The following is a 72,089-nucleotide window of genomic DNA, read 5'->3' as shown; positions in this document are numbered from 1 at the left end:
GTGTATATGACTCCATGTGTGAGTGGGGCAGATATTTTCATAGCGAACACAACATGTACACACGAAGCGAGGACCTTGTGTGTGACCAGAACATGGTCACAAGCATGACATTGCTATCAACATGAAAAAGATGTCTATTGAAAAATCAAGAAAGGTGGGTGCGAAGACTCACACGATCTGATGGGGTGAACCCGAGTGTGTGCAAACATCAAGTTACACTCTCAAAGGAGGCTCCGAAATTAGATGTGAGCCAAAATTTTGGAGGGTGTTGCAACCGTTACAACATACTGATAACAAAACTCAAGGAGATTACTCACACGCACAATAGGGTAGTTGTGTAGTACGACTAAGGGTATAGTCAATCCTCCTTAGTTAGCACGCTGAAATATTGGGCCGAGTACTATTATTGGATGCCTGCATATATTGCGATCTATAGAGCCTGACACTCCTTTAAGACTAGAGGTCCCTCAACTATCTAAAGATCACCCCCTACCTTTTCTTCCATATCAGATTGAGTTATTGGGGTTCGATTACCACTGTCCAGATTAGATCGAAAAGGTGGTGGTTTTCCACCACAGGATAGATCAGATTCAATAGTTGGGGTTTCATAGTGCATATCAGACATTTTATGCAGTGAGGGTTTTGGCCACCATAGTCTAGATCAGATTGTTGTAGAAAATTCTGCAGTACCAAGGCCTTGGGGTTTCTATTACTACAGTCTAAGCCCGATTTTCATAGGATATTTGGTAGTATCAAACTTTATAGAATTCGACCACTGCAATATTGATTAGAGGGAAGTAAAAATCCTTTTAGAGTAAAAAAAATGTCTAGGATCATCTCAAGACGCTTGCAAGAGACCCAACGCATAATATTGAGGATGACGAGCTAGTCGCAGTGGTACCATTCACTTGTAAGCCCCCAATTTTCAGGCTGTCCCAAATTTTTCCCAATGTGGCTTCAAGTGACCCATGTCACTAGACTCCTAAGCTTTCCCTCTTTCCAAGATACTACTCTTAAGTAAGCTCAAAATTTGACCAGGGCTAGTGTATGCTTGATACTAGGTCTCAATTTATGGTTGCGGAAAGGGTTGTCGAGAAGATCGACAACCTTAAGAAAAAATTCAATGACTTGAAGGTGTCCATTACCTCCCAGTTTGCAAAAGTATTGGAAGCTATACAGATGGCTCGCAAACCCATGATGAAAGGACATAGTATTGATGCACAAATATATGGAAAATCCATCCATCAAATTCATTTCCATGGATATCAACAATGTTAGAGCCACCAAAACCCAAGCTAGACATGTACAAATTTGATGGCTCTAACCTTGTAGTAGCACAAATGGAACAATATTTCCTCCTTAATAATATCTAGGAGGATGGAACTAAACTACATGTGGGCTCACTTTACATGGACCAAGAGAGATGGCAATGGTGGTACTGGCATCATAAATTTTATCTAGGGAGGAAAACTTGGCACATATTCTCAAAATCCATTTGTGCTCGCTTTGATCCAAAATCTCACTTTTTGGGTTGTCTCACTAAGCTTAATCAAATAGGTATAGCAAGGGACTACATTGTGACTTTTGAACAATTGACCATTATAACTGAAGGACTAGGAGATGGATTTTACTTGGAATGTTTCATCAGTGGCCTAAAGGAAGTCATCCAAGCCCATGTTTGAATGCATCACCTAGCTGCTTGGTTGGACGCATGCCACAATGCCTTAGATGTAGAAGTCACGTTAAATTCCCAGTTCAATAATCCAAATTTCATCTGAAAGGAATGTCTTACCCAGGCTATAGGATCCACCCAAACAATTAAGGTTCAAAAGGTGTCATAGAAAGAAATGGCCGAAAGAAGGAAATAAGGACTCTACTAGTACTATGATGACAAATTCTCCACAAGAGATAAATGCAAGGAACCAAAATTATTTGAAATTGATGCTATTGAAAATAGCTCAACTGATGAAGCTCCATCCACTAAAGTTCCCGAGGAAGAAGCGGGTGAACCCCAAACTAACCTAGACAATTATCTCATAGCTACGCCAGATGAGTCGGTTATATCACTACATGCCTTGGCTAGAATTTCTTCACCCCAAATTCTCAAAATCTGAGGTTTTATTAAACACCGACTAGTAGTGGTGTTGATTGATAGTGGTAGAACACATAAATTTGTCCATAGGAGAGTATCATAAGTTTTTCTTTGTTTTGTACGGGTAAAATCTAATTTACAATTCCTTATCACTAGTGGAGGGATCATGAAATGTGAAGGATGTTGTGAAAATATTAAGCTTCAAATGGGGGATTATCAAATCCAAACCCACATGTTTTCCATTGAAATGGGTGGTTGCGATATTGTTCTTGGTGTTGAATGGCTCTGCACACTGGGCCCTATCACAATGGATTTCCAGGAGTTATATATGAGCTTTAAGTAGAACGACCACACTCATACATTGAGGGGACTCTAGGCAGGTGCTCCTACTATCATCATCTCACATCAAATGGAGAAGCTTTTAAAAAAAGGCCATCATGGGGTAGTGGCCCAATTTAATGCCATCTAGGCCATTGAATCCACTCTCCTCATATTCATCCTTATATGAAAAATGTATTAGATTTCCATCAGCACGTCTTTGACAAACCTAAGGAGCTCCCACCCTCTAGGGGTGAACATGATCATAGCATCCCTTTGCTCCCAGGTGCCCAGCCATCAAATTTCCACCCATATCGATATCCTTTTACACAAAATAATGAAATTGAAAAAATCATCAAGGAACTCCTCAAAGCCAGTGTTATTGTCCCAACACTAGCCCTAATTCATCTCCAATGGTCATGGTTCTAAAGAAATATGGAAAATGACGCAAGTATAACAACTTTAGGGCCCTTAATAAGCTCACTATCAAGGACAAATTTCCTATTCCAGTAGTTGATGATCTTCTTGATGAACTACATAGTGCTATTTGTTTTATCAAGCTAGACCTCTGGTCGGGCTATCACCAAATACGCATGAAGGAAGTTGATATTCTCAAGACAACCTTCCACACTCATGAAGGCCATTATGAATTCCTCGTCATTCCATTTAGTCTTTGTAATTATCCATCCACATTTCAGAGCCTCATGAACCACCTTCTAGAACCATATCTCAAAACATTTGTCTTGGTCTTCTTCGATGACATTCTCATATACAACATAACATGGGAAAAACACCTTCAACATGTTGACCATATATTGCAATTTCTCCAAGATCACAAATTATTTGTCAAATTATCCAATTGCTCCTTTGGCGTGGAAGAAGTAGATTATTTGGGACACATTGTGGGTCATGACGGAGTGAGGGTTGATCTGAAAAAGATTCAGGCAATGCAATATTGGCCCCAACCAAAAAAGTTGAAGAGTTTACGAGGATTTTTGGGTCTCACGAGCTACTATCACAAATTTGTCTGCAATTATGAATGCATTTCCAGACCCCTCACTAATAGTCTCTAGAGAAATTCATTTTTTTGGACTAACGCAGCTCAGCAGGCCTTCTTGGCACTCAAATAGGCAATGGGCTCCACTATTGTATTGGACTTACTAGACTTCAGCAAATATTTTGTGATTGAATATGATGCTTCAAGTATGGGAATTGGTGTAATATTAATGCAAGAAGTTAGACCATTGGATTTCACCAGTCAAAAACTTAGTGGCAAACATTTGGGTTAATCGACATATGAGAAAGAAATGATGGCCATCTTATATGCACTAGACACTTGGTGACTATACTTATTGGGGCATCGTTTCTAAATCTAGAGAAGCGTGTATCGTCGCCACAAAAAAATAAATGGTTTGTAATAATGTTGGGATATGATTATGAGATAATTTACAAGAAGGGGCATGACAATGTAGTGGATAATTCCTTATCATGTCAGTTTGAGGATGAGGGCACCCTATTATCCCTCCCTCTACCTATACTAGATTTGATTGAAGAAGTGTGTCATTAATGGTTCTCCCACCCTTATTTGTCCCATCTCATTAAAAAATTACAAGCAAATCCTAATTTCTCAGAGGATTACTCTTGGAAGGATCAGATTCTTTGATATAAGGATAGGGTGGTGTTGGCCCCGACCTCCACCCTCAAACCCCACATCTTGGAAGAGTTGCACTCATCTCCCATTGTTGGATATTCATGCTTTTAGAGGACTTATGCACGCACATGTCCCTCTTTATTTTGGACCAACATGAAGCATGCCATTCTTACTTTTGCAGCTGAATGTGAAGTATGCCAGTGCAACAAAGAGGAAATGATCAAGCTATCGGGAACCTTACAACCCTTTCCACTCCCTGCTTCTGTCTCGACAAATGTTTCCATGGATTTCATTACCAGTCTCCCAAATTCCTGAAACAAATATTTCATCATGGTGGTTGTTGACAGACTTTCCAAATATGCTCATTTTTGCACTCTCTCACACCCATTTACCCTAACATTGGTGGCTCAAGTTTTCATGGACCAAATATTCAAACTCCATGGCATGTTGACTTCCATTGTTACTGATCGAGACCCACTTTCACCATCAATTTTTGGTAATAAATTGTCAAGATATATGTCACACAACTCCAAATGAGTACAACCTATCATCCCCAAACCGATGGTCAAATAGAAGATTTCAGAAAATGTTTGGAGACCTATTTGCGGTGCTTCACCTCAAACTAGCAACATCAATGAGTATAGTGGTTGCCTTGAGCTAAATGGTGGTATAGTACTAACTATCATGAAGCCACCAAGATGGCTCCCTATGAGGCAGTGTATGGCCAATTCCCACCTTCAACATCTTCTTATATCCTTGGATCTTCCAAGTATAGTTCATTGATCAACTACTTCAGAATTGTGCCCCCATGATCACTCATCTCAAAGATAATCTACCTCAAGCTCAAAATCGAATAAAGCAACAGGAAGACCAACACTATTTAGAGAGGTCATTTCAAGTAGGTGACCAAGTGTTCCTACGACTCAAACCTTATAAGAATACCTCTCTCAAGGAAAAGGGCTTCCATAAACTAGCCCCAAAATTCTATGGGCCTTATTAGGTACTTCAGCATATAGGAGCAGTCACTTACAAATTCGTCCTTCCGACTATTTCAAAAATCCACCAAGTCTTCCTTGTATCCTACCTCAAGAAAGTTGTGGGGAATAATTGCAGGGTTCAAACTAGTATTGCCATAATTGGATGAGAAAGATTCACTGTGGCTCCGACCTGAACATGTCCTCGATACTCATGAAAGACATATCCATGGGCGCACGATCAAGAAAATCCTTGTCGAGTGGAAATACACCTCTCTAGAAGATGCGACATGGGAACCAACCAATATTCTTCAATAGTTTCTGTAACTTCAACCTTGAGGACAAGGTTTATTTTGATGGGGGAGGGCATGTTAGCGTCCAATCCTAACTCCCTTATTCATGTAATAATCCTCGTCAAAGTCATTTTTAGTCAGTTGAGTCAATAGAGCCTATAAGCAAATATCCACATTAATAATAATTGTAAGTGGTTGGCCCACATTATAGAAAATGGAGCAAAATTAATTCAAATATTGCATCTTGAAAGAGTGAGGATTCAAACATTTACCCTTATTGGCACCACTAAAAGGCGGATGTGGTCCATTTATTTTTATAACCTCCACAAAGATAAGGCGGCATATGTAAGGTTTACTCTTGAACTTACATGTTTTATTCAAGTAGAGCATAATAATTTATAACTTCCTATAAAAAAAATCATTTCTTAGGGTGTTCTTAGCTGAGAGGAATTACTTCTTTGTCTTAGGTTTTATGTTTTAGATCATTAACAGTGTCCAATCTATCCATATCCAAAGTGATATTATCCCTAGAAAAGATTTTGAAAATCTTTAAATGCCCCCTCTTGTGTAAGAGCTATTTCATTCTTACAAACATTTCATAAATAAATTACCAAAAATTGTTCTCTCCATTATAATAGACATTCATCAAATAGTCAATACATGTTCTTTAACCTTGAAAACATCTCTTTCAAAATGACATTATTCAACTTAGTATAAAGTTACTATTTCAAAAAAGCTTGCCATACCTCTGGACTTACAAACACATAATTTGATAAATATTCCATCAATTAATACATCACTATTTCTATGTAAATAATACCAAATAGTATTTCTAAAATATAATCGTAATCACCCAAAAAAGAAATACTAGATAACTATGTTCATAAAACAATACTATACAAACTCATCTTAATAATGAACTATGACTAAATCAAAAGTAAATCCTATATAATATTATACAAACACATCTTAATAGTGAACTATGATTAAATGAAAAGTAGTTCAACTATGATTAAATGAACAGTAAATCATAATGATTTAAAGTTTGATTATATTGTACTTCTTTCTATATTTATCCCATCCAAAAAAAACACATATAAGTTCATATCTTAAAGAAATCAAGCTCATCTCTTCACCACCATTGGTCATACTCACTCACCCACCCAAAATAAAATACCAATTGTGGACTCACTCACCCACCCAAAATAAAATCCCAATTGTGGTCCTACAATGCCACATCCATCTCCAAAACTTGGTATCTTTCATTCACTATACTTCAAACTCAAGTGCAATGTATGCTCATAATGAAAGTGCACTTCAAACGCTGGGAGGTAGAATGCATATAAGAGAAAAGAGGAAAGATGGTCTTGAAAGGTATGAAATTCTCCCCTAGTCTATGTCATAGAGAATATTCCTTTAAGTTAATGGGTAACATAAAACTTATCCAAATTGGATATACTTAGAAATCTATATTTAATATTTTTTATTTAAATATTATAAAATCCAAATATAAAACTTATCCCAGTTGCACATACTCACAATATATATTTAATAAATTTTCGATTTAAATATCATAAAATTCAGCCATTCAAAACAATCATAATACAATGTGGTAAAATAAATGCTCCCTTGTCCACATCCCATAGAGAATTCTTTTAGCTAGTGGCCAACCATAAAACTTGGCCAGATTGCATATACTCAAAATATATGTATAAATTTAATATTTATAAATTATGGAATCCAACCATTCAAAAGAATCATAAAAAGATTTATAAATGGGCTAGAATCGTTTCTTTTAGTTATGCACTTTTTTTTGGAAACTTTAAAATTTTATTAATATACAATTGATTCGCTTCTAACGAATTGCATAAAGTGTGAAGCAAGGGGGAAATTTTATGAGATGTTTTGGGAATAAAAATTATTATAATTTAATTTAGTTATAATGTTTCGTTTATATACCTAAATAGTTTGGAAGGAATGACTATATATATCAATACTCACTTGTGAATGGATGTAATGGTTTTTGGATGTATTAATTTATTTATGGTAAATTATTAATTAATTATTTTATTTATTTTAAATATATTTTAATTATTTAATATTATATATAAGTTTAAAAAAATAATTTATTATTAAAATATTTAAATTAATTTTATAAAACATAATATTAGTTAATAAGTTTAAAGTGTTACTATTAATGTAATAATGTAATATAATTTTTAACATTTTGAAGAAGATAAAATTTTAATTTTAATATAAGTTTTATTAATATATTTTATGGGTGTTACTATTTGCTCAATGCATATTAGTATGTTAAGGAGTTGTTTTAAATTTCTTTACAAAGTGTTGTTTTAAAAATATTTGGTTTTAGAATATGTAAGTTGGATGAATTCTAATAAATAGATTAAAATATATTGACAATTTCACATAGATTTAATTAATAACAATAAAAATTTAATGAAATTTTGTGAATAATAAATATAAAAAAATCATCGAATCAAACAACTTGTCACTGATCAAGTAAAACAACTCCATCTTCAATACTTATATTTTTTTTTGTGGCATATTTAATATTTCTCCCAATATTCTTCGCAGACATCAACATTAATATTGCTTTTAAACATCCATCTCAATATCTAGCCAAGATAAATATCTATATTGTATTTATTTGTATTTTGTAAATAACTTTTTGCAATTCAACTAAAAACCTTATCTACAAAGAAAATCCCGCAAACTATATTGATATATTTTTAATAATTTATATAAAAAATAATTTATTTTATACTTTGATTAGGAAAATAAATAATTATTTTCTCCGCTCTCGCACATATAAATATAGATATATTCAAATGCTAATTTATATTAAAATATTTCATTATGATTTGCTTTCTTTCAATATATGAATTCGTATAACAAGACTGACAAGAATATGATTGTGGGTCGACTTAGGCGCTGAAATTGTATGGGGTTTATATATGGTCAAAGGAAAAATTCTTTGATTGTTTGTTATCCTTAAAATTGGGCCAATTCCTTCAATTGATAAAAGCATATTTCATTGATGGGTGCATTTACTAATTAGTGTTATGTTGTATATGGTTTAACAGTCCTCTCCATGGTGTTATGGGACTAAGCCGATATTATATTTATTAAGGAAATTATGTGCAGAGTGATATAGTAAAATCATGTGAATTGTTATGATATTTCAAAGTTTTATAAGTGTGCTCTGGAATAAACATAAATCAAGTAAAATTTGAAGTATTAGTACTTGTTATCATATAAGTTTAACTCATCTATAAATTTAATTTAACCTATTTTAAAATATATAAATTGTAATTAAATTGTTTTTAATAAAAATATGAAATTGAATAAATGTATATATATATATATATATATATATAATCAAATCTCAATCACATTAAAAATCATGGTCTATAAAGTAATCACATATTTTGTATTATTAAAAAACTATATCTACATTGCATCTAAAAGTTATTATGAATTAATTAAGTACAATTTTTCATTATGTTGTAAATAAGGATTATCTTTGTACTTTACATGTTATTGTTGGTACTAAAATTAGCATTTTGGTTTAGTAGAAAAATCAACAATAGTGAAATTTATAATACTCTAAAAAGGATAAGGTATCATTGCATTGTTCTTTGAGTAGGCGCAGTGTGTAGGTATTTTAAGGGGAAAACTAACCTCCCCACTTTAGATGACGCTGAAAAAATTCAGTAGCTAAAAGAGTTGACCCTCAAATAAAATTATCCAAACAATTTTTTTTTCAACAATTTGAAGAAATAAAGTATTTCTCACTAAACTAAAAATTGATTTAGAAAAAGATTTATATAATGATAAGATACACAATAGAAAAAATATCAAGAAATTTAATAGCTTTCCTTTCACATTGAAAGCACCATATTTACATTCAATCAACTATATTTAAATCATTGAAAGAAAGACACAAAACAATCGAAGAATATAAATTTGATTCAAAATAACATTACAAATACCAAATGCCAAATCAAAGAAAATGTACATTCAAGTACATCCATAATACATAGAAATGTCCGGAGAAAGAAAACATATTGGGTATATATATTCAAATGAATCCAATAATTTTAAGTGTTATAAACATTTAATAAAACTTCACCAGAAAATCTATTTCATCTTTATGTTCAACATAATATAACAATAATAATGTTGATTATATCATCACCAACATGCAATATAAGAAACAACATGTGGCAAATGAATGTAACTATTGATATATTAAATTATTAACAAATATAAGGAAAAAGCTTGAGAATACATCTCTAAATATTTTCTTGATTAAAAAATATGAACTTCTTGTGAAAATGTCTAACAATCACAACAAGTAATAGGAGAAATTTACGTCAAGTAAAACACAAATTACGATATTGCTGATTGAGTGAGAAATTAATCCTTAGAATAATCAAAGGAACTATTATATGTCTTAGAACTCTCAAACACATTCTTCTCCATAATGATCAATTTGACTAGAAAGGAAAGTTCATTTTGAGTCTCAATGCCTCAATCTTTTCTTTCTTTTATCTATCCTCATGAACCTTAACCATTCTTCCAAAATAACTTTTTTTTTCCTAAAAATATCAAAGTGGATGATCAAAATTTTAGGAAACTAATCATTTTTTTTGTCGAACAACAAACTGTTATTATATTAATCAAGGAAAAGCATAATACATACGGATTTTCAATAGCTCTTCCTACCTCACTTCGACCACATTTTTTGGTGAGGATAGTTGGAATTTAATACATAAGATTTTGCAATTGGCCCTTTATTTCTAGAGGGCTGTGAAACCATACATGCCAAAAAAGGAGAAAAATGAGAAAAAAACTGATCGATTGCATATTAGGGTGGCAGATGGGAAGGGTGCATAGTATGAATTGCTAGACGACCCTGCCTGTTGGGCATGGAATCCCCCTACAACATGCTTTGGGGCTTAAAGCCCAAGTTTTGAGTGATATTATTGTAAAGCTTCGCGAATTGCGGACGCGAAATGTATGTTAGAGTCATAGGGCTGTCCGCCCTAAGTTTGAATGTAATGTCGGCCTACCCATGGTCCGCAGACCACAGGATTGCATAAATAGAGTGAGGCTCTAAGTTGTAAACACATCATTAGGAGGATCAAATCTAATGGATAGAATGAGATAGCGAAGCATAGACAAAGAATCTAAGTGTATCTTGGGTCGTGGTAGTAGGAAAAGGCTCTGCAGCTGAGTGTGCAGAGACCTTGTAGAGTCCGCAGCTGAGTGCGCAGGGTAGAGTTGAGTCTGTAACCGAAGAAAAGATTAATAAAGAAAGGTTTTGTTACTAATTTTGTGCATCTGTTTTGAGTTATTACATGTTTGATATCATTTGCAATTATACTGTTTATTTACTGCGCGCACTTATATGAATTGTGAATATTGTTAAGTATAATTGAAAGCATACAAATAAGCTAAGTTAATCAACTAACATTGGATGATTAGTATGGACTTGGGTAATAATATTGTTTGGCCCCCGAGTAGGGCTACACGAAGTCAGTATCTCAGGCTACGAGGTACAGGAAGGTGCACATAGCAACGTCCGCAACTGCGGACCACTTAAAACCATCAAACATCTCTAGGGTGTGGAAACTTGGTTCTACACCCTCCCATACTACTTTAGGTGAGATCTCAATGCGTGCTCTGCGGATTATTGCGGAAAGGGCCAGTAGTACCAGGATTTTTTTGGCTAAATCACCTCCGAACCTGGGTCAAGCCCCAACAAGCAGACCTCATCCACCATATTTCTCGGCTCCACTGTAAAGGAAAGCACCCTGCGACTATAGCCAGAAAAGGTAGCGATTTGGCTCTCACAGAAGCTATGAAGGAAAAATATAAGTTGGAGAGGAAGAAGAGGGGCTACGCCATCTCCAGCATCAAGGACAAAGGGGTGTGTGTAGCAACCCAACTCTTGGCCGGCAAAATTATGAGAAAGTGTCGCGCCGATGAGGTACTAGTGCCGGTGGTCACATCGGCCGAGCAGTGCACAAAGGGGGTCCAGTTCAACTGGTCTAAATTCCTCTATGAGGAACTTTTGACAAACTGTCGCGAAGCCCATAAGTAGGGTAAAACTTTCCACTACGTGTGGTTGCTATTATCCATATTGCTAGTAGCAGGTGAACTACCGGAGGACAACCAGTTCCCCAACATTGACAGAAAGTTACTAGAGGCTGCGAAGTACCCTTCGCTCTGGGTTACAAAGGACACGAAATGGATTCGCGACACCAAAATCTTTTGGGTGCTCATGGAGCTAAGCATCCAGATGTGGATCAATCGATGACCGTGCTTGTCTCCTATAGTGCACAATAGTCTTCAGAGTTTTGCAAACTTCAAAGCCAATATGCACAACATTTATATTAGGGCGCGAAAGGATATGGCGAAGCAGTGGATGAGGCTACCATTTGTAGCCACTGACGACACAATTTTTACTGTCTTGGAGACATGGCCTCCTGAATGGTGCACCCCGGATCTGGCAGAACTAGAAAAGGTGGCAGCATAGAAGAAAAAAGATGATGCCAAGCTATGCGTCACCCAGTTGACAGAGAAAAGACGAAAGGAAAAAGTAGCAACTAAGGTAGGGGCAACATGAGAAGCGGCACATAAAGCCACATAGCAGAAGAAGGCTGCAGAAGTAGCAGCAACAGTGTAGGCAACAGAGGTAGCAATGGCACAGAAAGACGAGGGCCAAGAAACGTCCTCAGGGCAAGAGGCATAGGAAATAGACACAACATAAGGGAGCGTGGACCCAGGGGCTGCGTCCACAGAGTTAAAGTGCCCATGCATCATAGAGAGATCGGGCCTAAGGAAGAAGGTCAAGACCTCAAAGTTGGCCATTGACTCGATCACCTTAACCGAAGGTGATCCCCATGACATCGACGAGACGGTCCGTGATGTCACAAGTGAAGCACTTTAGGAGTTCATGCAGGAGCATCAGACTATGTTGGGGGCCCTCAGGACGTAGCTACAAGAGTTACAAGTGTGGCCCCCTCAGGAGGGCACCCTGTCAACACACATTGCAGCAGGAACTTCAGCAGCAGAGCAAATGTTGCGTGTAAGGATGGAAAACATAATAGTGTTGCCAAAGGGAGCTCTAGTGTCATCCAATGCGATGGATCGGTTGTCGATTAGCATGATGAAAGGCCTTTGCCTTAATCTGGCTTACCTTCCATAGGAAATGTTGTATCAGTTACAGGATGGGATAATGGCAGAGTTGTGGGCTAGGGAGAGCAGTGCAATCTAGGTTCTTAGCAAGCAGAAAATGAACATAGAACAAACAGCTTACAGCATGACGAGTTGGTGTCACAAAATCAAAATTTGGTGCACACGGTAGATGACGCTTGCTGACGCATCCCGGAGCTGGCCATTAGACCGAATCTATCGGTAGAAGTGCGGATCCACAGTTTGGCAACTAGAGTTTGCGAGGCCAAAGAAGAGATGACAAAGGTTTAGCTGGAGCTAAATCTTTAGATCGTCGAGTTGCGATTGCAGGCGTAGCCTTCCACTCCCCCAAAAGTCTGAGAACAATGTGCTAGCACTATCACATCAGGGTTGGAAGAAATTGGAGGTGCAGTGCACGGCTATACCAACATGTTGGAACAAGCACTTGAGGTCCTCATGACTTTGTAGGAGGACCCCAACATCTAGCAGCTGGAGACAGAGGCACGTGAACTCTAGCAATAGTAGGAAAATATTAGAGGAACTACATAAACAGTAGTCCTCACTAAACGAATTGAAAGGATGCAAGAAGCAAAGGCATTAAAGGAGCAGGTGGACACGGAGCACCATAAGGAAGCAGTTATCAAAGCACACGTTTAGCCATGAATTGACGAGGCCTTCACAATCACAGAGAATATTAAAGGAAAGCTCGTTCACATTCAGGGGATGCATGCGCAGATGCAGGGAAGCATGATCGACATAGAGGTCTTAGAAGAATGGATGTAGCAGGTTCAACAAGCAGCAGTTCAGTGCGCTATGACATCAGGACTATTCGAGACCAGTTGGAGGGACTAAGCACTAAGATCGCCACGCCGATAGTGTGACTTGAGGGCGAGTCATGATGTTTGTGTTGGGGGTCTGTTGGGCATGGAATCCCCCCACAACATGTTTTGGGGCTCAAAGCCCAAGTTTTGAGTGATATTATTGTAAAGCTCCGCGAATTACAGGTGTGAAATGTATGTTAGAGTCATAAGGTTGTCCGCCCTAAGTTTGAATGTAATGTCAGCCTACCCATGGTCCGTGGACCATGGGATTGTATAAATAGAGCGAGGCTCTGACTTATAAAGACATCATTAGGAGGATAGAATCTAATGGATAGAATGAGATAGTTGTTGGGTAGTGGGTCTCCCCATAATGGACTTTTGGGGCTTAAAGCCAAGTTTTGGGTCAATGTAATGTAAAGACCCCACAGAAGGTGGGCACGGAGCACAAGAGTCTAGGGTAGTTCACCCTAAAATATTGTAATTTAATATAGAATGTGTCAGCCTACCCATGGTTTGTGGACCATGGGAATATATAAATAGAGCGAGGCTCTAATGGTAGAAGGTAATTTTAGTTCTGATATGAAGTGATATGGCTTTTTGAATGCGAAATTCGCTCTGAGTCTGTAAGTCTGAGTTGTGGTTGGTAGTAGTAAGAATAGGCTCTGCAGCTGTGTGCGTAGAAGCCTGGTAGAATCCGCAAGTTTGTGTGCGGACCCTTGCAGCTGAGTGCGTAGGGTAGGAAGCAGATTGTTACTGGAAAAAGCATTAATAACGATAAGTTGGTTTTGGAACATTGCATATATATTTCTATATTTCTGTTTATGCATTTGTTTATAGTTTATGATTACGCACATGTCTGTAAATGAAAGTATTGGGCCCACTTAATTAAATACAAGAACTATAATAATAATAACACAGTAAGGATAAAGGATCTAGGTGGTGCCTCTTTGTGCTCTTTACAGAGCTACGCGAAGGTCAGAATAGTTGTGTGGAGCAGCGCAAGCATGTAGGATCGGTTCGCAACCCTCCCAAACTTATCAAGACATCCTTAGGGTGCAGAAACCTGGCTCTAGCACCCTCCCATACTACCTTGGGTGAGACCTCAGTCTACGCACTGTTGCCGAAAGGGCCGATAGTTTCGGGATTTGTTTGCCTAAATCACTTCTGAACCTGGGTTAGGCCCCAACAAGCCAACAAATGGTTCCATTTCCAGGACCAGGATCTGCCTAAGGGATGTCTGATTTTGGAACACTGGAACCCTATGAAGAAGGAAACTGAATATTGGTTGGATTAGAAGCTTCCCGAGTTCGTAACACAGGAAATCAGGACTCCACAGATATCCGAGAAGAGGTGGCTGGATCGCTACATATATATGGAAATCCATGAGATATTCTTCGCGACCTTCTCTTCAGAGCTATATGATTGGATCACGAGGTTATCCAATAGCTAGGGAAGATACAAGCTCGATCAACTGATATTGTGGACTCTGGAGTTAGTACGCAGAATAGAGGCATTAGAAGATAAGATTGTGTGGGTCGTGGACCATTGGTTTGACTGGATAACAGGGGGGTTTATCACTAAGTTCGCAATAGACACAACCGTGAGCTATTGTGAAGCAGAACGATGTTCTCTCAACGGACCGTGAGGTAGGTACATAAAATCCCTGAATACCTGGATTAAGATGTTGTTATGCGAGAAGCGGGTTATGTGAATACATTAAGGATTGGAACAATGCGAAGCAGAAAGATCTACAAAGGGATCGAAGGGTTAGGAAACAATCCTTTAATTTCACCTCCATAAGCGAGCGAGGAAGAGCACACTCGGGTTTCCCCAAGAAGTGTGGTTAGTTTGATAAGGCAGCACATTCCGTAGTTATCACCTCCACTTACGCCATCACCCTCTTCACCTACTTCACCTCCATCTTCAACCAGCTCGCCTCCACCAAACCTGCAGCTCAGCATGGCGAGCGCGATCAAGCTACTTATATTCAAAGGAGTAGGGAATGAGGATCCAAACCAGTTCGGGTTCATGGTAAGAGCAGTGTGGGAAGCCCAAGGAGTCACGGATGACAACATTAAAAAGGCCACATTGGTGAGCGCATTGCAGGATCACGCACTGACCTGGTATATCAAGCACTTGAATGATCACCCAAATGCAGGAATAGCGGAGATCCAGAATCTGCTGAATAGAGAATTTAGCTGGCCAAAATCAGAGACATAGTCAATCATCGGATTTAAAGAGATCACGATGCTTCTAGGTGAGACCCCCTGGGATCTGGATCAGAGACTGAAGAGTACGATCCATGAGGCTAATATGACACTAACGAATGTGTAACACCATGCGTGGTTTGTGGTGTCTTTGACACCACACCTGAGGACGACGTTGTCACAGCAGAAGCTTTCAACCCAGGCTGAAGCACTGGAAATGGCAATGAGGTTTTACGAAACACCAATACAGGATGCGAGATTGGGAGTCCAATAGATCCACACGAAACTACAGAACCTATGCTTGGAAATGAAAAGTTTGAAGCAGGATAGGGTACCCCGGCCAGTGGCACGCGAAGAAGTGTGGTGCATAAAATGTAAAGGCCAGGGCCATGACAAGGATCACTATCCAGTATTCACGAACTACTTGGTAGGAGGGGGACCAATGCCGTTGAGACCAGAGGCACAGGCAAGGCTGTTACACAAAATATTGTCACCATGACTTTCTAAGTGTGAGTCTATCATCACTCATACTGTCCTCCTTTACAAGTCTCAAACTTCAGCTCTTCATGTCAAGCCTTAAAAATGAGAGAAACTCCTTGAAAATCTCTAAAACTCTGGTTCCGCACTTTCTCTTAGCATTACCTGTAGTCCCGCACCCCTTGGTCATGTTACCTACGGACCTGCCTGCTCTGTCTCTAAAGGAGTGGGTGCGGACCCCTGTAAAAGTCAAAAAGGCGCAAGTAGCTGTATCTTGCAGTATGAGATAAATTCCAATTGTTACATCTATGCCCTTGGAAGCTCCTCTTAAATGAGTCACGCACGAGGTCATATCCGAACCAGTGGGGTAATCAATCCTTCCTCACTGGGAACGATAGCAGATATACACATATTAAAAATGGTAAACCTCGGATTAACCATTGTCGAGGAGCCTGGGGTCACTTGTTGGTAAACCTTGGATTATGTCAAGGAGCCTTCAAGGGGGTTGAGCTTTGCTACTCTGCCCTTGCGTGTGCATCAGATCACAGACTATTCCTACAGGTATATTTGTTTCCGTTGGTAACCATAGTGACCATAATCTATAGGATTCTTTCCTAAGGTGACGGTGGAGGGAAGATCCCACTGTACCTAGAGCAGACGTCGACTAGACTCACTTGGACTCTCTGGGGGATTCTCTTCACTCGAGACGGTTTAGTGGAGAAACTTGTGTCAATCTGTTTCATTAAGCAGGTTGTTGGGGTAACTGTTCTAACCGCCATTTCTGTATTGAATCGCGTTGGATTTCATCACCAACTAGTGTTTTCAGTACGAAAAGTTACTATTTGTGTGTGGTTTGACCTCCTAGATTCTTTAGGCGTGTGCTTCAAATTATTTGGTTCTTTAGAGACTTTAGGTGGTTTTCATTGAGATTTTTCTTTGTTTGCGTGTGAAGTAATTAAAATATTTAATCGTGGCTGAATTACCGAGGCAGTCCCGTAGACTTCGGGGCCAACCTCCTGAGTTTTCACCAAGCCAGCTTGAAGGGTTACGAGCTCTTGTAACTCCTAGTGACAGTAGAGTTGGGTCACTAGAAGAAGGAAAATCTTCTTTAGTTGTGCATCTTGATGATCAAGTTCAAGCACCAGAGTATATTATTGAACCTATTTCATTTTCCGAAGTTACTGGTAGTTTTTCTTCTACTATTGAATTAGCCGAGGAACCTGAAATTTCTAAACCTAAAACTGAACCTCCTGCTACTCCATCATCAGGATTTGCCTCTCCAACTTCCAGTGGTCCTGGTTCACCCAGGGTAGGAAGAGTCATTACCCAAAATCTTCCTTCTGGACTTATTGCTATTGAAGAACTTGTTACTCCGGAAGAAGGTATACCTATCCCTGAAAATCAACCAGCTATAGAACTTAGGGAGCGTGAATCGATCTTTTACAGTCCACCTAGGAGGGACGCTTGGTATCTTTCATTGACCAATTTTCTAGAAAACCCGGGACTAAGTTTTTCACCACCTCGCATTCCTTTTCATCCAACACCTAGAGGTTATTATCCTCCTTTGAATATGTCGAGACAGTCATCCATGTTTTCTCAATCTCCAGAAACATTTTTATATGGTGGTCCTTCTGTTCCCTCTGGGTATCAGTCACTTACTGGTACCTTTTCGGGAGCATCTCCTCAACCTATTGAACAAGGGTTATTAACTGGTAATAACGAAACTAAACCATTGAGTGTAGAAGACATTCTTATGATGTTAGGTACCATTCCAAATCCGCAACGTCAAGGTAGTCAGTTACCGCCCTGGGGGGCAACCTCAAGGTCCTCAATTATCGCCTGGGGGGCAACCTTAAGGTACTCAGTTACCGCCTGGGGGGCAACCTCAAGGACAGTACATACCTTCGGGACAGTACATTCCTCAAGGTCAACCCTAGACTTAGTATGTACCTCAAGGTCAACCCCAGTTTCAGTACGTGCCTTGAGGTTATCAACCTCAAGGTCAGTACCCAACCCAAGGTTTCCAACCACCTTCAGGTCAAACATTTGTCCAAGGAACCGGGAATGTACCTTTGAATTATCAACCCTACCCTCAACCCGGTTATGGTCCTCAATATGCACAATCTTCTATGGGTCCATACCCCGGAATGAACATAGTGTGGGATCCGTCTCAATCTCAACAGATCTTGCAACCGAATGTGCAGTTGTCATCTCAATTTGGACATCCCTTGGTTTCTGGTTCAACCCAACAACCTGTCCAGCCTACTATTCAAACTTTTGCACCTTCTGTAGTTTCTCAGCTTGGGCCTAGTTTGCCTCGAACTCCGCCTCAAATGACTGCTGCAACTACTGCAACATCTGTTCCATCTACCCCACCTACTTCTGGAGTATCGACAGCTCTGGTTTCTACTGTTCCTGCATCAATTCCTCAAGCATCTTTACCTTAGTCTGGACCCACAATTTAGACTTCGGTTCAAATGCCTGTAGGACAACCTGGTCCAAGTACGATTGTCACAAGTCAACCTCAATTTACTTATCGACCGTACCAGGGACAGTACCAATTCAGTCCTGCTGTGCAGAACCTAGTCTATCAGTATCAACCGTACCCTGGATATACTTATCAGCAACCTCAACAACCCCAGTACGGTCTGGTTAATCCTGGTTTTCCAGGAGGATATAATATCCCAAATGCAATTCCAATTCCAGGTTATCCTGGATATCCTCCTCCTGGGGTTGGTCTCATGACCCAAGGTTTTCGAGACCCTAATCGTCAGTTACCATTCATTGCAACTTTGGACTTTCCTGATTTGTCGCGCCTTATGAACGATCCGATTAATTATCTTTTGTTTTGGCCGCCAATGCCGAATAAGTTTCCCAGTGACATCCCAAAGTTTGAAGGTAAATTACGAGAGGATCCGTCGAACCATGTGATGACTTATCACCTCTGGTGTGCATCTAACTCCATTTCAGATGATTCGATTCGTTTACGTCTTTTGCAACGCACTCTAATTGGTCTTGCGGCCAAGTGGTACATTGAGTTACCGCGAGCCACTTTTTATAACTTTAGTCAACTAGCCACTTCGTTCTTAACTCATTTTCAGTTTCCTGTCAGATATGACAATGGCACGGAATTATTAACTTCAATAAAACAGTCAACGTCCACTTACATTTCAGATCACATTCATGAATGGAGACGTCGACGGTGTTTAGTGAAAGTTTTTATTCCGGATCAGATCTTAGCAGAATGGTTTGTTAAATCATTACTACCGAAAATCACTGAGGATGTAGCTAAGGTAGGAGTTGTTACTGAAGAGCAAGTAATTTCTCAAGCTCAGTACCTTGACCTCGTTTATACGCAGTCGGGTACGTTACACGAGAAAATCCCCGACCTTCCTAAACAAAAGCAAATAACTGCAGCTCCTTCAGGGTCTCATGCCACTGATGGTATGATTGGTTCAGTTAACACCAAAAGTAAGAATAAATCTTCCAAGAATTCTTCTCCTATCATAACTTTACCAGATTCCTCGACAGGAGACTCTTCCATGGAAATTTCTGCCGATATTCATGTCGTAGAGTCATCTACGGCCAAATCAAAATCCAGCGGTAAAAAGAAGGGGAAGAAGAAAAATAAATCAGATAAAAATTCGAAAGAGAAACCAGATAAAATGGAATCTACTGATGAGAAATGTAAACCTCGTTATCCTTGTCTCATTTGTGATGAAGAGCATTTTACAAGAGATTTCCCTCATCACGCTGAGGTTGTGAAAATCGTCAAAGGTTCTCAAACGCCTGTTGTCTTGAAGGATCCTTTTCCTAGTCAAGACAGTAAGATGATAGGTTCTTCCTCAAATGCCTCAGAAGAACCCATAATGATGATGTCCCATGTTAGGATTGTGACACGATCGCAAGATTATGGAAGTAAAAGTCCTGTTGGTGGTAAGGAAGCAAAATCTTCTAATTCGAACCCATCAACTTCAACTCCTGGTTCCGATCTGCTACAGATCGAGAAACCTAACCTAGACCTAGTAATCAAACCGCTCGCCAAGGGTATACTTCGAAAGTCAGCTTTCAATCCACATGCGAGAGCTGCTCAGAACTATAACATTGTTGAAGATTTAGCTATTTCACCTTCAGCAATGTCGGCTTTGGAGGTGCTGCAATCATGTCCAGCACAACATAAATTGCTATTGTCGGGTATAGGAGCTGTTGATATTCAGGACTTGAACCTTATAATCTTCTATTTAGAAAATAGTACACCTCGCTTACCTCATCAAATGGCTTTCCATATTCCAGTGTTAGTCAAAAACAGACCTTGCTATAGGACTGTAATTGATGAGGGAGCTTCAATGTGTATTATGTCGATCTAGTGTTAGAGATCGCTTGGTTCTCCTACACTTAATCAATCCCCAACGATTCTAAAGGCTTTTGATGGCCATGGGTTCCATCCTTTTGGCATTCTACAGGATTTACCTATAGGGGTTGAAGGCAAAACTGTTAATCTAGATGTGGAAGTGGTTGATGCCCCTCTAGATTACAACCTTCTCTTGGGTCATAGTTGGTCTTATGCTATGACTGTTGTTGTTTCATCGGTCTTTCGGCTTATAAAGTTTCCTCATAATGGAAAGACCGTAACTATAGACCAGCTAACTTATTTTTCATCCGACCCAGCCGCTTCTGAAAGTATCCAGCATGTTGGCAAAACAACTATCCCTTATAAGGATGTTGGAGTAGGATTAGTTAAAGATTCTGGTTTACTAGGAACTTTTTCCTTTCCTCCTCCTAACGTATCACCTTCTACTGCAACCACTCATATGATTTCATCAGACACTATTGTTTATGATGATCCTTGGATCGTACCTTCCGAATTTGAGATGGATTCATTTGGTGATGGTATGCCTTTGAGTCCCTATGAAGTTGCGTATCAGGTCATACAGTCGTTTTCTGACCCTTCTTCAACCGAAATTGACTTTTTGAATGTAGTCCATGAAGAATCACTTTCAACATCAAACTCATATTCAACGACATTTTCCGAACTTGTTCATACTAATGAGAAAATTCGTGAAATCTTGTCTATTGATGATTTACCATCGGAAGATCTTCATCATAGATCTTCGTTTTTACCTGAGATTGATCATTTTGAAAATGATTTTTCATCTATTTTTACGACTGATTATGTCAAGGAACCTCAGAATCCATTGCAAAATCCTGATTCTGAGTTAAATTTGGGAAATATTTCTCGAATAGTTCCTATTGACATTTCGGTTAAACCTAGAAGTGTTAAAAACATTCATATAGGTGCCTCTTGCACGGAAAATGAACTTCAAACATATAAGGCCCTATTTCAAGAATTCCACGACATGTTTGCCTAGTCATATGAGGAAATTCCAGGAATTGATCCAGCAATTGTTGTTCATGAAATCAAAACTTACCTGGATGTTAAACCCGTCCGGCAACGTTTGCGTTAGATTCACTCGCAAAAAGCTGCTGCTATTAAAGAAGAAGTTGAAAAATTACTTAAAGCAGGTTTCATTTATCCAATTCCCTTAACGGATTGGGTATCCAATATTGTTCCTGTTAACAAAAAGCAACGGACGATAAGAATATGTATCGATTATAGGGATATTAATCGACATTCTACCTGCTGATCAACCAAAAATGGCTTTCATTTGTCCATGGGGGATGTTTGCTTATTGAAAATTACCTTTTGTGCTGAAGAACGCCAGAGCAACTTTTCAAAGAGCTATGTATTATGCGTTTCATGACATCAAGCACATTGTGCAACCTTATCTCGATGATTTACCTACTCATTCATTATGTAGAGCCGATCATCTCATGCATTTACGAGCAATCTTTATGAGGTGTAGGCATTATCGAATTAGGTTGAATCCACACAAATGTGTTTTCTGTATAGAAATGGGTCAGTTACTGGGATTTGTTGTTTCGAAAGCCAGCATTCATGTCGATCCCTCGAAGGTTGAAGCTATTATCAAATTACCTCCTCCTTCAACTCTTCGCCAACTCCAAAGTTTGCAAGGGAAAGAAAACTTTTTACGTTGATTCATTCCTAACTACGCGGAGATCACAAAGGGTTTTACTAGGTTGTTGAAACAAAATACTCCATTCTTTTGGGATGAGATAGCTGACAAATCTTTTGATGCAATAAAACACGCGTTGACCCATGCACTGTTATTGCATCCTCCCAACTACAACCAGGACTACTTATATCTCGCCACCTCTCATTCCACCATTGGAATGGTGTTAGTTCAGGAAGATGAATTCGGTAGTGAACATGTGATTTATTACCTTAGTCGCACTTTGAATCCAACTGAGCTAAAATATTCACATGTGGAGAAATTGACCTTCGCAGCTGTTCAATCTATCCAACGATTTCGTCATTACATTTTACTACGCAAAACTACTGTAATTTCCGAATGTAACCCTATGATCTATATTTTGACAAAACAATTGCTAGGGGGCAAGTATTCCAAATGGATTGTAATCCTGCAAGAATTTGACTTGGAGTTTGAAAAATCTAAGTCAAAGAAATCTTTAGTTTTTGTGGAGTTGATGTGTGACTTCCTGTGTGCTGATACTGAAACTATGGCAGAGGAGCCCATTGCGGACGAATCCTTATTTCTTATCAGCACTCTTGATCCATGGTATGGAGATATCATAGTTTATCCCCAAACCCAATCCTTTCGGCCTGAAATTTCAAGATCTCAGCATCGGAAAATACGATTCCAATCCCAACAATACAAAATTATTGGAGATACACTTTATTGTCGTGGGGTGGACTCTGTTTTCCGATGTTGTTTAACTCATGAGGAAGCTGAAAGGGTTCTAAATGACTGTCACTCTGGAGCATGTGGTGGTCATATGTCTGGGTTTGCCACAACCCAAAAGATATTGCACACTTGCTATTTTTGGCCTTCTTTGTTTAAAGATTGTATTAACATGGTCCGAAAATGCCACAACTGCCAAATTTTTGATCGAAAGATGCACGCTCCACCTGCTCCTCTCCACCCTATAATTGTCGTCGGTCCTTTTGCGAAATGGGGTATCGATTTTATTACATGTAACCCTCACTCGGCCGGGGGGCATGCATATATTATCCTTGCAGTATATTATTTTACCAAGTGGGCTGAGGCGATGCCTACATTTTTGGCAGACCGCAAAACTGCTGCGATTTTCATTTTCAATCATATAATTGCTAGGTTCGGTGTTCCACAAGTGATTATCACTGATCATGGGTGTCATTTTCGAAATATTATGATGACTGAACTAACAGATCAGCTTGGCCTACATCACGATAGTTCTAATCCATATTACCCATAGGCTAATGGTCTGGTTGAAGCCATCAACAAAGTTCTAGTCATTATGATCCGACGAATCATTGGGATTGATAGGTCGAATTGACATAACATGTTATTTTCAGCGCTTTGGGCATATTGAACCTCAGTAAAAACATCAACTGGTTTCACTCCTTTCCAACTAGTTTACGGTTTGGAAGCTGTGTTACCTATTGAATGTGAAATCTTGTCATTGCAAATGGCCATAGAATTACTTCCAGCCACTTCCGAAGAGGAGAAATGTTTTTTGTACTTCGCTCAGCTAGATGAGAATCGACATGATGCTGCACTAGCAATCGAAACTCATGCCAAACGTATTAAAGCTCAGTATGATCGAAATGTTACACCTCGTAATTTTTTGGAAGGAGACCTAGTCTTACTGTATGATCAAGCAAATGATAAGTTAGGCGCTGGAAAATTTGTACCCATGTGGCATGGTCCTTATGTTGTTAAGCGAAAGCTGGCAAAAGGGGCCTATGAATTGGTAGACTTTGATGGTGTCTCTTTAGGAAAGCCCAGAAATGGTCTTTACTTGAAAAGATATTATGCTTAAATCTGGGTGTGGAGATTTTAGTTAGGTTAGTTTTCTTTCTAGCTGGTGTGTTTTAGATTAGAAAAGTGTGCTTAGTTTAGAGAGTGTTTTTGTCATTTTTCCTGCTTATCTTGATTTTACTCTTGATATTGCAGATGTCGACGTCTCTCCAAACATACATTGGTTTTGTTGATAGTGCTTGTCATAATACACGGAACATTTCTTCCGCAGCTTGGGTTATCTATTCACCCTCTGATGAGTTGGTATCTATGCATGGGGTAAGCCTCAGTCAAACAACGAAAAACATTGCAGAGTATAGTGCAGTGATTGAGTTATTATCTGAATCCATTTCATTTGGAATTCGGAGTTTGATTGTGTGGTTAGATTCTGAACTCATTGTATTGCAGCTTAATAGAGTTTATGCCATTAGAAATCCAGTGTTATTAAGATTATTTTTGAGAGTTCATCTCTTGGAATGTGAATTTGACTATATTGAATATCAGCATATTCCAAGATATTTAAATACATTAGCAGATGCAATTGCTTCTCGAATGTTAAGTAGACATTTGCAATAATCAAACAGTAAATTTAAAAACATTGCATAACACGTTTTACAAGATAACTAGTAATAGTGATATAGCATAGCATAGAAGTGTGTCATATATACATCGTCTTCGATCATAGGTTGAAAAACACCTTATGATCGGCAAAAATGATAGTACAAAAAGCAAAAATGTCATATGAGTCTACAACAAGTGATCATCCTATCACTGGTGATGATCACGATAAGAAACCACTGTACGGGCCACCCTACAAAGGAACCTCCTGAAAGGTCCTGGGACCCCAATCACATAGCACTGTAGCCTAAGAGGAATGTCATCTATGCTAGTCTCTAGAATGTCTGTTGTCAAATGCTCTAGATGGTTTTCCAATTCGGCCAAGGTCTCTGTAGATTCGTCCCGTGGGGCTAGTGCTGCTGCAGCTGGCTGTTTCCTCTCATAGGGCCGGAGAGTGGCTGATCGTCATGGACCTACATCTACATTTGAAACTTTTTACTATTAGTTTTGAGACGATTTAAAAACAAAAAAAAAATTAATTAGAAAATGTTGAAAATGATTTTACCTGAGTCATCCCATTGCTCTCCTGGTGGAAGAGCCATGTCTGGGTCACCACGATAATCCATCCCAGCATAAGGAAAATCTTGAATCGCAAAAATTTGGTTCTCCAACCAATGAAAATACTCAGGAGGAAATCGAACAACCTCTGAACCCTCCTCAGGATGACGGGCCATAACTGCAACCCAACGCATCAGCTTGGGCTCTGAGGGAAGTCCAGCTTCAATGGAAAGATGCTGTGGGACCAATGTTGGGACCCTCTCTAGACCAAAGCTCACAACTAAGAAACCATATCCAAAGTTTTTCAGTTGTCCGTTCTTTTCTCTAGTCAGTTGGCCTTTTACATTAGCCAACACAGCTTCACACCAGTTGAAGACGGTGCCTCGAAAACAGTCTACTGCCATCAGCATTTGGGATCCAGTGGCCATATGTAGTGTTGCACTTTCGCAGAGCCTGGTGATAGTAAATGCAATCACTTTGAGTTCAGGACGGGAGATGGTTTTGATATCAATCCCTTTGTCCTCGGTTTGGTCGTTACAAAACTCTAGCCGGAGGCTATCGACGGACTGGCCACCTAGCCTAGTCCTGAATAGAGTCAATTGTTCACCTCTCTTAGGCAAACCAGTCAAAAAGTAAATGTCCTCTAGCTCCATTTCGAGCTGGTGGCCACCAATAATGAAACGCTGCTCCTGCACATTCCACCTGTCCACCAGCCATTGTAGAAAGTCTACTTGGGCCCCATGCTAGGTATGGCCCAGAATTTAAATAAACAGCATGCCTTTAATGCATCAATTGAAGGTTGATGGTTGATTGCGGCGAGGTCCACATCCTCGTGCTCCCGTTCCCGCCAGCTAAGCATGATGTATACCCTACATTGAAAGAAAAGGGGGATTAGGACATTTTAAATAAAAGTTTTTGGGCAAAATTTGAAGAATTTGGAATTTTAGAACATATGTCGTGGGGACCACACTCTCTAGTTAGAGATAGTGTGTAGGTCCACACTCTGCCTAAACAGCGGGTGCAGGCCGCTGGCTTTTTCCTCTGTGGTAAAAAGTTGGGGTCCGCAGGTTTCACGTGTTGCGCTTGCGGACCCCTGCGAGCGGACTTTTAAACAAATTTCTTCCTAAAAATCGAAATATAAACCTAAAAAAAAAATTCAAACGGTTGAAATGCAAGAGTAAAGTGATGTGGATTACTTGGAGGTGACGGTGTTCGATTCCAACGGACAGATTTTCCGTAATCTTCATGGGAAGTTTCTTACCCAAAAGGTCTCTTTCTCACTCTGAAGTCAAACGGTAAAAATGAATTTACAAAAGCCCTTTTTATAAGCTTTTTTGAATAAATAAATTTTTAATTTGTTTATTTTTCACTTTAAAGAGGTAGCTTTTGAAGAATTTTTATTTATTTTAAACATGTATGAGTAATGTTTGAGTTTTTTTGCAGGATATCGAATTGTTCAGGCAAAATTAATCATTTTCGACAAAAAACATTAGAGTCATCTTTAAGCTCTTTTCTGACTCCTAAAATATGAAAAGATTGCTGAGTTTTTCTTTTTAAGCTCTTTAAAACGGAACTAAAAGGGCGGTCCACTTACAGCTCTTTTCTGACCGTATAAACATGAAAAGATTGCCAGATTTTTGTCGTTTCAAATTCGATATTGGTTATAAAACGACGTGTCTTTGGTCACTTTTTTACTTTTTCAAATCAGAGACACTAATGATGAAAAGTACTCCTTGATCGTAATGGTCAAGCGGTTCTCTCAAGTATTATTTCATACTTTTTCGGGCTTGGGAGACACAAATTTACGAGAAAGGACAACCATGGAGTTTTCTTAAGTTTTTCTTCTGACTCCCTAAAATTGAAAAACGCCGAGTTTCTCCTATACTGGACTCGTTAAAATTTAACAATAAAGGACCTGTTCAATTACAAACAGGAATGGACCACTCCTTCTTAGGGTTCGGATTTAAACTAAGTTGGACTCATCCGAAGGATGAGCTTATAATCAAGCAAATGTTATCCTCCTCAAGATTGTTAAAAATAAAGAGGTACTTTCCAGAAATGGTGGGGGAAAAGAGAGAAAAACGAACCTGTTTGTCATACTTTGTATCTCAGAAAAGAATTTAACCACTCTTGAACATGACACTTTTTGTTCACCTGAGTTGGGAAATCCTTTGCCTAACAATTAATCAAACCATATTGAAAGTCTTCAGCCGGTTTCTAGGTATTAGCTTTGGGTCAATTGTCACCAAACCATCTGTAGTGTCGTTATGTGTTCAAGAGGTCAGTGCAAATAAACCATTCATCTGCAAAATATCTGTCATCCATCTTCAACATCCCTGAGTCAATCCTTGAAACTATATTTCTTCAAAATTGATCTATGATTTCGTGTTGTGGGCTTGCCTACGACGAATTGCTTTCTATCGACTTTAGCTCATTATCTAGAAAGATGATCTAGAAATCATCAGTACCTTGGGATCTGCATGCCTCAATGGCAGGTTTCTTACCTTCGATGATAGGTTGCATCATTGACCTTCGATGAAAGGATTCTGTTGCATGTTCGACATCAACTCATCTATTCACATTTCATGGATTGTACTGAGTACTTTGAGAGCCATTGACATTAATGGTGGTTTCTCTCACACTTGTTAACAGTTTACATCATTGAGTGGTAATCAAGTGGTTTCTACCATGTTCGACTTCGACACATTCATTCACATGGATAGAATCGTACTATTTCAGGAAGTAGAAATCAAGACCCTGGATCTAGTTTCCACCATCCAGGCTGCGAGGAATTTTGTATTCATTATACAGTGGACTATTCATAAACAGATGGCTGTGTCCATACTGTGTCTGCATGTGTCTATACTTGTGATGTATTGCAAGATCATTCCTATCTCAGAGCAGTTTAGTTAGTTTTCTAATCTGTTTTGATCTAAGTATGGAAATGCCTACCTCAGCGATGATATGATCTCATATATATATTTTGTATTGAATGTTTTTACAGGTTCCAACCAGGCTCTCCACAAGATGATCCTCTAAATGATAAAGTACTTCACTCTTCTTAGATGATAAATGAAATCCTCATCTACTACAGACTTCGTACTTTAGGGGGCAATCTGTTACACAAAATATTGTCACCATGACTTTCTGCAGTCAGTGTGAGTCTATCATCACTCATACTATCCTCCTTTGCAAGTCTCAAACCTTAGCTCTTCATGTCAAGCCTAAAAAATGAGAGCAAGTCCTTGAAAATCTCTAAAAGTCTGGTTCCGCACTTTCTCTTAGCATTACCTGCGGTCTCGCACTCCTTGGTCATGTTACCTGTGGACCTGCCCACTCTGTCTCTAAAGGAGTGGGTGCGAACCCCTGTAAAAGTAAAAAAGGCACAAGTTTATTATTAAAAACTCACTTTGGATTAATTCTGGACACTTCTAGAAGGAATCTTGAGGTGGCAATTTCGCTCCTAGGTGGTTCATGCATCCCATAACTAAAGGAGCTAACCCCTTGATGTGAGAAGCTTAGCCCTTTGAAGGAGGACTCTATCCCTTTGAAGGTGGACCTGGTAACTTCCTTCCTCTGCACTATAAATTGACGCATTGGGCTGGTTGCTAGAGAGGTTGAAAGCTGAACATTTTTTAGGGTAAATGCTGTTGGAATTTAGACTTCCTAATTGAGCTTGAGAGGAGAGATTACATACCTTTTGGCTTCTTTGGGAAGAGAGTGAAACTTGTCAAAGTAGAGGAAATTCTTGCTGAACCCTAGGAGGAGCTTGTACAACATCAAGGCACCAAGGTTGTAAAGTTCTTCTTTGTTTAAAGTTAATACAATCAGATTCATTTTTCTCAATAAATTGTCTTCTATGGTTTATTTCATGAATTCCTTGATCATCATGATAAATATGGTTTATTATATTGGCTATGCAGGTGTTATTTGATGTGTGCCTGTTTGTGTTTGCAGGTTCTTCAAAAGGGAGCTCATTTGGACAAATGGAGCGTGGCTTCCACAAACTAGCACTGGACTTGAGGTAGGGTCTGAAACATCTCTTGCCTTTTATTTATAAATCGCAATATTTAGAGAAAGATAGAATTTGTTTGGTTTGCTTGTCGCTAGATATCCATAGATACTAGGGAGATCGATCTTGTCCGGAAGAACGATTTATCCGCCTGACAAGGGCCAAGTGTTGCACCCACGCTCTGGTACATGATCTGTCAGGTGGGAGGAAATCACACGACGGACAACTATCATTTGTTGCAGAAGTATACACAGAATCCCTAGCAGCTGGTTTGTAATTTCTATAGATCAGTGGGCCATGATGAGTGTACATGTCGGAGCTATGAGTTAATGATGGAGCAGACCCTAACATATAGAATGCAGATAGAAATGCGTGGCCTCGACCCAGCTGTGGGGATGGTGCACATTGGATTTTAGGGTCGAGTTCGAGGACGAGGAGGAATGGGGCTAGGAAGGGGTCGCGGGTAGTTAATCTGTTACAATTGCAGAGGATTGGGACACTACTCTCGAAATTGCACCAACCCAATGAGAATCGTTCATACTGTGCTCAGTTTGATCATGAAGTAGTAGATTGTCCCACATTGATCATGCAGATGTGAGAGAAAGGGGTACTTTAGCTTACTCTGACGTAGAATATTCAAATGATGAGGTCTAAACCCTACGAAGATGACCCAAATGTGAATATGGTGCTCAGGAGTGGTACGACCATAGGGGAAGATAAGGGAAAGCAGCCCAAGGAAGATACATGGGTTCACAAGGCTCCTAGAAAGGAACCTGGGTTTGACTAGGAACGCACAAAGGAGACATTTATGGAAGCTAAGAAGAGCTTCATGGAGGCCTCTACTTCAGGTAGTAAGGATCAACCAGAGCCGAGAATGGATCCTTCTATGCTTACTACCATTTTAGAGACATGCATGAAGCTACTGCGCAACAATAAGGCAGTTAAAGGAATACAAGAGCTGATCATTAGGTGTGTAGGGTCGGGTGAACCGCGCATAGTTTGGAAACTTGGAAGGCATGCGTTATGCACTGGGAGGGAACTGAGATTGATGACGTAGATTGGCGAGTATGAAATGGATTAGGTAATCTTGGACTTGGGTTCGGACGCGAATGTATTACCCAAATAGATATGGGAACGCATGGGCAGGCTTGCATTGCAATGGTCCCCGATTCAATTACGGATGGAAAACCAACAAAGGATCTTTCCCATGTGGAGGTTGCAAGGGGTAACAGTTGTTGGCATTATGATACAGGTGTTTTCCTTGATGGAAAATCACTCAGATGACAGATCATAGTGCAGCAGGTCAAGAGAAAAGAATTAATGATCAGAGAGAGCTATACGCAGGTTCACCTTAACAAAGGAGCGTATACATGTGGGTTAACAGACCAAAAGGAGCGTATAATGTACACACACACTTTCATAGAAGGAACGACACGTATATCTTGGAAAAATAAGTTTTTGTCCAACATATTTGGTCCATGGTATTTTGATCAATGGTATTGGTCCAAGGTATCTGGTTCGAGGTGTTGACCCCAGGTATTTGGTCCAAGGTATTGGTCCTAAGTGGTTTTGGTCCATGGTATTAAGAAAGGCTTAGAACTTTAAAAGGAAGAGAAGATCATTAGGCCCATGCGTGCAAGTATTAAATATCTGATGAAGTGTGAGATCCAGTATGCAGGTTATGGGTTTGTGATGCTTTTATTGATCTGAACCAAGGATGCAGCTATGTGGATGATAATGGATGATGGATTGGGATCTTAAGGCTCGGAATGTTTTATCATTATGTGGTTTGATCATGGATAGACTAGATCTGAATTATTGACGCATGTTTATTCCGCAAATGTTATGATATGGGTATGACTGAATACTGAAATAGTTGTGAAGTTCATAAATTAGAATTTGCAGATCTGTACGTGGGTTCGCTTTGGTAAAAGCGCATATACACGTTGGTTCAGTTCATTATAGTAGCATATATATCATGAAATAGGATATCTGAATTTACAAATGGTTCTAGTGGTTGTTGCAGAGTTCTGGGTTCTGCTCTGTGTTTTGGTGACAGGTCTTTAGTGATTCAGTGTTGGTTGATTCAGAATTTAATTATTGGTTGATGCAATGGTTGTATTGCAGTGGTGATTGATTTTGAGCTTCAATGTTGTTGATGGGTCCAGTATGAAAATTGGATGAAACGTGGCCTTCAAATTATGATGTTGTGATCCAGGAGTATCCAGTTTGAAAATTTATGAAACGTGATCCCTGGAGGAAGAGTGAAGGTTGGAGCCTTCAATAGGCCAGCGCCTACGTACTGGTAAACATATTGGCTAGTATAAGAGCCAGGGAGTTGGAGCTCCCTTCCAGTAGTAGCTGGAAGATGAGAGAGGGTTGTAGCCTTCTGTAGGCCGGTGCCTACGTACTAGTAAATATATCGGCTAGTACAAGAGCCAAAGGGTTGTAGCTCCCTTCCAGTAGAAGCTAGAGAACGAGAGAAGGTTGTAGCCTTCTGTAGGTGGGTGCCTGTGTATTGGTATGAGTCTGCACCAGTACAAGATTGTAAATAGGTTTTTCTTATATTAAAGGAAGACGGCAGTAGGTGGTTTTTATCCCACATTGGGTTTCCACCTTATATCATGGTGTTCATGTGTGTTTCTTATGTGTGATGATCTGTTCTATTTTTACTACATCTGTTACAGTTTATATGGTTAATGAAGTTCTGATGCACTGATTAAAGATCAACATATGATGAATTAACTGAATCATAAGTTTTTTGGATATACGCTAGTTTCATTAAACACAGTTGCGTGTACACGCGAGTTCCCTTAACTGAAGTAGCGTATATGAATCTGATTATGGAAATGAAAAATTATTGATTTGCTAACACTGATTCAACCCCCCCCCCCCCCACTCTCAGTATTATTTCCAAAAATTGGTATTAGAGCAGGTCCTTTGGTAGAAGCTTGATCACTTGAAGGAGATCCGTAGAACAATGGGAAAGAAAACACGTCAGAAGAAGAAGACAACTCAAAGGAACATTGATAGCTTACTGTTAGGTGGAAGTAAGTATTCAGATGCAGAATCACCTCGATTGAAAATGAACAAGAAAATGAAGCATCAGATAAAATCATAGATCAACAAGATCTGTTTAATAAAAGGGAGTGTGCCCTCAAAGAAGAAGTTACCAGATTAAAAGCTCAGCTGGAGTGTGACTTCAAAGTATGTCAAATGCTGCAGGATGAAGTGATATCATTAAAAAATAAGTAGAATGAAGCAGATAAAGAACAGGAAAATGAGATTCTCAAATTAAGGCAACAAGTGGAAGAAGGAAGAAAGGCTACATAAATCTTGAAGAAGCAACATCGGGAAAAGGAAGAGCAATATCAGGTTGAGGTAAATATCTTAAGAGGTAAATTAGAAGAAAAGGATAAACTATTACAATTTCAAGATAGTACTAAGATTTTGGATAATATTCTTAGTAGTCAAAGATCTCCTGCTATCAAAACTGGTCTTGGTTTTTATGAATATGTTGAAGGTGAATCTAGCTCATAGGGTGATGCAAGGAAATCTAATGCAAAACCTGAAATTCTCAACAAGGAGATAAGAGGTCAACCACATCAACAACCAAGGAAAGAAATCTGTCAAAGAAAATCTTTTACTCCAAACCATGGAAATGATAGTCGGTTATTTTCCCAGATGAATAATGTTGGGTGTTATGTATGTCATAATCTTGGACATGTTGCAGCGAGATGCATAAGTAGAATGGTGCAAGAACATCAGAGAAAAAGATCATCATGTTCCAGGTACTTTAAGGGATATTGTTTTGCTTGCAATATGTTTGGTCACAAAGCCATTGACTGTTATAGAATGAATATGAATCATATGAGATGTTATGCATGTAACAAGATTAGACATATAACAAAGGAATGTAGGAGAAGATTTTGGGCACCATACCAAAAGGAGAAAACATCATCACAGTCGAAGATATGGAAGAAGAAGGAAGTACAATAAAAAAAATATGGCATAGCAGAGTATACAGACATGACAGACTTAGAGGGAGTGAAAGTGTGAAACTTTAGTGTTCTACATCTCATACGTAGGTTTCATGAAGACAAGTCGCGTATATACGCGAGTTCGAAGCTACACAGTCACGTATATGCTGGTTTGAGGAAAAGCAGTGGGATACACTCAAGAAAAAGGGTTTGATATGGTTCAGATAATTATTTGCTCTGTTTGATGATGGTTACAATTTGCTAATGATGTGTGGAAATGTGTTGGCATTCATATGTTATTTAGAAGTATTTTTAATCCTCACAAGTTAACTTGATGTATATTTGATTGATGATAATGCCTTGATACTTCCTGCTGATATATGCAAGATCAGATCTGATAGTGAACAGATGGAACAGGTTTAAGGGGAGCATATGCTTCGAATAATGCATTGTTGTCAGTATGGTTAGAAGTCTTTGGTGATGATGCTTATGTGGCTAAATGATACATCTGGCTACTTATTGTTGGTTGGTCAATAGAGTGGTATTGCAGGTTATAGGTCTGGACGCTGTTGACAGATGCTTATGGTACAAATCATATATGGTGTATGATAGTTGTTGATGACTATCATGATCTTGTTTAGATTGCTAGTCTTTATTATAAAAGTCATGTATATCATTTGATGTATAGGTCACGCAAAGACCTAATTTGTAACCCCACTATGCATGGGAAGGATGATGTAATAATTTCTATTTCAGTCATGTATAAACATTTGGTATATCCCCACTTGGTTGGGTGGATGAGTCAAAAATGGTGTATCCCCACTTGGTTGGGAGACTGATGTATGTATGAGTCATTGGTGATAGGAAGGTCATACTCACTTAGTTGAGTTGTAGAGTCATGTTATTCTTTTGAAAAATATTTTTTCAGACTCTGCATGTGCTCAGGGGGAGCAAGGATGGTTTAGTGCATCTCAGCATGTACAAAGGGGGAGTTCAATTAGAGATTTCAGCATGTACTCAGGGGGAGTACAGACAGCATAATGTATATCTAGGGAGAGAATATCTTGGTCCGCCCTTTGCCCTTGATGTCAAAGGGGGAGAGTGATTTTGTGTTGTTGTTGCTATCAAGTCCAAAGGGGGTGATTGTTGGCATTATGATACAGGTGTTGTCCTTGATGGCAACTCACTTAGATGACACATCATAGTGCAGTAGGTCGAGAGCAAAGAATTAATCATCAGAGAGAGGTATACATAGGTTCACCTTGAAAAAGGAGTGTATACACGTGGGTTAACAGACCAAAATGAGCGTACAACATACACACGCACTTTCATAGAAGGAAAGGCACGTATATCTTGGAAAACTAAGTTTTGGTCCAAGGTATTTGGTCCATGGTATTTTGATCCATGGTATTGGTCCAAGGTATCTGGTCCAAGGTGTTGACCCTAGGTATTTGGTCCAAGGTATTGGTCCTAAGTGGTTTTGGTCCATGGTATTGAGAAAGGCCTAAAACTATAAAAGGAGGAGAAGATCATTAGGCCAAGGCATGCAAGTATTGAATATCTAATGAAGTGTGAGATCCAGTATGCAGGTTATGGGTTTGTGATGTTTTTCTTGATTTGAACCAAGGATGCACCAATGTGGATGATGATGGATGATGGATCGGGATCTTAAGGCTTGGAATGTTTTATCATTATGTGGTTTTATCATAGATAGACTAGATCTAAATTACTGACACATGTTTATTCCGCAAATGTTATGATCTGGGTATGACTGAATACTGAAATAGCTGTGAAGTTTATAAATTAGAATTTCCAAATTTGTACACGGGTTTGCTTTGGTAAAAGCGTGTATACATGCTGGTTCAGTTCATCAGAGTAGCATATACATCATGAAATAGGATATTTGAATTTGCAGATGGTTCTAGTGGTTGTTGCAGAGTTCTGGGTTCTGCTCTGTGTTCTAGTGACAGGTCTTCAATGATTCAGTGTTGGGTGATTCAGAATTTAATGATTGGTTGATGCAATGGTTGTATTGTAGTGGTGATTGATTTTGAGCTTCAATGTTGTTGATGGGTCTAGTATGAAAATTGGATGAAACGTGGCCTTCAGATTATGGAGTTGTGATCCAGGAGTACCCAGTCTGAAAATTTATGAAACATGGTCCCTGCAGGAAGAGTGAAGGTTGGAGCCTTTAGTAGGATGGCGCGTACATACTGTTAAACATATTAGCTAGTACAAGAGCCAGGGGGTTAGAGCTCCCTTCCAGTAGTAGCTGGAAAACGAGAGAGGGTTGTAGCCTTCTGTGGGCTGGCGCCTATGTACTAGTAAATATACCGGCTAGTACAAGAGCTAGGGGGTTGTATCTCCCTTCCAATAGAAGCTAGAGAACGAGAGAAGGTTGTAGCCTTCTACAGGTGGGTTCCTGCGTACTGGTATGAGTCTGTGCCAGTACGAGATTGTAAACAAGTTTTTCTTATATTAAAGGAAGACGGCAGCAATTAGTTTTTGTCCCGCATTGGGTTTCCACCTTATATCATGGTGTTCATGTGTGTTTCTTATGTGTGATGATCTATTCTATTTTTACTGCATCTAGTTAAAATTTATATGGTTAATGGAGTTCTGATGCACTAATTAAAGATCAACATATGATGAATTAACGGAATCATAAGTTTGTTGGCTATAAGCTAGTTGCATTAAACACAGTTACATGTACAAGCGAGTTCCCTTAACTGAAGTAGCATATATGAATCTGATTATGGAAATAAAAAATTATTGATTTGCTAATACTGATTCACCCCCTCCTCTCAGTATTATTTTCAACAACAGTGGATATCGAAGGTGTGAGCACGCAAACGGATAGAGATTGTTGATGACAGCAACCCTTACCCCGAGTTGCTAGGAATGGACTAGGCCATGGTATGAATGGAGTCATCAACTTGAAGAAGCGGAAGATGATTTTCGAGAAAAAGTCCCTACACGTAGTAGTTCCACTAGATCCAGTCGAAGGAGCGCACTACACTGAACCTGTGCATGATGATGACAGCAACAATGAGCTAGATTGCATTTACTAGATAACAATGCAAGACCAGGATTAGGTGAACCCGAAGGCAGATGGGAGAATCTCATGGCAGTGTGACAGTTCCTGTACTTCTGATTTAGATGAAGAAATAAAACACTGGCAAAACTGGTTGCACGAAGTAACAAAGCTGAATTGCAACATGATTATTAGATCACTACGATGCGTGATGGTTGAAGTAAGGGAACTGCCAACATATGATGGGGAGATAGGCGTGGATGAATTCTTAGACAAATTTGAAAGGGTAGTGCTAGAACAGCAGTGGTACGGTGCGATAGAATGGTCGTTGCACGCGACACCCACATGATGGTAGAATACACACCAGAACAATATTGGAAATTGGCACGAATGTAGCAAACGGATGTGTTTATGATTTGGAAGTCACCAGCGATAGACACGAGCTGAGAGACTAGGACGAAGCAATTTGTGTGCCCACCTATGTTGATGGGTACAAACATGTGCTATCTAAACATCTCCTAGACTAGGGATCGAAAATCAGAACCCTACGCGGCGGCAGGGAAGGCGACGCACTCCACAAACAGTCTGCGATGGAGCATTCAAAAATCTATGCAGAGTCATGAACAAATTTTACCAGACAGGATGAACTGATGGGGACTTGTGCATGCCAGCGGTCCGATGGGTATATAGGTCCATGTGTGGGAACCTGGATGTGGAAATGGTTCCGAAGACGATGAGTAGAATTAAGGCCAGGGTTGTAGGACAGAGTCCTCCTGCAATCACCCCCATAATTGCAACATCACACAAGGATCAGAGCAAAGAAATTATGCAGCTGTGTGAGGACGAACATATGCAGATTCAAGAGGCCATTTAGTGAATGAATCTTGAGCTTCGCGAACTCAAAGAAGATCAGGTGCAACTGAAGCAGAAAAGCATATTAATGGATGAAGAGACTAGAGAACTGGAAACCAAAATCTCGCAAGCCTTATGTGACGACCAAAGGACCAGGCCACGTGTGGGAAATACTACCCCCGTAATAGAAGATTGTTGCTGAGAGTTTTTGGCTATACTACCATGGTTACGATCGCACCTTATCAGACAGAGTCCCCATGGAAGCACACTGCATAAAGAAGAATGCGAGGCATTAATGGGCATGAGGGTAACTAAAGGAGCCCACAGACCCAATTGAGAGGTGACTTGAAGCCTCACACCAATAGTGTGACCACTTAACTATTTGTAGGAAGCACAGTCTCAGTGCTCCAAGAAGTTGAAAGAGAGCGTGGGACCTTTAAAGAGTTCGTAGGGGGGTTGTGCGGCACGGAAATTGTGTGTAGAATCAGTATGACGAACAGGTCGTGTTCACGCACAAGGGACTGCACTGTCGTGTGGACAGGCTAGAAAGTGACCGTTGATGTCACTGTTCATGACAGGATGGGCAATTTAGGACAATGAGTTGTAGACGGCCGACAATTAAGACACAAAGTCAGAACTAGATTTGAAACGATCTGCCGCCAATATAGCATTAATGAGCCAGAAAAGGGGGGAACGGTCGAGTTTGAATTCCAGCAAGCCTATAAATCCCAAATTATTACCCACCAAACAACCCTTGGCATCTTGAGAATTCATCTATTGCACATGGACTTTACGACTTTAGAGGCTTTGACAGTGAGTTCAATATTTGAATCATTACTGAAAGAGATGTAGGACCTTCTCAGAAGAGCAATGTCGACCATGAAGGAAGCTACAACAAGCGCTATGTCACCAGTGGGGGATGTGGCAGAAATTCCAAAATTGCCCTGGATGCTGAGGGCCAAAAAGGATCTACAGGTAGCAGGACTAGTCTGTATGTCTCCGTGAAATCCGCGGTTCGGCAAACTATTGATGGAAGAGAAGGGAGAAACAGTTAATATTGAGAGTGATGATGAGGAAGAAGATCCTCCAACCTTTGTCGAAGAGATGGAAGAATATGTCCAGCGAGTATGCGCCACAGCAAAGCTACCCAAGTATGTCCCTTCGTAGAAAGGGAGGGTAAAGGTACGTAAAGATTTGGATGATGTTAAGAGCACACTCAACACCCCGTTCCTCCCCACGGGAGTTCTATTCGAAGGTTTGGCTGTGGGCCGCATACCCACCATGAAGTTTGAAGACTGGGACCTCACGGATAGCGAGAAGTTTCCTCATTTGGAAACTAGCCAACTGACGGAACAAAGCACAAAGGGGGTAGTTACAACACTGTAGCCACGAAAATGGCTATGCGGGGTGGAGGAACTCAGGCTACTCCACCTCCTATTGATTCCACACTTTCATCAGGCCCCAATCATGATATTTTTCATTAGGCAACTGCTTTGCCTGATGCACAATGTGTACTTGTGGTTGGAGGAGCCCATTCCCATCACAATGGAGCTCATTCATAGGATTTCTTAGCTTCCCTGTACGGGAAGGGACCCCGCAGAAATAGTTGGCACAAACGAAGACTCGGTGATTGCGGAGGCCATGTAAAAGAAATATAAATTGGAGAAAAAGTAGAGGGGTTACATTATTACTAGCATTCAAGACAAAGGGGTCCACGTCACTACATAGTTGTTGGTAGGAAAGGTGATGAGAAAATGTCGGGGTAATGAGGTACCAACAATAGTCAACACACTGGCCGAGCAATGCACAGAAGGGGTACGATTCAACTGGTCGTAGTTCCTAACAAACTGTAGGGAGGCCCAAGAGCAGGGTAAGACCTTCCACTATCCGTGGTTTCTCTTATCCATCTTGTTGTTTACATGAGAATTGCCTGAGGATAGTCAGTTTCCTCCCCTTGATCAGGACTAGCCAGAAGCAGCAAAATATGTGTCGCTATGGGCAACGAAGGATGCCATGTGCATCTGAGAAACCAAGATCTTCTAGGTACTGATGGAGGTAAGTGTAAGACTACAGATCAACAAATGACCACACCTATCCCCCTCGGTATACGACGGTCTGAAGAGCTTTGAAAACTTTAAAGCAGATATGCACAATGTGTATATTGGGACGCGGAAGGATCCAGAGCAGAAGTGGACCACGATCCCCTTCATCGTAACAGATGACGTTATTTTCATAGTGCTCGACACATGGCCACAGGAATGGCATGCACCAGATGTGGCAGTGCACAACGAGACGGAGATTCAAAAACAAAAGGTTGCTGCTAAGTGGTTAGCACAACATAAACGGAAAGAACAACTAGCTGCAGAAGTATGGTCATCCCGGGAGGCAGCAAAGGCCGCTCGGGGAAAGGCAGCAGCAATAGGGGCTACTACGATGTAGGAAGAAAGATTCCCAGACATAACCACAGAATGGGGGACAAATGCGACAATGGAAGGAGTAGACCCAAGCACCACCTTGACAAAATTGAAACAACCGCATGGGACAGAATGAGCAGGGCCATGGAAGAAGACCAAGTCTTCCAAGTTGGATGGGGAGCCTATTACACTAACCAAGGGTGATCTATACGACATTGGTGACACAGTTCGCAAAGTCACTAGGGAGGCACTCCAGGAGGTAATGATGGAGCAGCATAATATGTTGGGGGAGCTCAGGGTGAAACTCCAAGAACTTTAGGTGTGGGCACCACAACAAGCAATAGTAGCCGAGGACACAGGTACATTGGTAATCGAGCAATTTCTGCGGCCAAAATGGAAAATACCATTGCGCTACCAGAAGGAGCACTAACAGCAGCCAATATGGAGGACAGAGCTACAGTAAGTCAGCTCAAGGGACTTGGTTTAAACTTGGCGGCCCTACCACAAGAAATATTATACCAGCTGCAGGATTGAGCGACGACATAGCTCCGCACAAGGGAAGGACACACAATCCAGCTACTCAGTGAACAACAAATTAACATCGAGCAACTGAGCCTCGAACGCGATGAAGGGGTAGCTCAGGCTCAGCAGTTGGAGCAAATCGTCGAGGAAGCATGTTGCCATGTCCTCGAGCTAGAGATTGCAGTAGACTTACCAGTGGGTATCCAGAATGACAAACTGGCCAGTGGATTCTGCCAGGCATAGGAGGAAGGAGCAAAGATCTAGATGGACCTCAACCTAAAGATCATGGAGCTGAGGCTAAAAGCGCAGCCTCTACACTGTCGGAAGTCTGAGAGCAGTGGAACCACAACATTCAATCAGGATTGGAAGCAATAGAGCGTGCCATACAGGATTGCACATGCTTGTTAGATCAGTCACTCTTCACCCTCACTTCACTGTAGGAAGACCCCATGCTACAGTGGTCAAAGACAGAAGCGCGAGAATTGTAGCAGGCCTATGACAATGTCTGGAGGACTGCGTAGATGGTTGCCTTTACTTAATGATTGCCCAAGATGAGGGAGGCCTAGGCTCTCAAGGAATAGGTGGATGCCATGCATTAGAAAGAAGTAGTGCTTAAAGAACACATCCAACCTTGGCTCGAGGAAGCATTCACGGTCACAGCCAAGATCAATGGAAAGCTGGCACAAATGCAGGGAATATATGCACTCAGGTAGGGAATTGCACTTGACAATGAAGCATTGGAGATATGCGCACAATGGGTACAACAGACAGCAAAAGAATGTACTGCGGATGTAAGCGAAGCATAGAGGTTGTTGGATGAACTTCGTGCAAATATCACCGCACCAGCTGAGTGACTTGGGACAAGTCACGATGATTGTGTTGGGGGCCTGTTGGGCAGCAGATCCCCCCATAGCGGATTTTTGGAGCTTAAAGCCAAGTTTTGGGTCAATGTAATGTAAATACCCCACAAAAGGTGGGTGTGGAGTGTAAGAGTCTAGGGTAGTCCACCCTAAAATATTGTAATTTAATATAGAATGTGTCGGCCTACCCATGGTCTGCAGACCATGGGAATGTATAAATAGAGTGAGGCTCTAAGGGTAGAATGTAATTTTAGTTTTGATCTGAAGTGATATGGGTTTTTGAATGTGAAATTCGCTTTGAGTCTATAAGTCCGAGTCGTGGTTGGTAGTAGTAAGAACAAGCTCTGCAGCTGTGGGCACAGAGGCTTGGTAGAGTCCACAGCTGTGTGCGTGGACCCATGCAGTTGAGTGCGTAGGGTAGGAAGTGGATTGTAACTAGAAAAAGAATTAATAAAGATAAGTTGGTTTTGGAACATTACATATCTATTTCTATATTTCTGTTTATGCATCTGTTTACAGTTTATGATTGTGCGCATGTCTGTATATGAAAGTATTGGGCCCACTTAATTAAATTCAAGATCTATAATAATAATATCACGGTAAGGATAAAGGATCTAGACGGTTCCTCTTTACGCTCTTTATAGAGCTACGCAAAGGTAAGAACAGCTACGCGGAGCAGCACAAGTGTGCAGGATCGGTTCGTGACCCTCCCAGCCTTCATCAAGACATCCCTAGGGTGCAGAAACCTGGTTCCAGCACCTTCCCATACTACCTCGGGTGAGACCTCAGTCCACGCTCCAAGGACTGTTGCTGAAAGGGCCAGTAGTTTCAGGATTTGCTTGGCTAAATAACTTCTGAACCTGGGTCAAGCCCTAACAAGCCAACAATAGCAAAGCATAGAAGAAGAATCTAAGTGTGTCTTGGGTCATAGTAGTAGGAAGGGGCTCTGCAATTGAGTTTGCAAAGGCCTATTAGAGTTCGTGGCTGAGTGCGTGGACCCCTATAGCTGAGTGCGCAGTGTAGAGTTGAGACTATAACCGGAGAAAAGATTAATAAAGAAAGGTTTTGTTACCAATTCTATGCATTTGTTCTAAGTTATTACATGTTTGATATCATTTGCAATTATACTGTTTATTTACTGTGCACACTTATATGAATTGTGAATATTGTTAAGTATAACTGAAAGCAGAGAAATAAGCTAAGTTAATCAACTAACATTGGATGAATAGTACGGACTTCGGTAATAACACTATTTGGCCCCTGAGTAGGGCTACGCAAAGGCAGTATCTTAGGATGTGAGATACAGGAAGGTGCGCGTAGCAACATCCGTGACCGCGGACCACTTGAAACCATGAAACATCTCCAGGTTGCGGAAACTTGGTTCTAGCACCCTCCCATACTACTTCGAGTGAGACCTCAATGCACGCTCCACAGACTATTGCTGAAAGGGCTAGTAGTACCAAGATTTTTTTGGCTAAATCACCTCCAAACCTGGGTCAAGACCTAACAAGCCAACTGTTGTGGGGAAAAGTATCCGACTCGGAATGACCCTATCCCTACTCTAAGGGTGACAGTCCTTAGCAACAACTGAAAGTAAAGCTTTGGTATTTTCCTTTATGAAAGTACAGAGAAGGAAGAAAAGATTGACCAACCGGTGTCTTTCACTTTTGTCGATCCTGTCCTCTCTCTTTGTCTCTTGTTCCCAGCTCCTTGCTCTCTTTGCCGGCCCAGCTACACACAGATCCTGCACAAACAAGAGAGGGAAACTACAAGAAACATGTACTCATAACTGATGCATGGATTAGAGTGAATCAGATATACAAGTAAATACAATACATCAATGCAATACAAGTATATAGGAGAACATTCAAAGCTTTATTGATAGAAGTAAAAGGGTTCTGAGAAGGTTACAACCATCAATGGCTCCAATCTAGCAGCACCTCCCCAGCAGCAAGAAATCTCCTCTTCACCTCTATAAAAGCAATCACCCAATAGCTCTAACTGTAAACCAACAGCACTTCCTTGCTTTGCACAAAATTCCAGCCTCCCTAGACCTCATGAGAGAGCTCTATATATAGGAGATTTGGAGAAATGATGAGTCAGCTTGAGGCTGGCATAAAGCTGACTAGTGTCCTCTCCCACTTTAGTTAAACTTCAGTTCTTGAGTCCACTTGGAGATCCTTGCTTACACATGGAGATCAAGTACCTCTTACTCATCACAGGGCAAATCCCTTGAACCAAGTGTCAGTTTGGAAGCTTCCTGGGCAGTTGACACCTTGCAGAATGACTGTGCCACTTGGCCAATCTCGCCCAGCACAGGTAGCCTTCATTGGTTTTGACTTTCAGCGCAGGTACAAGGAGGAGCATTTGACATTCAGCGCAGTTGCTCAGTGGAGCAGCTGACATGATCCAAAAATAGCCTGTTTTGAGTGTTTTTCAGGTGGAGAACTGATGGGAAGTGCTGTGGTTTACTGACCTTGTTATTCTAGGGGTAAGAACAACATGTTTAGGGACTGAGGATCCCTGTAATTATTGACATTTCATGCTCCATACTGCGAGGCACAAAAATGTCTATAACAGTTGCCCCCTAAAGTATGAGGCCGTTTATCGGGTGAAATGCTTTATCTAGAGGGTCCGAAGTTCATTCCAGTGCTGAGGAGGCGCCCTGTAATACAATACAATACAATACATTATTTTTCATTCTGTTTTCGTGATCTAGCTGAGGCGGGCATTCCCATGCTCAGCTTTATAAATACATTTTGGTACATAGAACAGACGATCGTCTGATGGTAGACCGATAATTCTCTGCTGGAATTATCATCCTTTGAGTAGGATGATCATCTGCTGCAATGATGTACATGACAAATGCTTTTATATTTCCTGAATATGTATCGCAGCTCGGATGGATGAAACTAGATCCGGGGTCTTCAAACTCGTTCGATCTTCACTCTAAGTACAAGTCGATCCATGTGAGAATTTCGCTGAAGTCGAACATGGAAAGACATCGCTTGATTACCGGTCAATGATGAAAACCGTTAACAAGCACGAGAGGAATCACCGATAATGATAATGACCCTCAAGGTACCGCAGTACAATTCACGTGGCGTGAATAAAGGACTTGGCGTCGAACGCCACGCAAAATCTTCTGGTCGAAGGTCATTGATGTATACCTGTCGCCGGAAGTGAGAAACTTGCCATTGAGGCATGCAAGCTTCAAAGTACTGATGGGGTTGTTCCTAGATCAACTCCTTGGATAATGAGCTGAAGTCGACAAGAAGCGATCCGTCAAAGGAGGGCCTTAATGAATCCCACATCAATGACACGGAACGGAGCTAATGATTTTAGTGGAGGTGAAAACAAACTGTGACATATGATTCAGGGTGGCGATCATGAATGGATGAAGGATAATGTATGGCAGTGGATGGGACACGGTTGACACTTTCAGAATGACCTCTCTTGAACATATAACGACACTGATGCGATGGATCGGTAGCATTACCCCAAAACGTGGATGGTTTGGCGAAGACCATGGTGATGAGACCGGTGAATGAAACAACCCAACCCGATGTGGTACGGAAGAAAAGTGTCATGTTCAAGAGCGACTTGCTACCGATCCATTTTTCCCAATTTTTCCCCAGTCATTTCTGACCAGTACCTCTTTATTTTTGTCAAGCTTGAGGAGGATAACATATGCTTGTTCTATAACCTGCCCTTCGGGCAAGCCCATCGCTATGATTTAACGAGCTTAGCGATAGGGAAACTCGTTCTCGTCTAAAGACAAGTTTGTCGCTATTTAATCATTTTAACGAGTCTAACGACAAGGAAAACTCGGTCCTTTTCATTTTTAGAGAGTCTGAAAAGGTACATAAAGTCAACTCCAAAATTCCTTTTTCGTCATCTAATCCCTTAAGTCCGAAAAAGTATAAAACAATACAGAAGGGATGGGTGTTCGGTACTTTTAACGAGCCGAACAAAACAAGCGCTCGATCTTTTTGTGCAATAATCCCTCAGGTCCAAAAAGATTAAAATCTAGAGGAGGGATAGCTCTTCCGGTCGCTTTAACGAGCTGGAAGGCCAAAACTCGGCAAACTTTTCATATTTTACGAGTCAGTGAAAAGAGCTCAAAGAAGACTCGTCTTTTGAGGAACGAGTGATAAACAGGGATAGCAACTGATTCCAGGTACAAGTTGGAATATTCCAATCACGGCAGTGTCACAAGGATGGCTAAGTGAAATCACTCTTCGCAGATGTTCCTCAAAAAGGGTAAACACACAAATGGAAGTGAATGATCGGCCAAATGACGGTGGAGGTGACGGTGCACAAACACGACCAAGGCTTTTATGGCTGATGAATTTACGATCTCAGAAGGGTATTTACCGGTTCATTTTTTCTGAATGAGCTTGAACTCTAAAGGAAAGCCTGCTCATAAACTTATGTTTATTTTTTAACGAGCATGAACTATGCGCTAAAACTGCTCGGATCTTGCGTTTATTTTTTAACGAGCATGAACTATGTGCTAAAACTGCTCGATATACCAGTCATAGAATAAGAACGCCTCCTGTGAGATAGCTATTTTTTAAGGAGCTTTATCTCACGAAGCTATGCTCCAATTTGGCAAGTTTTTACCTTTGCCCCACAGACTTTCTTCATGCAAGGTCGGAATCGGCTAATCCTACGAGTTTAAAGGGTTAGACCTACAGGTTTAAAGGGAGGACCTAAAAATTTAAAAAAATAAATAGTCGTCCCTCGCTCACATTCCAAAAGTTTGCATGCCCCCAGGTATAGGATAGAATTTCGAGGCTGCCCCTCCTCTCCCCTACCTCTGCTTTTCTTTGGGTGTTCACAGCTACCTGTCATCTTGCCAATCTAATGTTAACGATACTAGTCTTCTCGTTATTTTAAGGGGTCTTACGCGGTACTCAGGCTTCCCGTCGGCCCGACTTTTAACGAACAGCTATTTGTGACAAGAGAAGAACACTACTCAAAGACAAAACAATGGTATTATTGAGGGAGGCTTGCCTCTTTCTTATTATCCGAAGAGGGTTCTATTTGCTGCCGCAAATCAATCTCTTTCTTCGGCGATGTCTATCATCAGGTTACTAAAGATGGCGACCACCTGTTGCAGCAATAGAATCTCTTTCTTTGGAGGTTGCCCCTACTTATCCTTCAAAACATATGTTTTAATGGGTGAGGCTTGTCTTCAAAGATGGTTACTACTTGCTACCGCAAATGGTCCCCTTCCTTGGTATCCTGATTATCTAGACAAGGGGAGCGAGAAGCTGATTATCTCACTCGCATAACTTTGACAAAAGAATATTATTCTAGAACAACCCCTCTTCCACCGCCGGACGGGGTACGGACTAGTCTATTCTTCTGCGGAAATTCTTCCTTATACCCAGGGTTTCTTCTGCCCGAAGCAGACCAGGGTGCATGCCCCCTGGGTTCCAGTCTTTCTTTCCGAATCACTCGCACTCATCGGGAAGGAGGACTGGGGGTGGAGGCGAATCTTGAGTGAACAGACCATTTAGGATTGGTATTTGACTATTTGCGATGCGAGATCCCGGAAATGAAAGTTGGTCTACGAGCTTGACCATCCTTCCTTCATGTGGAAAACACATTACTCTAAAGAGTGAGGAGACTATCGCTCCCATGCAATAAATATAGTCACGTCCAAGGAGTAGGTTATAATCCAAGGGTCCCTGGACGACCATCACGTTTAAATTGACGGTCTTCCCTTTCAATGTAACAGGTACATTGGGGAGGATTCCTAATGGTCGACTGGTTCCTTTATCAAAACCTGAGAGATTTCTTAACTCAGGTAAAAGCGCTGGGGAACCCAGTGCTTTCCAAGCAATAGAGGAAAGGATACTCACAGACGCCCCTTCATCAATGATAGTACCAGCCATAATCATTCTATAGATCTGGACAATGATTCTGAATGGTATACTGGCTGGTAACCGGGGTCTGCCTAGTTGATTCCAATCAAAGGATACAACCAGGTTGCTTGGTGGTGGGACCGAATATACGGCCGGGTATGACCCTGATGATGTTCCTTCCTGCGATAAAGGAATGGGCGCATTGCCCTGACGCTCATCAGAGTCGGTGCTGATGAAAAGAACCTGGATGGTGTCATCCTTATTCTCTTCAGTGAGGGTGTCGCATGAAGCTGACTCTTCGGCGACGGTGTCATTTGAAGACGGGTCTTCAATGACGGAGTCATTGGACGATGAAACCTCTGAAGGAAGAACCGGGTCAACTGCCGTTTCAACCTTTAGACTTTCATCTGGTCTGGATTCAGTAGGTTCATTCTCAATGACCGACACTTCAGCTGACCACTTGAGCGGGTCAACTGGATTTTCAACTATCGGGGGATTAGGCGCGAGTTTTTGGTATCCAGGAGGAAGTCGCAACGGTGAAACCGGGCGATCTTCCAAAACTCTCTTTGCCTCATCTAAGAATGGACATTTGTGGATGGCATGATTGCCTTCACACAATAGACAGGGTGATCTTGGTCCCCTTCTTCGTCCTTCACTCTCGTTAGTTGACGGACTGCAATCAACATGACAACCAGAGGTTGATGCTACCGGATTGTGCAACCTTGGGGACCAGTCCCTTAGTATCCGGGGAATACAAGGACAATCACGATGGAAGTGGATCCCTTTGCAAATGACACATGGCGATTTAGGCCCGATCGGTGCAGTGTGTGGGTTTTTGTCAGCTTTCTTCTGCTTGCCCCCAGTCGCCTTCGCCAGAGGCTCCTTCTGCTTCTTTTCTCTCTTCTTCTTTTCCTTCTTCTCCTTGGGAGGCTGACTCTTGCCAGCTCTACCTTGCGAAGATGAAGGATCAGAGGAAGTATCGTAAGAAGTGGAAGGCTGGTGGGTAGTTCTAGATTGTTCTGACTGTTGATTCGACTGCTCAGGATTAGTGGCGATCTGGACTACATTAGTTGAAAAGAGCCATACAGGTAGGCTGATTGTCAATCCTGGAAGTGACAATGTTGCCATATGAGGCGCACCAACATCTCCCCAAGAGGAGAAGGGATTTGGACTTCCACCAAGGTTACTTCCTTGGTTGGTGGGCTCCATACTTTTCAACTGAAAGATCAACGTGGGAATAACAGGTGATTATGTTCCGCTTAAAATAAATTTTATTAACGACGCTTTTAGACACAAACTTGCTTTTTCATGTTTTAAGAGTCGAGAAAAAGCTAAAGATGACTCTAGTCGACTTCGATGTATTAACGAGCCCGAAGTGACAAATGCTCGGCTGGACTTTTTCAGTTATAGAGTTTGAAAAAGGCCAAAAGAAACTGCTCTGGAGATCTAGGCAGAGGGTGTGCCAAACCTTTCGCGAAACCACAGAATACGTTTTACGGTACGGGTGGTCGATCTTCGTGAATGCTGTGTTCACTGCATCGCGATCAGTAGGGCGGCCGACACGGCTTCCTAAGGATAAAGGATAAATGCCTATAGGGGTCTCCCAATATACGCGACGGTACGCGGGAGCACAAGTCCGTATTAGTGCTATCGTCCCTCAGGAGGAATCACCCACCTTCGTAGAGATCGACAGTCACTACGTTTAACGACGCCGGAACACGTCTCTACCTAGACCTCTAGATGTTTGCGTTATGTTACAAAGCGTTGTTATGTAAATTGGATTTATTTTAATGTTGATCTTGCTTAGCAGTTTGCCTTTAAGGATCACCACGAGATGTATATATACAACTTCCTAAATGCAATCTAAGATGAGAAGCAAAACTTTTCAATCTTTCAACTTTGAAAACCTTAATCTACTGAGGGAAAAGAAAGACACAACTTTTCGCACAGATCATAGAACACACACTAAAATGCAAATTTTCCTAAATCGTCAAGCACACAGTCAAATGCAAATATGCACAATGCATGTATTTCTTTTCGTTATCCTTAATGTTGATGTAAGACAGAAAGGAAAACTGTTGTATGACTTTTGAATCTAATTTCAAGCGAAAAATAAACAAGCTTGTCCAAAATCAAAAGACACCTTAAGATCGACTTGTTTAGACACTGGAAATGTATAGGTTCAAACCATAAAATGAAAAACAAACAAACTCAAACAGCCATGAACAGTAATAAAACTAGCTCTTAAGATCACAAAGACACTTTTACAGTTCAGGATCTAAGAGGTCACCGCTATACTGGTTCGCTTTTCACAATGGGAAACTGTAACTGAAGCAAGAAATACTGAAAGAACACTCACAGTTTCATCACACAACTGAGGCGGAATAATGTCAAGGAAAGTTGGTTTACAGCAAGTACAATGACCAGCAATCAGCAGCAAAAATCAGTGAAAACAGGGCTAAGACACAGTGGGAAACCTCAGGAAGACATAGCCTAACTGGGTCAGCGCAGGCTCTGGTCTGTCAAATTGACTCTCAGCGCAGTTCCCGAAGGGAGTACCTGCGTTGAAATGCAGACTGCCTGTGGACAGCCTGCACTGAGACACGAGAGTTGCGTTTACAAGGATTTCCGGGTCATAAAAAGCTCAAAAATGCACTGTTTTTGCTGAAATAAAAAGCTATAGGTCAAGTACAGGCTAAGGGATGATCAAGAGGATGAAAAGCTATCACAAAGAGTACAAGAGTCTTTTGTAGATCAGCTCTTCAAATCATGAATCTTCTCAGAAAATGAGCAAGAGTAGCAGCCCCTCTACTTCGCTTTTGATATAGTCAAAAGCTTTTCGATTTGGTACTCTTTTCTTCAGGAAATGAATAGCAAAGATACTACAAACACCAACAAGATACTAGGCTCCCCAGCGGAGTCGCCAGTTTGTTGTGGGGAAAAGTATCCGACTCGGAATGACCCTATCCCTACTCTAAGTGTGACAGTCCTTAGCAACAACTGAAAGTAAAGCTTTGGTATTTTCCTTTATGAAAGTACAGAGAAGGAAGAAAAGATTGACCAACCGGTGTCTTTCGCTTTTGTCGATCCTGTCCTCTCTCTTTGTCTCTTGTTCCTAGCTCCTTGCTCTCTTTGCCGGCCCAGCTACACATAGATCCTACACAAACAAGAGAGGGAAACTACAAGAAACATGTACTCATAACTGATGCATGGATTAGAGTGAATCAGATATACAAGTAAATACAATACATCAATGCAATACAAGTATATAGGAGAACATTCAAAGCTTTATTGATAGAAGTAAAAGGGTTCTGAGAAGGTTACAACCATCAATGGCTCCAATCCAGCAGCACCTCCCCAGCAGCAAGAAATCTCCTCTTCACCTCTATAAAAGCAATCACCCAATAGCTCTAACTGTAAACCAACAGCACTTCCTTGCTTTGCACAAAATTCCAGCCTCCCTAGACCTCATGAGAGAGCTCTATATATAGGAGATTTGGAGAAAGGATGAGTCAGCTTGAGGCTGGCATAAAGCTGACTAGTGTCCTCTCCCACTTTAGTTAAACTTCAGTTCTTGAGTCCACTTGGAGATCCTTGCTTACACATGGAGATCAAGTACCTCTTACTCATCACAGGGCGAATCCCTTGAACCAAGTGTCAGTTTGGAAGCTTCCTGGGCAGTTGACACCTTGCAGAATGACTGTGCCACTTGGCCAATCTCGCCCAGCGCAGGTAGCCTTCATTGGTTTTGACTTTCAGCGCAGGTACAAGGAGGAGCAGTTGACATTCAGTGCAGTTGCTCAGTGGAGCAGCTGACATGATCCAAAAATAGCCTGTTTTGAGTGTTTTTCAGGTGGAGAACTGATGGGAAGTGCTGTGGTTTGCTGACCTTGTTCTTCTAGGGGTAAGAACAACATGTTTAGGGACTGAGGATCCCTGTAATTATTGACATTTCATGCTCCATGCTGCGAGGCACAAAAATGTCTATAACACCAACACTGCCTCTCATGCATATGGAAGTCAAAGTGCTCCAGGCAATCCTTTATCTCATGCATGGGTTCATTAGTTCACCTATGACTTTTGCGTATATTTTCCAATTGATCCAGATTATTTGACTGACTAAACTGGATATCATTCATGTAGGACATTAATTCATTTATATATTCATATCTATGGTCTCGAAGGGTGGCCAGATTGGCCTAGATTCCCCTCAATTGATCATGAATCAAGTCCATGGATGATGGTTAGATAACATGACCAAGTGAGTGAGTTGGGTCTTGTGCAAGCTCCTCCTCCCTATCCAAACACTCAGAGTTCTCCTCGCTGGAGGAGGATTCCCTTCTTGCACATACCCCTAGATGTGCATGTTGGCCACCCCTTTGCGGGGTCTCCCATGCTCACATGACATCCTTGCAAACAAGAAAGACTACTAGACTTGGGTGAAGACACAAGTAGACACTCACATGAAACCACCACTGAGACTCCTATACCAATCTTCCCATGATGACCCAACACAATAATAAGGAGCTAGCCCAATAACTAGAGAAGGGCCTCGAGACCCTAGAGGAATGTAAACCCGGTATTGAAGAGGTGACCTCGAGTTCCAATAAAATCCTAAGGTCTTAGGTAAGAGGAGCTCCCAAAAACCAATGACAGAAACCTAGCCAAGAAATATTACCCACCCAAGAACTTCACCAGGGCACACTAGAGCCACAAAAAGATGAAGAATTTGCAATTGATCAGAATCCTAGAATGTTAAACTTGGTCGAAGGCTCATAATTATACTACACACCAGAATCAATACTACAACAGTCACATACCTCAAGGGTCCTTTGGAAATTCTATACCAAGACACAACCTTAGAAACACAACAATAAGCCAGAGAGGGACTAAGAAAAATCTCTTCTTGTCATAGACTGTCTACCTCAGAGACAACAAAAAGAGACTCTATTGAAGCCCACGAAGACCACAAAAAAGATAACAAATATCCTGCACCCAAAGTGTGTGGATAGATCACCAGAAATGGGAGGGGAATACTTATAATTTGAAGTTCACTTTCCAGGAAGGTAGGTTGCCACTCTAAAAGTAAGTGTTGCAAAGCAAGTGAGTGCCCGGGTCCCAAACAAAATCATAAGAGAAATACCATGTAGAAAGGCCGACACCCTCCCTTATTCCCTCGCCACAATGGTTGTTCGACTCTTGTCGTGGGCCTGCATAATAGTTGTAACCATGAACAACCTCTTGGCATCCCTTCTCATCACCCACGAAATCAAAAGGTTCACACTCCACAACACTAACCTAATAAGTATACCCACTACCTCTAGATAATTCCTTCTCCAGGACATGAACCTAGTGCCCACCTTCTTAATTTTTTTGCTTTGGTGACATGTGGCTGGGGGTGGGGATCCCAAGGCCCCTTCACCTAAGGGTTGATCGCCATCATCCAGGGAGGGAACTATTCACTGAAATATATTGGATCATTATATTATTTTTCATCCATATTGATGCTTCTAGAGGGTAAAAGTTGGAGGAATAAAATCATAGGACCATTTTTACCGATGAGTCTTACTTTGGTGAATTAGGGATGCAACATTACATAAATAGTTTTAGGAATCAAATGGGATTATTTTGTGGTAGCTCTTTTTCCAATTAAGTGATGCAACCCTTATTATTATTCTACACCTAGATACGTTTCCAATGAAATAATAAATATCTCAAATTGTATCTATATGTAAACGTTATGCCACCAAAAAATTGACTTCTTAATTTGACTACCATGGTTCAAGAGAATGCCATGTCAGGTCCCAATGATCATGGAAAATGTGATACACGCCTTATTATGATGAAGAATATTATAGAAGAGTTAATATTATAACTCTGGTTAATAGTTGAAGGAGCCAAATTTAACCACCAGAGGTCTATCGGGCTATGTTATAATTAAGCTAATAGGAGGGATATGGGTTCCACTATATTAAAGTGAATTTTTTTCAATAGATGAAAATAGTAGATAAGAGTGGATAGAGAGAGAGATAAAAAATATACTTTTAGCATATTATAACATCCCATGGGCCACAAATCTCACTCCGATGCACTTGCATCCATTTCCATTCAAAGAAAGAGAGAGAAGAACAACCTCACCTTCTAGCTTTGTTTTCTCTTGTAATGGCTTCCTAGATCATATCTTGTGTTTATTATTGTTTGTGATTTTTATTTCACTATTCTTGTTTTCCATATTTTATCTATTGCATTCATAATCATAACACAACAATTAATGGATCCAAAAACCTAATAAGAAATTGACCCTCATAGTGTAGGTTTCAAATTTTAAAATACATTTTAGTAGATTAGTTGTGATGATCTGTCTAGTGGAATATCCACAATAGCTTATAGATATTGGTATTAGAGCATGTTATTTTGGGTATATTTTGGAGATTTGCAGTAGATCCATATCAGTTAAGTTGAAATTAATAAAACCCTAGACATGGCCGATGAATCTATTAATAACCCTCAAGATCCCATAGAGGAGAGGTGTTTATAGTTGGAAGCGCAAGCTATAGATATAAACCATGGTGTGACCTCCTCATGGTGGCCCTGACAAATAATTTTGGGATATTTGGAGAAAATGGAAGTTATAACATAGAGGCGGAGATCAGGAGGAACCTGAGAGGGATGCTAAGAAAGAACCCAAAAGGGAATAATCATTTTGGAATGCCATGAACCATTCATAGTTCCTTGTTCATGGTGGAAGAAAAGGTTGACATCAAGTCATATCAAGGTGATATTGATGATGGGAAGTTATATCACTTATTACAATAGTTAGAGGTTTATTTTAGTGTTCACCATGTTAACACCCAGGTTGTTCCCTATGACTCCCAAAGGAATACGGCTGGGGTAACCACTAACCAATCTTTGGATTGCAGTTTCTAGCCAAACTGCAATCAGAGAGGGCTCTCTCTTTATGATTTGTCTCTGTTTTGATAGTATTTTAGGCTAGCTATGATGTTCAGGGTTTGTTTTATGTTTTGGTTGAGAGATGTCTTCTGTACCTAAGGTGCAAGTCTTTAAAGAGTATTAATCCATTGGGTAATGGAGTCTGCGGCTAAATGTTGTTCTGGAGTATTGTGTAGGTTTGCTGATATTGCAGGGCCATTTAAATATCTCAAGGAACAGTTCTGAAATTGTGATTATGAGGTGTGTTCAACTAGTGAAAAGCAGTTAAGAATTCTCCACTAAGCCGAGATGTAAGAAAGGGATATGTTGTATAGGAGCAAACTCGAATTCCTGAAACAACGATCACTGAGAAAGCTATAGTTTGAAAGTGCAGCATTTAAGAATTACACCTTATATCTACAACTGAAGAAAACATTCATAACAGCATAGATTGAGTTCAGGGTATCCTGTGAATAAATCCTGAAACTATTCTTTTTCTCTGCTATTAAACTATAGAAAATGGAAGCATGAATGAGCCATGAAGAGGTAACAAAAACACATAACGAAAGTTTATAGAGGACTTATTGTGCCATGAGAATATGCAGGAATCCTGTAACATTCAGTAACACTCCACAAAACTCAGGGAACACAGTGCTTTGGAAATTCCATCAACCTTTGTATTAACGGTCTGGAAACTTACAGCATAAGAAACTCTTGAAGAGAAATCAACAACAACCCCTGCAAACTTATGCGAGGGGCAATATATACAAACGATCATACAAAATATCTAAGGCGTTGAGTCATCTCATAAATAAATGTTTCACCAACTCGTACAGAACAGTAGATAAGAAATTACTACCGCTTTTAATACAACATAAATGCTCTTTGTGTTTGTCAGGAGATATTTTGACCTTTGGAGGCCACTGAGTCGGTCTGGATGTTCTGCTTTAATGCTGGAATATGCGTCTTTATGGTTGTCGTGCTGTAACTTTCGGCCCTGCTACCTGTTAGCTGTCAATTGTGCTTTGTTGGCCATATAGTTTTGTTGAGTTGGCTCAGCCCTTCCCTTTTCATGCATGCTGATCTTTCCAAGTTTTCCTATGCATGATCACTTGTAAATTTGAATAATCAAATAACAAAACTCGATTTACAGGCTCTGGCTTATAATATCAGCTGTATCATTTTGGTCCAGTATTCCTGTGTGGGCAATTGGTGTCTCAGAATTGCATCTAGTGTTTCATTTGCCTCTGTGTATTTATAGAAATTGGGAGGCACTTCAAACAGATGTTTGATTTCATTCATTATAAAGAATAAATTTTCTACCTTGTTGTAGAGAGTTTGTCCTGTAACTGGCCCTGTTTCCTCTGAGGTGCTGGCCTTCTCTGTGATCTGATTTGTGGCAAAGGTGTTCACCCTCTTGGCATAGCTTTCATGGGAAAGTAGTTTTCCTGCGCTATTCAGTAAGCTTGGAAGACCTCTGTTTTGTAATGCCACAAACTTTTCCATGAATCTATTGACCTCGGTCTGCATGTCCTGGGTCCTTCTTTCTAATGTTTGCACCAGGTTTCTCAGTGTTAGGACCCTCTTTATTAGCTGTATGGTCTCAGTTCTGTTGGAGATTCCCATAGTAGCTAACTGAGCACTCGTTCTGTGGTTAAGCACATTGATCATTCTGTTGGCAACTTCAGGCATATTGCCTAGAGAGGCCCTTGATCTCTGGATTTCTCTGTGTGATTTTCCTATGAGCTCTATTTGCTCATGGATTGTCTCAATATACTGCCATTGGTCAGTGATGGACTGGCCAATGTTGGCCCATAGCACTGTCTTGCGCTCAGCTGTCACTTTGTCCAATGTGAGTTCCTTTTCCAGCTCCTTAATCCTATCTTTAAGGGCTTTTATTTCTCTTCCCTTTTCTGCCACGGTCTGCTTGGATTTGTCATATCTTTCATTTACCTTGGCTAATTTCTCCCCGGCCTCATTTAGTTCTGTCATCTGTGCTTCCAAGGCCTGAATCTCATTTCTCAGCTTTTGCATGTCCAGGCTTTGGGCCTGCTCCGTTGTTGATGCTGGTGCTGAGGTAGAAGGTGCTGCTTGTTCCGTTTACTGTATGGGAGGGGCAGTAGTTTGAGGAGGCTCCTCAAGATTAATTATTTCTGGAGGAGGCTGGGAGGTCTGACCATCTTCTTTTTGTTTCAAAGCTGCCTGTAGTGCTGCCTGTGATTCTCCCAGCTTTTCTTGAGTCTGGATTAGCTGCTTATATAGAGACACCAACAAGGCTGCAACATCTTGATCATGTCTTTGCTGGGCAACTTCATCTGTTTGAGGGTGAATTGTTGCTGGGATTTTGATCTTTCTCCTCAAAGATGCCATGTCTGCATCCCTCAACTTCAATATTTCTTGTATGCCCTTGATATCCTTGGGATCATGCCCAATCTCTATCATTATATCTTCTAAGGACCTAATTCTGTTGTCCTTTGCTTGAGAGGATGCTCTTTCCAACTCAAGTTGGGCAGCTGTATTATTTAGGCTATTTACTAGCCTATAGTTATCTAGTGTCTTGTCTGCCAAGGATGCATACACCATCTCACCCGTTTGCTTATGCAATTCGATTTTGTCCATTGGGTGGATGTCCTTGGCAAGGACCTCAAGATTGGTCCTCAAGTAGTCTGAAGGAGACTGTGGTTGCAATGTAGTTGGCATGAAGTGACTCATGATCATCTTGCCCTCATTTACATCATATGCAGACATGAGTCTTTGCTGGTTAGTAGGAGCCATCTTCAACAAATGATTATATAGTTGTATTTTTATTGGCTCACTTCTCCTCTTTATGTCAATGAACTGTTGTTTGATGCTCAGTTCACCTTCTCTCTGCTGGCTTGAGGAGCCGACTTCTCCTCCCACTGCTCTGTCCTGTTCCTGTTGAAAGGAACTTGCAGAGGCCAACCTGCTAGGTGGGCCCATGCCCAAAGACTGTCCCATTGGCATTTCCTCCTCTGAGAAAGGATTCATTCTGTGCCTTTTCTCCCCATGACTAACTGATGTGGTTAGGGGAGTCTCTCTGTCCCTCTTTCTGATTATGTCTTCCTTTTGTGGAGTTTGGAGGACTGAAGCTTCAGCTGATGTTTCTTGCCTGGGAGGCACCATGTCTTGAGCCTGCTGCTCAGTGAGAATTAGGGCCTCAGCTGCCTTTTCTTGCTGTAAGGGCTGCTCTTTCTCTTGCTGCCCCTCTTCTTGCTGCTGTCCCTGTTGTTGTTGATGCGCTTCCTGCTGTTGCACTTCTTCTTGCTGTTCCACCTATTTTTCTGTTTGCTCTTCAGTCATGGGAGGTGGTTGCTCCTGTTCCACCTGTTTTTCTGTTTGCTCTTTGCTGGTTGTCTGTTGAGTGTCCATGGCAGCTTGCGGATGTGTCGTTGAAGATGAGGCAGCTGCTCCAAGTTGCCTTTGATATGAGAAGGAAACCTGTCCACAAGTTTCCAAGTCAGCCTCTTTTTGAATATTCCTAGCCTCTCTTTCTAGCATCTGCTCTCTAGTAATTGGCTCTTCTAGAGTGCCTTCTTTCCAGCTCAAAGAATTGGCATACTGCTCAACATGAGGCAGCCTTACATGTGCATAGTTACCCAATTTGTATTTTATTCTCCTGAGGGAAATAAAATGATTACGGTCATAAGGTGTCCATTTGAAACTGGTTTGTAATTTGAGGCCCTCTAGGATCATATCCGCCTCCTTCCATCCCTCCTCTCTTTTGTTGTATAGAAAAGGACCTAGCTGGTTTCTTACCTTCAGCTGCACCTTCTTGTTTTTACTTTGGAAATGGATGTAGTCAGCATTTCCGAACTGCCTGAAGTATTCTAGGGCAAAAAGTCTCATAGGGACATACCTTGGCAGCCTATAAGGGTCCAATTCACAGCCATATATTCTGATCACTGTGTGGTGTTGGTAAAAATACCAATCACCAATGCTGTAGGCCTTGGAGAGATGGAGAATTCTTTGCATGTCATCAGTCAACCTTGGAGGAGGCACACCATACAACAATGTCATAGCTGGGTGAATTAACAGGTCTATGAATTCACAGTATGTGTATGGTGATTCAGAAGCATGGTGAAAAACTGAAGACCAAAACACAACTGACCTTGGATTCCCCTGTACATTAAGTTTCCTGAGGGGAATGAAGAAGCTGTCTGGTTGATAGAATAAGAACAGATGGTAAATGTAGGAGGTGTATCTGAACACCCTTTCCCTTTGCAGATTCATTAGCTGTTCATGAATCTTTTCTGCAATATATGTGGCATAGTCATAGTGTACAGCTGGGGGCTTCCCAGGAGAGAATATGGACAGCATTGCCATGATGGTGTTATCAACGTCTTCAACTCCCTTGTACCCCAGGACATAGCTGATCAAATCCACCAGCATTCTGCCCAAGTCATTCAGATAAGGATATCCAATAGGAGGAGTTCTTATAGTTTCAGAACTTGGCTGTATGAATAACTGATTGATTTTGGTGATCTGGGCACTTGACAAGTTACTCCCCTTCTTGACTAAGTCTATCATGGAGAGAGGGGCCAATGGTCTTGCAGTATGAAAATGCAGCATCTCATTTATGGCTTCTGGGGTGATATGGAACAAGATTGAGCATGTAGGACTGAGAATAGCTCTTTGGCATGGATCATAGCACTCCTGGCACCTATGGACCAAGTCTGGAAAGGCATTGACTTGAGGGAGGTTATAAATGGGCAAATTTGAGTCCCAAATCCCTAATATATCAGCTCCACTAAGGTGTTGGGCTTTCAACTCGTTTAGCATGTGAATATTAAATTTAGATTTCATTGGGAAGGAGTCCATCATCTGATAATCTAAATCTCCCAGGGCTTTCCATTCTAACTCCCTCTGAGGGGCATTCAAAGGCTGAATATTCAGGGCTATTGGTGTTTCCATGGCTAGTAAGGCTTTCTGAATTGTATGTAAACTGCTTTGAGCGAGCAGAACAACGCAGAGGAGTTTCTTTACAATGTAAATATGAATTGTATGGAACTGAGGGCGAATTGAGCAAACAGTAATTGAAATACCGTTTATAGGACTGATTAAAACAGTAGTAGGACTGACAAGAGTGTTTCTATGGTGAATTTATGTAACTGAGGTTTCTAGTTCACGACTGCGCGAACTACCTGTGAATTCAGGTCGATTTTGTCAAATGCAGGCTTGGCAGAAGGTTTATTGCCTCGCCAGTTGGAAATGGGTATAGGTCACTGGATGCTTGATGGTGAATTCAGTGCTTTACACTCTCTTAAACAGATTGCTTGTAGAAATATGGATAAGACCAGGTGCAGGGAACACTTTTGAGAAATACCTTACGAATTGCCGATAACAGTTGTAAATGTGGGTGCGACGGATGCGCCCACGGTCTCTGAGTCGAATTCTGCGGGTTGGCGCTGATTTGATCGTGAAATGCATGCAGGAATAACAATAGTTGCTTTGGCAAAAAGTGGGAAAAACACGAATTTTTGGCTAAAATATGGATTTTTGGCATATTGGCGCATTTTTTGGATGACGTCAGCATGACGTCATCAGGTGGGGTCAAGGTCGGATGACGTCACCGGGTGATGTGGCAAGCTGTGATTGGTCCACGGGGATAATGAGGTGGCAGACATATCAGCGCAGGGACGGACGAGGTTGTTGACGCGACGGCGAGGTGGCACTGACATGGGTCTAACGTGGTGATGATGCAGGCAAAGCAGAACCGGCGGTAAATCATAAGCGGTAATGGTTTTTCTCGGACTGCCTTAGATACGGTCGTGGTTTTGTCAGAGGGTGACCCGAGAAATTGTGAGGGCGACGCGTGGCAGAGGCCTGACGTCACCCTCTGACAGTTTCTCGGGTACTAATTTTCAGACGTCGGGCCCAACCCGATATGCATAATGGTCGTCCGATCAAAGGCGCTTGATCGGACGGTTGACGGATCAGTGAGGTGATCGGACAATACGAAAGCGGGGAAGTAATAAAATATTGTTTTCTTTTGAAAGGCGTGCCCAGCGGGACTTTTTGGTTTCGGCGGAATTTATATGGTTTTCTTTGTATTTTCAAATGGGAATAATATCGCGCCCATACTTTGGATAAGTTGGAAAAAGTGGGTTTTGTGTGCTTTTGCAAATGAAGCGGGTTATGGGAAAAGGGGTTTTTTCATAAGGTTTTCTTAGCAAATGAAGGTTTTAATGGGGCAAATGGCTTTAAGAGGGAAAAAAGGGGTAAGGCTTAGGGTTCTCAAACTGGCCAGCTGTCAATTTGATCCCTGACAGAGAACATATGGCTATAATGCCAAGGGGAGGGATATTTATACAATGCTTAGGGGTTTATACACCATAGTGTTATAATAGTAGGGAAAGGGCAGCATAGGGGAATTATATAATAGAGGTTAGGGATTAATGTGGATGAAAGGGTGGATGAGGGGTGATATCACTAAGTTTATTTGAAAATCACTTAGCTTAGGGAGTAGATCAAAATGAAAAGATTTTTAGACAAGAAATGTGGCTTTTAAAAGACTAAGAACCACCATAAAACCACCAATTCTTCCATGAATCTCATCTAATGAGGGGATGTTAGTAATGAATGGAAAATGGGAAAATTGGGAAGTTAGACATGCTTCTTTGCTTTGCTGCAACCTGATAGAGAAGAAGACCTTCTCAATCCATTGATTTTGCTTTGTGAAATAGGTTAGCACACCTTCAATTGTAAGGAATGACATTTCTGCAACCCCTATCTGCCTACCCATCTGCTTGCCTAGCATTTTTTGTTTCTTCTTGGAGGGTGCACTTAGCCTTGCAGACCCTTATTTGCCTTTTCTTTTCTTTGGCTTTTTCCTTTTGATTTTCTATCTAATGCTACCCTTATTGCCTCCAAGGTCCCAGATTAAGCAGTTGGGAACCTTTCTTCTCTACCTAAGCTACTTGTCTGCCAAGATTAAACAGTTTGGACAGACTTCTTTCTCTATTCTACAACTGAAAATTTAAAACATGGCATGATCCAGCTTAAGCTGTTGGACCATCCATCAAAATTGAGTACCCATCAGGCTATATACACACCTTGTCTTCTCTTAGAAATATGGGATCTTTGCATCATCAAAGCAGAGCATATTTGGAACTTTCTTTGCCAATCATGAAATATGAAACCTATTGGTATAGGTAGCTAACAGTGGCTCCACATGGGGATGGTTTTTCATTTGAAAGACCAAGAACAGCAGGTCAGAATGCCTTGGCCTTTGACTGCTTTCACCAACACTTTGAAGTATGCTGCTTTAAAATGCCAAAATTTTGCTCTTCCCATCTTGGTAGATCTCTGATCCTATTTGCCTTTTGCTGATAGTTAATAAAACTTGAGAAACTGCATTTTTACATCCTACAGAGAGTAATATATACACTTGAATATGTACAATGGAAACTCAGAATGTACTTATGGGCAGTAGTCAAAATAGTGCTTCAGCATCCTGCCATTCACAGGACCTTCATCCAAATCAGTTTCATTAAGACTTTTAAGGAAATAAGTATTGTTTCCTTGTACTGCTTGGACAGCAAACGGTCCTCTCCAAAGGGAATCAAATTTTCCATGTTTTCCTTTGTCTTCCCTTCTTGAATCCCACTTGAGGACTTTGTCACCAATGTTGAAATCTTCTGCCTTGGTCCTTCTATCAAAATCTTTCTTTAGTTTTTCTTGTAAAACTTGAACTCTGCTGTAGACTTGATCTCTAGTTTGCTGCAAACCTATTATTTGATTGATCCTTCTTTGCATATCATTTGGTTCAGCTTGACTTTCTTGAAGAAGTTTCATAACAGGATTTCCTAGTGATGAAGGGAATTTGGCTTCTAATCCATAAACCAACTCATATGGGCTGACCCCAATTGATCTCTTGGTTGTTAGTCTATCTGCCCATAAGGCATTGACCAGCTTCTTATGCCAATTCTTCTTATTTTCTTCCAGCACCTTCTTTATGATGTTAACAAGGCTTTTATTTGATGATTCAGCAAGGCCATTTCCTTGGGGATAATATGCAGTAGAATGGCCCAAGGTTATGTGAAATTTGTGGCAAAATTTCACCATCTTCTTTGATCTGAAGGCAGCAGCATTGTCTGTTATTATCTTATCAGGACAACCAAATCTGGACAGGATATTGGTCTCAAGGAACTGAATTATAGTGGAATCATTAGCTTGTCTGCATGGAACAGCTTCAATCCATTTGGTAAAGTAGTCTGTAGCTGTTAGAATCCATCTATGTTGGCCTGAAGATGAGGGATGAATTTCCCCAATAAAATCCAAGCCCCATTGTTGAAAAGGTCTCTCTGTTGCAATAGGCCTCAAAGGCAATGGCAATAATTTTCTCTTTCCCTCAAACACTTGGCATTTATGACATGAAGTGGTAAATTTCTTGACATCAGAGAAAACAGTAGGCCAATAATAACCAGCCCTCAAAATCTTATCCACAGTGGACTTCCAATACAAGTGTCCACCACAGTCACCTGTATGAAATTCTTTGATGATATTGTCAGTTTCATTTTCAATCAAGCAGTTTAGTAGTATACCCTCATGGTTTTTCCAAAGCAAATTGCCATCCATAACACAAAATTTTGAAGCTTTCATTTTTAGGAATCTACACTTAGTTCTGGACAATCCTGGTGGAGCATACAGGTTTTGTAACACGTAACAGATATCAGAATACCAAGGGGATTGTTCAAAGGCTACATTGATCTTTGGAGCCGCCAGCTCCGGTTCATTGTCCAGCTAGTTTATGTCTAAGGCTTGGAAGTTTTCTTCTGTCATTAGTTTGGCCAAACCTTGCCCTTTTATTAGTTTTGTTGGTTTTATCTCAATATCAAATTCCAAAATGTTGGCAATCCACTTTCCTCTTCTGCCCTCTAAATTTTCTTGAGTGAGTATGTCTTTAACAATGGGACTTGGCACATAAGCAATAACATGGGAATAAAGGATGTAAATCCTAAAGTCTTTAATGGCCTTGACCAAAGCATAAGCCTGCTTCTCCATGATTTGATATTTCAGAGGTGCATCTCTAAGGGCTCTGCTAAAGAAAGCAATGGGTTTCTCATTTCCTTGGTCATCTTTCTGTAACAAAACTGCAGCAATAGTATGCTGGGAGGCAAAAGAAAAAATGATGAATTCCCTGTCAAATTGAGGATTTGTTAGGACTGGGGTTTGGGTAAGGGCCAATTTTATGCCTTCAAAGGCTTGATTTGCTTCTACTGTCCATTTCACTTTTGAATCCTTTTTTAGCATGTTGTTCAATAATCTGATCAACTCGGCCAGATTTGGGATAAATCTCCTCAGGAAGTTGATTTTACCCAAAAAGGCTTGTAATTCCTTTACATTTCTTGGGTGGGGAATTTGTAAGATATCTTGTATCCTATCTGGGTCTATTCTTATGCCATCCTTTGAAATGATATGTCCTAACAGCTTACCTTCTTCCAAACCAAATAGAGATTTCTTGGGATTTAAGGAAATTCCATATTTCCTACATGTTAGGAAGATCTGCCTCAAGTGTTTCAAGTGTTCTTGGTCAGATTTAGAGAAAGGTGTGAGGTCATCCAAATAAATGACAAGAAAGTCATGAATCTCTTTGGCAAAAGCAATGTCCATTGCTCTCTGAAATGTTGCCCCTGCATTTTTCAATCCAAAAGGCATTTTCACATATTTGAAAGTTCCCCATGGGGTTGTGAATGCTGTTTTGTCTTGGTCATCAGGGTGCACTAGGATTTTATTAAAACCTGAGAATCCGTCCAGTAATGAAATCCTTGAGGCCCCTACCACTCTTTGGAGAATGTGATCCATCTTAGGTAAGGGATAGTTGTCTTTGAGAGACACTTGGTTTAGATTTCTAAGATCAACACATAGTCTTATTTCACCAGTTTTCTTTCTTGTGGGCACCAAATTTGAAATCCAATCAGAAAACCTTATTGGTGCTATGATGCCAGCTTTAAACATTTTTTGCAATTCCTTTTCTATTGAAGGGAGAAGCATGGGATTAATCCTTCTCAATTTCTGTTTGAATGGCTTTTGATTAGGCTTGAGAGGGATAGTATGCTGGATAACAGAGGTATCATATGATTTCAGATCCTCATAACCCCATGCAAACACGTCCTGAAACTCTTTGAAAAGGTCAATGTATTTGGGCTTTTGATCAGGAGGTAAGGATGCAGACAATTTGATTATCTTGGGTTTCTCAATGGTTCCGATGTTGCATTCCTCAATGGCAGCATTTAAGGGCTGCATTTTTGGTTTTCTAGGGATGTCATTCGAATCAAAGATGTCCTCTAATGGAGTTAGCCCTGTTGGAAGAAAATTGTCTTTCAGCTCTATGATCTCAACCTCTGTAACAGGCAGTTCTTCATAAGTGTTTTGTTGAATTTGTTGTATGTTTTCTTTGTTGAAAATGGTTGGATGTAGCATTTGTTTTACTGTTCTGGGCGATATTGGGTGGTTATTCTGTTCAAACTGTATTTGTGATTGACTTGCTCTTTCAGTGTCAATATTTAATCCTGCAAATTCTTGTTGTAAAGTCAAGAAATTATTTATTTGTGTATCGTCTTCAAATACCTACCAGTCTTTGACATTGTTTGGGACAGAAGGTCTGTGCTTTACCTCAGCTGTAAAGCCATGATGGGGCTCAAAAGGTAGCTTGCAGGTACTTGCAAATGTGGCTAAACTATGAGCATGAAGATTATGGGTCCTAGAAATTTTGGTGATTTGAAATTCAGAGAAGAAGCTTAATATTTCAGCCACAGCAGACCTATAAGACCTCAGTCTTTTGTCATTGGTGACAAAATTTCCCTTTACTTGCTGGATAACTAGGTCTGAGTCTCCTAGAATTGACACTTTTATGGCTTGTAGGGACTTTACTAGCTTGAGGTCTAGTAAAAGAGCTTCATATTCTGCCATATTATTAGTACACTTGAAATTCAGTCTATAGGCTCGGCCTTCTGCATGACTGTGTTGTTTATTATGTATCCAAACTCCAGCTCCTGCCCCTAATTTGTTGACTGACCCATCAAATTCAAGGAACCATAGGATCTCTTGTTCCGGGGAGAACTTAATGACCTCCTTGTGTGCTGGAATTGTAAGTTGAAGCTCTGGTTTACCATTTGTTTTGTTTTCTAGGGCAGTCTCCTCACTTGATGGAACCTGTTCGCTTTCTTGAGCAGCAGCTGTGTTTAATGTTTGCTTAATCATTGTTTCTTGGGTAGCAGTTTGCTCATTAGTGTCTTCCTCTTGTATGAGTGTCTTGGGTTCAACCTCATTATCTGAGAGAGTTGTATTATCATTGAAGAGAATGTATGAGTCTATGTCTGAATGGATAGCATATATGGGAAAGTTTTGGGGCTTTTCTTCACTGCTGACCATGTATTTCATTAGTGTTTCTCTGTATAGTCTCTTTGGTTGCCCAAAAACAGAGATGATGGCATATGACATATCTAACTGCAGGGAACCTTGAAGTTTAGCCCCCCATGACCTTGATAACAGCATCCCATACTTGGGTGGGATATCAGCAACTACAACATCCATTAGAATCGTTTTATTTGGATATTGGACGAGTGAGACACAGAGATCTTTTATGAGACCTAAACACTTAACTTGGCTGGAGTCAAATGAAAAAAGGTCTTTATATGGTCTTGTAATATCTAGGTTCAGTCTTTCCATGACTGATTTGGGCATCAGGTTGTGAGAGGCACCTGAGTCAAACATTGCATTGTGTAATATCTTGTCATGAACATGTAAACTGACATAAAAAGGTAAGACCCCTGTGACTACTGCTTTTCCATCAACTTCTGGACCGAACAGCAATTCTGGGGTATCATCCAGCACATTGACATCATCTTTGTTGTTAGTAAGTTGATGGGACTTCTTGATTTGTTGTTTATAAATGTCGTGCTTGGCTAGTTCTGAAAGAGGAATAGCTACCTTCAATTTACCAATTTCAGTTTCTAGGTCAAAAGGTTTTTCAGATTGGGTCTTTTGGCTGTGGATGACAGTTCTTTCCTTGTTCACTAACTCTTCTTCTTGATTCTTATCTTGATCTTGAAGCTTGTCCTTCTTGCTCATCTCTTGAGGAGTGACACTTGGGTTAGGGTGCAAGGATGATGTAGCCATGGGCTGCTGTTTTGAAGAAAATGGTTCAGTGACTTCTTCGATGGTTACTTCCTTTGCCAGTGATTTTGTTGTGTTATTTGGCTCTGTGACTATGGCTCTTTTGGGCTGCTGGCTGTCCTTTATCTTTTCAGGCCGTGTTACATTTACATTTCTACTCCTTAACTTGTATTGTTTATGGACTTCATAAACAGCTGTGTCATAGCCTTGTTTAAAGTCAAATGACTCACCTGATTTAGTTTGGAATAGCTTGATTTCATCATTCTCATGATCTTCTTGTGTTAAAAAGACTTGACTTTCACCATCCAAACCCATTAAATTAATGTGGGGATCTTCATTGGGTTCACTTGATGTGGAAGTCTCAACATAATTCTCTTAGAAAGGGGGTCTTATGTCTGGGTCAGAACTGGCCTTGCCAACGTTTGGATTTTGAGTTCTCCTAAAATTAGGATTCCTAGGAGGGTTGTTTTGTGGCGCTTCCCATGATGACTTTCTCTCAACAGATTCCACTCTATCACCTAATCTCTTCATACCAGTGAGTATTGCATCCAGTTTTTGATCCAAGGCCGAGGGTTCTTCTTTGTAGGTGGTTCTCTTTTCCAACCTTGCTCTGTTTCTTTTGGCAATCAGGTTAGCTTCCACTGTGACAGCAACCTTTTGGGAATCTGCAAGGGTTTCAGGAGCTCTCTCCTTCAACTGATAGGCCATATCAGGGTCAAAACCATCAGGAAATTTGTACAAGGCCAAATCAGGAGGAGGTCTTAAATTTTGTGGGATTGCGTTATATACATTGTTGAATCTTGCACAGTACTCCAGGACAGTCTCTTGGGGACCTCGTTTGATAGTATCATACTCACCAAGTATGTGCAAGGGATCTTTCTTCTTCTCCCATCTGTTAGTAAAGGCTTGATAAAGCTCATCAGGAGTTGTGATAGTATTTACAGTCAGGGATCTAAACCAAGTTCTTACATCCCCAGTGAGGCTCTGAACAAAGATTCTCATTCTCACACTGTCATCATCTATTTCATAGTTCTCAAAGTGGTCTTGCATCCTTCTGGCATGCTGAATTGTTGTAAAAGGGCCAGTGGAGTCAAAATATGAGATCTTGGATTGATAGTCCTGAGGTAAAGCTGGAGCATTAGCAGGTAACTGCAAGGGTGCATACCTATTGTCCATATTTGCAGGGTTTATGGGATTGATAGGGACAAATGGGATAACAGGGACGATTGGTACAACAGGGGTAGTGGGAAAGGTGGACACTAGAGTATTGGTTAAGGGAATATGTGCAGTGGTAGTGGATGAAGGTGTGAAAGGAGGGGTTTGAGATGTAGATGGTCAACTGGGGGAGACAGGGGTAGACCTAAATAGAACCTTGATTAGGGTTGGAACTGTTTCAGGGTGAGCTGTCTCAGGAATCAAATCAGTAGGATTTTCCTGTCCCTGCTGCTTCCTAATGATCTTAGGGATTGTATTAGGATTTTCAAAAACTGTTGGTGGATTGGGGTCAGGATTTGACCTAGTGTATCTAGTTTTCCTTTTAGGAGCCAGCTTCTGAATTTGTTTTTGGTATTTTCTAAGATATTTTTAGGATTGTTTAAGGAACTGTTTAAGCTTTTTTTAGAACCACTATCTATGGATAGACAACAGTTTGAAAAATATTCTTTTTCCCCAGCGGAGTCGCCAATTATGTTAACACCCAGGTTGTTCCCTATGACTCCCAAGGGAATACGGCCGGGGTAACCACTAACCAATCTTTGGATTGCAGTTTCTAGCCAAACTGCAATCAGAGAGGGCTCTCTCTTTATGATTTGTCTCTGTTTTGATAGTATTTTAGGCTAGCTATGATGTTCAGGGTTTGTTTTATGTTTTGGTTGAGAGATGTCTTCTGTACCTAAGGTGCAAGTCTTTAAAGAGTATTAATCCATTGGGTAATGGAGTCTGTGGCTAAATGTTGTTCTGGAGTATTGTGTAGGTTTGCTGATATTGCAGGGCCATTTAAATATCTCAAGGAACAGTTCTGAAATTGTGATTATGAGGTGTGTTCAACTAGTGAAAAGCAGTTAAGAATTCTCCACTAAGCCGAGATGTAAGAAAGGGATATGTTGTATAGGAGCAAACTCGAATTCCTGAAACAACGATCACTGAGAAAGCTATAGTTTGAAAGTGAAGCATTTAAGAATTACACCTTATATCTACAACTGAAGAAAACATTCATAACAGCATAGATTGAGTTTAGGGTATCCTGTGAATAAATCCTGAAACTATTCTTTTTCTCTGCTATTAAACTATAGAAAATGGAAGCATGAATGAGCCATGAAGAGGTAACAAAAACACATAACGAAATTTTATAGAGGACTTATTGTGCCATGAGAATACGCAGGAATCCTGTAACATTCAGCAACACTCCACAAAACTCAGGGAACACAGTGCTTTGGAAATTCCATCAACCTTTGTATTAACGGTTTGGAAACTTACAGCATAAGAAACTCTTGAAGAGAAATCAACAAAAACCCCTGCAAACTTATGCGAGGGGCAATATATACAAACGATCATACAAAATATCTAAGGCGTTGAGTCATCTCAGAAATAAATGTTTCACCAACTCGTACAGAATAGTAGATAAGAAATTACTACCGCTTTTAATACAACATAAATGCTCTTTGTGTTTGTCAGGAGATATTTTGACCTTTGGAGGCCACTGAGTCGGTCTGGATGTTCTGCTTTAATGCTGGAATATGCGTCTTTATGGTTGTCGTGCTGTAACTTTCGGCCCTGCTACCTGTTAGCTGTCAATTGTGCTTTGTTGGCCATATAGTTCTGCTGAGTTGGCTCAGCCCTTCCCTTTTCATGCATGCTGATCTTTCCAAGTTTTCCTGTGCATGATCACTTGTAAATTTGAATAATCAAATAACAAAAATCGATTTACAGGCTCTGGCTTATAATATCAGCTGTATCATTTTGGTCCAGTATTCCTGTGTGGGCAATTGGTGTCTCAGAATTGCATCTAGTGTTTCATCTGCCTCTGTGTATTTATAGAAATTGGGAGGCACTTCAAACAGATGTTTGATTTCATTCATTATAAAGAATAAATTTTCTGCCTTGTTGTAGAGAGTTTGTCCTGTAACTGGCCCTGTTTCCTCTGAGGTGCTGGCCTTCTCTGTGATCTGATTTGTGGCAAAGGTGTTCACCCTCTTGGCATAGCTTTCATGGGAAAGTAGTTTTCCTGCGCTATTCAGTAAGCTTGGAAGACCTCTGTTTTGTAATGCCACAAACTTTTCCATGAATCTATTGACCTCGGTCTGCATGTCCTGGGTCCTTCTTTCTAATGTTTGCACCAGGTTTCACAGTGTTAGGACCCTCTTTATTAGCTGTATGGTCTCAGTTCTGTTGGAGATTCCCATAGTAGCTAACTGAGCACTCGTTTTGTGGTTAAGCACATTGATCATTCTGTTGGCAACTTCAGGCATATTGCCTAGAGAGGCCCTTGATCTCTGGATTTCTCTGTGTGATTTTCCTATGAGCTCTATTTGCTCATGGATTGTCTCAATATACTGCCATTGGTCAGTGATGGACTGGCCAATGTTGGCCCATAGCACTGTCTTGAGCTCAGCTGTCACTTTGTCCAATGTGAGTTCCTTTTCCAGCTCCTTAATCCTGTCTTTAAGGGCTTTTATTTCCCTTCCCTTTTCTGCCATGGTCTGCTTGGATTTGTCATATCTTTCATTTACCTTGGCTAATTTCTCCCTGGCCTCATTTAGTTCTGTCATCTATGCTTCCAAGGCCTGAATCTCATTTCTCAGCTTTTGCATGTCCAGGCTTTGGGCCTGCTCCGTTGTTGATGCTGGTGCTGAGGTAGAAGGTGCTGCTTGTTCTGTTTGCTGTATGGGAGGGGCAGTAGTTTGAGGAGGCTCCTCAAGATTAATTATTTCTGGAGGAGGCTGGGAGGTCTGACCATCTTCTTTTTGTTTCAAAGCTGCCTGTAGTGCTGCCTGTGATTCTCCCAGCTTTTCTTGAGTCTGGATTAGCTGCTTATATAGAGACACCAACAAGGCTGCAACATCTTGATCATGTCTTTGCTGGGCAAATTCATCTGTTTGAGGGTGAATTGTTGCTGGGATTTTGATCTTTCTCCTCAAAGCTGCCATGTCTGCATCCCTCAACTTCAATATTTCTTGTATGCCCTTGATATCCTTGGGATCATGCCCAATCTCTATGATTATATCTTCTAAGGACCTAATTCTGTTGTCCTTTGCTTGAGAGGATGCTCTTTCCAACTCAAGTTGGGCAGCTGTATTATTTAGGCTATTTACTAGCCTATAGTTATCCAGTGTCTTGTTTGCCAAGGATGCATACACCATCTCACCCGTTTGCTTATGCAATTCGATTTTGTCCATTGGGTGGATGTCCTTGGCAAGGACCTCAAGATTGGTCCTCAAGTAGTCTGAAGGAGACTGTGGTTGCAATGTAGTTGGCATGAAGTGACTCATGATCATCTTGCCCTCATTTACATCATATGCAGACATGAGTCTTTGCTGGTTAGTAGGAGCCATCTTCAACAAATGATTATATAGTTGTATTTTTATTGGCTCACTTCTCCTCTTTATGTCAATGAACTGTTGTTTGATGCTCAGTTCACCTTCTCTCTGCTGGCTTGAGGAGCTGACTTCTCCTCCCACTGCTCTGTCCTATTCCTGTTGAAAGGAACTTGCAGAGGCCTCCCTGCTAGGTGGGCCCATGCCCAAAGACTGTCCCATTGGCATTTCCTCCTCTGAGAAAGGATTCATTCTGTGCCTTTTCTCCCCATGACTTATTGATGTCGTTAGGGGAGTCTCTCTGTCCCTCTTTCTGCTTATGTCTTCCTTTTGTGGAGTTTGGAGGACTGAAGCTTCAGCTGATGTTTCTTGCCTGGGAGGCACCATGTCTTGAGCCTGCTGCTCAGTGAGAATTTGGGCCTCAGCTGCCTTTTCTTGCTGTAAGGGCTGCTCTTTCTCTTGCTGCCCCTCTTCTGGCTGCTGTCCCTGTTGTTGTTGATGCGATTCCTGCTGTTGCACTTCTTCTTGCTGTTCCACCTGTTTTTCTGTTTGCTCTTCAGTCATGGGAGGTGGTTGCTCCTGTTCCACCTGTTTTTCTGTTTGCTCTTTGCTGGTTGTCTGTTGAGTGTCCATGGCAGCTTGCTGATGTGTCGTTGAAGATGAGGCAGCTGCTCCAAGTTGCCTTTGATATGAGAAGGAAACCTGTCCACAAGTTTCCAAGTCAACCTCTTTTTGAATATTCCTAGCCTCTCTTTCTAGCATCTTCTCTCTAGTAATTGGCTCTTCTAGAGTGCCTTCTTTCCAGCTCAAAGAATTGGCATACTGCTCAACATGAGGCAGCCTTACATGTGCATAGTTACCAAATTTGTATTTTATTCTCCGGAGGGAAATAAAATGATTACGGTCATAAGGTGTCCATTTGAAACTGGTTTGTAATTTGAGGCCCTCTAGGATCATATCCGCCTCCTTCCATCCCTCCTCTCTTTTGTTGTATAGAAAAGGACCTAGCTGGTTTCTTACCTTCAGCTGCACCTTCTTGTTTTTACTTTGGAAATGGATGTAGTCAGCATTTCCGAACTGCCTGAAGTATTCTAGGGCAAAAGGTCTCATAGGGACATACCTTGGCAGCCTATAAGGGTCCAATTCACAGCCATATATTCTGATCACTGTGTGGTGTTGGTAAAAATACCAATCACCAATGCTGTAGGCCTTGGAGAGATGGAGAATTCTTTGCAAGTCATCAGTCAACCTTGGAGGAGGCACACCATACAACAATGTCATAGCTGGGTGAATGAACAGGTCTATGAATTCACAGTATGTGTATGGTGATTCAGAAGCATGGTGAAAAACTGAAGACCAAAACACAACTGACCTTGGATTCCCCTGTACATTAAGTTTCCTGAGGGGAACGGAGAAGCTGTCTGGTTGATAGAATAAGAACAGATGGTAAATGTAGGAGGTGTATCTGAACACCCTTTCCCTTTGCAGATTCATTAGCTGTTCATGAATCTTTTCTGCAATATATGTGGCATAGTCATAGTGTACAGCTGGGGGCTTCCCAGGAGAGAATATGGACAGCATTGCCATGATGGTGTTATCAACGTCTTAAACTCCCCTATACCCCAGGACATAGCTGATCAAATCCACCAGCATTCTGCCCAAGTCATTCAGATAAGGATATCCAATAGGAGGAGTTCTTATAGTTTCAGAACTTGGCTGTATGAATAACTGATTGATTTTGGTGATCTGGGCACTTGACAAGTTACTCCCCTTCTTGACCAAGTCTATCATGGAGAGAGGGGCCAATGGTCTTGCAGTATGAAAATGCAGCATCTCATTTATGGCTTCTGGGGTGATATGGAACAAGATTGAGCCTGTAGGACTGA

Source organism: Pinus tabuliformis, chromosome 6, assembly GCF_031772625.1.
Source record: "Pinus tabuliformis cultivar Carrire ecotype Pingquan chromosome 6, CPIR1, whole genome shotgun sequence".
Classification (NCBI taxonomy): Eukaryota; Viridiplantae; Streptophyta; class Pinopsida; order Pinales; family Pinaceae; genus Pinus; species Pinus tabuliformis.
The sequence above is the reverse complement of the archived record's forward strand: the minus strand, read 5'-3'. Positions refer to the sequence as shown.